This window comes from Castanea sativa, chromosome 1 (assembly GCF_040712315.1).
Source record: "Castanea sativa cultivar Marrone di Chiusa Pesio chromosome 1, ASM4071231v1".
Classification (NCBI taxonomy): domain Eukaryota; kingdom Viridiplantae; phylum Streptophyta; class Magnoliopsida; order Fagales; family Fagaceae; genus Castanea; species Castanea sativa.
The window spans coordinates 75,213,806-75,285,523 of NC_134013.1; the positions used below are offsets into that span (position 1 = coordinate 75,213,806).

The 71,718-nt window shown below is 36.1% G+C and overlaps 4 protein-coding genes and 2 long non-coding RNA genes across 13 annotated transcripts; 4 read left to right on the forward strand and 2 right to left on the reverse strand.

Annotated features, from left to right (window-relative positions):
• Positions 1-8,836: 8,836 nt before the first annotated feature.
• LOC142612593 (serine/threonine protein phosphatase 2A 57 kDa regulatory subunit B' kappa isoform-like) lies at positions 8,837-13,252 on the forward strand. The gene is made up of 3 exons (XM_075784701.1): positions 8,837-9,151; positions 10,433-11,619; positions 12,581-13,252. The coding sequence occupies exons 2-3, from the start codon at positions 10,468-10,470 to the stop codon at positions 12,935-12,937; spliced, it is 1,509 nt and encodes a 502-aa protein (XP_075640816.1). The 5' UTR covers positions 8,837-9,151; positions 10,433-10,467; the 3' UTR covers positions 12,938-13,252.
• Positions 13,253-15,210: 1,958 nt separating this feature from the next.
• On the forward strand, positions 15,211-17,489 carry LOC142634353 (uncharacterized). Its single transcript, XM_075808653.1, has 4 exons — positions 15,211-16,021; positions 16,095-16,265; positions 16,341-16,786; positions 16,872-17,489. The coding sequence occupies exons 1-4, from the start codon at positions 15,211-15,213 to the stop codon at positions 17,370-17,372; spliced, it is 1,929 nt and encodes a 642-aa protein (XP_075664768.1). The 3' UTR covers positions 17,373-17,489.
• Positions 17,490-26,625: 9,136 nt separating this feature from the next.
• Positions 26,626-27,510, forward strand: LOC142621640 (uncharacterized). The gene is made up of 2 exons (XR_012841819.1): positions 26,626-26,890; positions 27,193-27,510. It is a non-coding gene; the product is annotated as an uncharacterized LOC142621640 (long non-coding RNA).
• Positions 27,511-32,161: 4,651 nt separating this feature from the next.
• LOC142606905 (uncharacterized) lies at positions 32,162-33,166 on the forward strand. Its single transcript, XR_012839198.1, has 2 exons — positions 32,162-32,644; positions 32,906-33,166. It is a non-coding gene; the product is annotated as an uncharacterized LOC142606905 (long non-coding RNA).
• A 724-nt stretch (positions 33,167-33,890) lies between these two features.
• On the reverse strand, positions 33,891-37,120 carry LOC142644054 (protein PGR). The gene is made up of 5 exons (XM_075818743.1): positions 36,839-37,120; positions 36,607-36,720; positions 35,199-35,421; positions 34,293-34,541; positions 33,891-34,192 (listed from the first exon to the last, which is right to left on the reverse strand). The coding sequence occupies exons 1-5, from the start codon at positions 36,982-36,984 to the stop codon at positions 34,061-34,063; spliced, it is 864 nt and encodes a 287-aa protein (XP_075674858.1). The 5' UTR covers positions 36,985-37,120; the 3' UTR covers positions 33,891-34,060.
• Positions 37,121-39,906: 2,786 nt separating this feature from the next.
• Positions 39,907-54,625, reverse strand: LOC142618651 (uncharacterized). Of its 8 annotated transcripts, none has more exons than XM_075791631.1 (10): positions 54,240-54,593; positions 53,950-54,117; positions 52,061-52,307; positions 47,339-47,395; positions 47,055-47,195; positions 41,777-41,938; positions 41,467-41,628; positions 41,136-41,318; positions 40,459-40,730; positions 39,907-40,329 (listed from the first exon to the last, which is right to left on the reverse strand). In XM_075791631.1, exons 1-10 carry the CDS (start codon positions 54,525-54,527, stop codon positions 40,189-40,191), a joined length of 1,821 nt encoding a protein of 606 aa, XP_075647746.1. In that variant the 5' UTR covers positions 54,528-54,593; the 3' UTR covers positions 39,907-40,188. The 8 variants fall into 8 exon arrangements, with proteins under 8 accessions (XP_075647746.1, XP_075647753.1, XP_075647739.1 ...); XM_075791638.1 differs by having other exon boundaries at positions 41,798-41,938; positions 47,034-47,195; XM_075791624.1 differs by having other exon boundaries at positions 47,034-47,195.
• Positions 54,626-71,718: the final 17,093 nt, after the last annotated feature.

The window sequence follows — 71,718 nt, forward strand, 5'->3', positions numbered from 1 at the left end:
TCGGCGAAGCAGAGAGTAGATGAGGGAGAAAAAAATGAGAAGGAAAAAGGAAGGAAGAAAGAAGAGAAGCCGGAGAGAGAGAAAAAGAAAGAAAGAGAAAATATTTTTTAAATGAAAAAAGAGAGAGAAATTTAATAATATATATATATATATATATATATATATATATATATATATATATATATATTACCTTTGAGCTACAGTGCACATCTATCTTTAGATGTGCACTGTAGTTAAGAAGCCAAATTTTTTGGCTATAGCTCCACTGCTGCAGCTATCTTTTTTGTGTTTTGGTGTAGCTAAAATAGTTATATAGCTATTTAGTTACACTGCTGCAAATGCTCTTACTATTGTGTTTTACATGACAGATTTTTAAAAAACAACAATTGGGACGTATGATGGAGGACGTCTTCAATAATGTGGCCATTTACTATTGTGTTTTACATGACAGAAATTAAAAAACAACAATTGGGACGTATGATGGAGGACGTCTTCAATAATGTGGCCATAAACAGATTGAGCTAACGAGCCTTCATTTATTGCTTAAATCACCAATGCTGTATCACCTTTGGAAATCACATTTTAAAGGCCTATCTCTTTGGCAAAGTGGACAGCACTACGACATGCAAGGGCTTCCACTTCTACTACTTTATAAGAAAGTGGTATAGCCTCACTGTTAGGGGTGACAATTCATGTTCGTGTGTCGAATTTGTGTTGTGGGAGAGATGGGTCCAAGAGTACATATTTATATGCATATTGGGTCCGGCCCAATCCGAGGACATTAAGCAATGCGAGGATGGGTAAACATCTTACTAAGGGTCCGTGTTAGTTTATAGAGAAGCAAAGTCTGATCGTGATCATCCAAGAAGTTGGTTTGAGGAGGATTATCTCCTCAGATCAGCTAAGCAGAGGTCGGAATGTGTTATTTGCCATCCAGAGGCAACGTTCCAAGAGACTCTGTTGATAAGGATGTGCATCACAATGGTATAGGACAAAGGAAAACCATGAAATATCTAAAGAAAAAGCTGCTGCCACCGCATTAAATACTCTGTAGCTAACTTTCTGGCCGCATTAATGAGGAAATGATGCCTGAGTAGCAGTGTTCAGCCTTATAGCTATCTTCAAAAGCTTCAGGAAGGGGCTAATGGGACAAGTATCCTGCACAGCAATCTGATCCATACGTGGAGGGTAGAGAGAGGAGAAAGAGAAGTATAAAAGGAAAAGGAAAGCCCCAGGATGAGGGAATCAGAGAAAAATGGAGAAAACACGGTAGACTAAATATTTGTAATCTGTCTTTAATAAAGAAAAAATATAAGAACCAGCTCCTTAACTTGAGTCCGAGGATAATTTTTCATCATACAAACTAGTCCATTATTATCATTTTGTGATCTTGGGTAATTACTGTTGTTATCTAAGCTCATAAGAAACTAGATTTCGAACTCACTCTCTATAAATTTATTGTATTGAGCTTTTTGGCCCTATACCCTTTCTATTATTGGGCTTAGGTACAAATTGTGACCTTACATGTGTCATGTCAACTAATGAGTATATGATTATATGGGTCAATACTAACCCGACACATTTATTAAAAGGTCAAGATTCTTTAACCCTAACACAACCGGATTATTAAACGGGTCAATCGTGTCAACCCATTTATCAAATTTTATCAAAGCAAAAAAAAAATATACAAATTTTAGTATTAACCAAATTTATCTAAATTATGAAAAACCAAAAAAATAAAGAAATTTTATTATATAAAATTCAAAACTAAACTAACGAGTAAATGCATCACAGATAACCATTTAAAATCAAAACATATTTCAATATCACAAATAATCAATCACGATATGTTAAAGAAAATAAACCACAACAACTAATAGGTTTATGTACCTACGATTTGAAGGGTATATTGGTAAAATATCATTTAATTAAACGGGTCAAACATGTTCCATTAATTGGATACTAACCTGACCCGTTTATTAAACGGGTTAGTTGTATCAACCCAAATATAACATAAACCTGTTAAGCCTCAACCCATAACTTGCTAATTTCGATTTAAGTCGTTTCGTGTTTGCAGGTCATGTCAAATTTTGCCACTCCTACTCACTATCGTTATCTTGAACAACCATCCCCTAAACCAGCGGAGTCGTTGCTCTTAAGAGGACACCAATATTGGAGAGAAGGAGACTGGGTAAGGTTGAGGTTCAGTTCTTGAGCATTGAGAAAGTACTCCTGGAGCATGCCACCAACCAAGGAGGTAATCATAAAGTGTGGCTGCGAAGGGAGACCAAGACAGATTGCATTACGGCAATTCCACAAAAGCCATGCAGCTAGGACAAAGATCTTTTTCCTGTGATCATCATGAAATTGCAAAGATCTATATATAAGGTCAAAGAAATCAGTGGGAGGGGATGTGACTATTTGGTTAATCCAGGTGAGATTACTCCAAACAATATCCACCTCCTTGCAGCCCCACACCGCATGAGGAGGGTCCTTCAGTTCAGTATTACATAGCACAACTGGGGCAATATGTCTACGAAACAGGTTATCCACCGTTGGCAGCGCATTCTTGCAAGCATGGCAAGCGAAATGCCTCAAATTTGTTGGGAATACGTAGCTTCTAGATACCTCTCTAAAAAGACTTTTGGGAGTTCAAATTAGAGCTACTTGTGTTATTGGCCGAGGTTATTCCAGCCAACAACTTATAAGCACTATGGGTAGAGAAGTTACCTGTTTGAGTTTGGGACCAGATTAGACAATCTTGGGGAAGCCAAGAGCTTAAGGAAATGCTTAGAATCAATTGTGCTTCATTAGGAAAAATTTTATGTTTTGTTATAAAAATGTTGTAAGTATAGCATTTCTCTAAACAAAAGGGTTTATTAATTTATTTGTATGATTTTTATCCCAACGCTAACTTCAACTAGCATTAAAAAGGGTCATAATTTCTAAATTGGCCTCCCTTAAAATTGTAACTATATCTTATTTATGTATTGCATAATTATTGATGGGTATGGAAAAATTGTCATGGTCATCGACGACTAGACGTAAGATCAAAGATGAATTTGTAAGTAACAATCGTCTATATTAAGTAGACAATAAATACAGACATTCAATGCCTACTTTAAATGTGTGGTAATCGATACAGGCAAACAATTGACTAACCATTATCCTCTATTGATGATGGTTATGAAAGCACTGAGCATTATTACCCTGATAAAGACACCGCAATCAATTCCCAAAAAAGATTGGCCTAGAGAGAAGTATAAAACCGTTCCTACACCTGCAAAACAAGTTATGCAATCTCAACAGTAAAATACTCTTCTTAGAGCACTTGCAGCAGTGGAGCTAAATAGCTATGTAGCTATTTTAGCTCCACCAAAACACCAAAAAGAAGCATGCAGCAGTGGAGCTAAATCTATATTTTTTTAGCTCATTACTACAGTGCACATCTATAGTTAGATGTGCACTGTTCATGAGAGCTAAAAAAATTAATTTTTTATTTTGTGTTCACATTACCTTTTTATTGTGGTGTTTATATTGTAGTGAGATGTATTATTTTATTGTGGTAGATATATTATTTTATTGTGATGTTTATATTATTTTATTGTATTGAAAGCTAAAATAGATCCACTGCTGCAGCATATGTGTAGGTAAAATAGATAAAGTAACTTTTGGTGGAGCTAAATTGCTAAATTTTTAGCTCCACTGCTGTGGATGCTCTTATTCTTGAAAGCCGTTTTTATTTCAACCACTGACTTGACCATCAAAAATCGCTTACTAGGGCACACCCCAATGGTCACTATAAGTTTTCTTTTTCTTGCAGATCTTAAAAGACCTTTCAGAACTCTAGATTTAGGCAAGTGACCCAACTGGTGACTTTTGGCATCATAATTAACATGGACATTAGACACCTACAAAAATATTATGTGAAGGGTATTAGTGTATATAGTTCCAATATTTAACTGTCCATTAAATATATACATATTATATTAAAATTGAAACATAATCATAATTCAAACTGAATCCAAATTAGCTTTTAATTATAATTTAATTTAGTTCCAAGTATCCAATTTAATTTTCTTAATTTTGGTTCAGAGTGACCTATCCATAATACTTAACATGAATGTTGTGATAACTACCTCACTTACTTGGATATGACCACCTTATCATCACCACCCATAAATGTTTTTGTGTGTAAGTCTGGGTTACAACCTAGTTTTTCAGATAAAGAGACTAGCTTATTCTTTTGTTTTTTAAATGCGTACATGTATTGTATTATCGCTTTATTCTTTTTATAAAGAACCTGTATTGTGGGGGGTTGGTTTGTCCATAAGGCCCATGAAGCTTTAGCCTATAGAGTAACAGTGAGGAAAAGGTTAAGCCTAGCGCAAGAAACTATAATATGAGATTGACTAAGCGTGGTTAAGGGAAAAACCCCAAGCCCAATTAAGGGCTTCAGATTTTGACACAATTTTTAGATTCTAAAAGTTTAGAACAATTAGCAAACTATGAACACAAACTTGTCTAAATATAGATCATAAAGTCTATAGGGTATATTAAACAATGCTGATCAAGGTACCGCAAGTCAAAATAAAAGAACAAGGAAGTTGCAGATTCATGAAATTCAAAACTTGCTAGGTTCGACCGATCGAGACAAGGATTTGCAGAATTTAATTAAGGCCCAACAACTCATTAAGCCCATCAAGTGATTAGGGTTTCAGGTCTAATTCACATAATATTTAAAGGAAACCCTAAGACACATTTTAAAAAGAGAAAGAATAGTGCATCTTGTGCCTCTAATTATAGATCTAGGGTTTCTATACCCAAAGCTCTCTCAAATCCTCTACCGGCAATATTTTTTTGAAGAAACTCAAGATCTGGTGCGATAGAAGTTGATGCCATCACTAGGCATCATAGTTGATGATCTAAATATTTAACTGGGGATCTCAAAGTCACAAACTAGAGAGTTTATGTTGCTAATCTAAACCTATGAGTGGAGTTCTTAGAGTCACAAACTAGAGTGTTTGTGTGCAATAGTCTCATAATAGAAAAGTTTGTGGATTTGGAATTACGTGTGGTCATGTGAGTAAGTACTACATGAGGTAGTAGTAGATTTAGGGTTAAGTCTATCGTAAAAACTTTCATTCTATTAGTGAATTGTTTAGGTTAAATCATTTCCAAGTTTTTTTTTTTTACTTTGAATCAAGACTGTTTCATTGGTTTTCCTGGGTCATAATATCACTGTGTTCTTTACTTTTCCACTATTTGTTATATGATTGATATTTGTTTAACCTAAATCTGTTTAATTGAACTAAGTATCAACTTGATTTTAAATTAAGTTAAACAAACTGTGATTACAAGGGTCTAAAATCTAACAAAATGACTGCGCTCATCATGGTCTACTGACTAGTCGATGAAGGAATGACCTTGTTATCCCAATGATATATGCAAAAGAGCTGAGGACAAGCCACTACATGATGGAATTGTGCCTGATAAACCAAGAAAAATAGTGTCTGAATTCAGCAATAGTCACTTCTACATTAAATAGATGTTCCCACCTAACATTGTTGCATTTATTATTGAATTTCTAACCTAAACAATGTTACACACTCAATAATCCACTCATCTTCCTAAAAGGTGGAGGAGAAACTTGATGGAATAAGTATCCACTTATTTCCACCATTGGAATCCACTACTAAAGCGAGGGGCAACTAGTATAAATAAAGCCCCTCTCTAACCAAAGGGAATCAGGAAAAAAAAAAAAAAAAAAAGAGCAAAGTTTTTTTTTTTTTTTGGGGGATAAACGAGAGATTTATATTACATAAATAAAAGTCTTACAGACATAAATATTACAACAGGACTACTGTACAACAAAACACATCAACCCAAACTGACTGAAGCAAACTAAACACAATTCGACCCTATCAGACCGAAGAGAGGAATAGCTGAATCTAAACAAAACATCACTGGACCCTTATTATCCACGATGACCCCGGGATGAAACAAAACCCATGGAGTCCTAATATAAACACTGCCACAAAAAAGTGGGGCAAGTATCATACAACACTTCCCTTTCCTTTTGGGAAGCACCCCTCTTAGCCAGTATATTTGCACAGCTATTTGCCTCTCTCCATATATGCTCAAAGCTCACCTCCCAGACCCTATTGAGGAGCCACTTGCAATCCAAAACCAAGTTAGAAAATTCCATAGGATAATCAGCATTAGTATTCAACCAGTTGTACGAAATAAGAGAATCAGTTTGTAGACAAACTCGGTGATGGCCCTTGGCCCAGGCTCGAGCCAACACCTCTCTAATACCCCGTAGTTCAGCCATAGTATTGTTGATGACTCCCAGATGTAATGAGAAGCCCTACAACCATTCTCCATTGGCCGAGTGCACCAAATTTACCAAAGTTGCCAAGTGAGCTATCGTCTGTATTAATAGTGACGTAAGGGGAATGAGCTGGACTCCACATAATATATTTGATAGAAAATGTAGCTGAATGCCCCAAATGAACGGTGCTAAGAAAGAAAGATTCTGTGGCATGAGAAAAGAGAAGATTGTCCTATAGAGAAATTGTATTCACGTGTATTCACATATTTCAATTTGTAAACATTAGCAAGTAAAACCTAGTACAATATTCAAATTTTCACTACTTTGGCATATCATTTTGAAGTAACCTAATTATCTTTTTAGCTTTCCCATTATAGAGCTAGTTTGAAATACATTACTAAATTAGTTGTGCTAGTCAAATATAACATTTTCCTCGGTATTTTGACCCCTACATGTATTTTTTTTGGTTTCCCATAGTGTTCCTCAAAGTTTTCAACCAGAGACTAATTACTGTTCGTACCGGATGGGCCCACGAAGGGGTAAAGTGCTAGCCCAAGAAATTCTTTTCAAAGTGCAGGTAATAGGACTCGAACTAGGGAGCACACCCAGTCGAGCCTAATACAAGCACCTTGAGACTGAGAGCCCAACTAACTCAGCCAACCCCTGAGTTGACCCCACATGTATGATACCTTATGAAAGACCGTTTTCTTGAATCGTTACTGTCATGGTTATTGTGAGATCACGGCTGTGACTAGTCACTAGTAGTGTGATTCTAGGAATACAATTAATATGTACTATGTAGGTGGACTGATCTTTGTATAGCCCATGATGAGCTCTTCATCACATCTGAAATTTCTCAACCTGAGTTGTCTTGCATAGGCTAGTAGTTGAGCTGAGTAAGTACCGTGGTAATAAAGTTTGGCTAAAAATTGGTGCCAGTGTAACTAAAAAATTCCTCTACATTTATCTTCACCTTAAGTTGTATTTATATTATATCTTTTAACCTTAAGTCGTTTCTTAAAAAAAAATTAATTAATTAAGTACTCTATTCTATATATATAAATTTTTTTTTGAGAAACTTCTATATATAAATTGATAACTCATATAATGACATAATATATGAATAAATAATGGCATCTATAATCTCAATTGATAAATTATTAGTTATTAATTTCAAAAGATAGTGGGTTCTAATTAGCTCAACTAGTAAGACCTCTTATAGTTAAATAAAATATCTGATATTCAATTTCTACCTACATCAAAAATGTTCCTTCGAATTTGAAATACGAGTCCAATTTTGTTAGATTTATTGAGGCTTTGTTTGTTTAGACGATTGATTCTTAAAAAATATTTTTCGCATTTATACATGTTTGGGATGATTGAAATTGCTAGTCAATCTAAAAATAATTTACAATTAATTTGTAAAGTAGAGGAACTTTTGGCTGTAAAACATTTTACTCTTCATTCGCGGTATTAACATTTTATGCACCACTCAAAACTCATCAGTCCAACCCCCACCCCTACCCTCACCCCCACCTCCCACTGATAGCAACCCAACCACCCAACCCTCACTAACATAGTTGGTCATTGCTGCCGGATGCAAGCCATTGGTTACAATTTTTTTCTATACTTCCCATTTTTTTATCATATATATGTTTAAGAGATGAGAAAATGTCAAAAAAATAAAAAATATATATATATATATATATTTCATAGCATTTCAAGAAATGCAACCTAACACACACAAAATATTTTTCCTAATATATGCAGGAGCTCAATCAAATAGTTGAAAATATTTTCCAACTGTCTAAATAAAAGGAGCCTTGCCAAATTCCTCGGAGTCTTTTTATTTTTTATTTTTTTGGTTGAGAATCAAGTTCCTCGGAATAGAAAACATTATAATATTTGCTTTTGAGCTGGGTTCGAGACTATCTCTACGAACCTTATCTTTTTCACCACCTACTTATTCCAAAAAAAAAAAAAAAAAAAAACCCGTAAAAAAGAAATTGTATTAATCAAAATAAAAAGACAATATTATTAGAAGCCGACAAAATGCAATGATAGCTCAGTAGATTATGAATTACAGCATTGAGAGATTATAAGTTGTATCCAGTCAATTTGCATGACATTCAGGCCTCAGGAACCAGGATAGTACTTGCAAGACATTAATTTCAATTTCACTGTTTGGTTGCTTTATGTACCCCACAATAAAAGCAACTTTCTTTTGGTGCAATGATAAAAGGCAACAAATTAAAATTAAAATTAAATTAAAAATAAAAATAAAAATTGAGCTTTGAACTTGAAGAAGTGTGAATACAGATCTAAAAATGGCCACTATAGCCCAACCAAACAACCTCTGATATTTGTCCTAGGATACTTGGGCCTAAAACACATAACACATGGACCCAAACTCTATAATTTTAATTTAATATTAATATTTTTATTTTTTTATTTTATTTTTTAAAAATATTATAGTATTATTTGTACTATATGTTTTTCTTTACCTTCTGGTGCTGGTGATGAGCCTGGTAGCTACTGCAATTCTCAGAAAATGCCACACCGCTTATTTTCTTCAATCGAGGTGAAGCTCTTGTTGATCTTCCATAGAGCTCCAACATAACCAAATATCAGTACCCAATAATTCAGATCAGTCAGAAACAAGCTTCCCACTTCACAACCACACACTCTCTCTCTCTCTCTCTGTCCAATGCTTCATTTTAAAGCTGGAAACTTTTCTGTCACTCAAACGTGAAATTATGAATCACTTTCTCTCTCCCCTTTGCTAAAGATCCCATCTTTCTCAGTTCAAAAAAACAGGTTGTTACTCTCTCTCTCTCTTTCCTTTTATGCTTTTAATTTAGTATAACTGCATAGAATTTCACATTCATTGTTGGGAATGGAATTTTAGTACTTGCATAGGGAAGATGGTAGTTGGGTTTGTTGAAGTTTGTTGTTTATGGTAATGAATAATGGTGATCTGGGTTTCTGACCCCTGGCCTTTTGTGATTTGGTGGTGTAGATTTTTGTGGTGATTCCCTTTCCTGTTTTAGCATTAGTCCCAGATCTGGGTTTAAATCTACCAAATTCTCTAATATAGGCCAAATTTTACCTTTGTATTATTAATGTTCTTATTTGTTGTTAATAGCTTAGAACAGAAAATGTTTACTGTCTATAAGAGGTGTGTGTTTTCTCTTTCTAGTTTTTTTTTTTTTTTTCCTGGTCAAGCTCACGGTGTTTGTTGTTACTATTACTTTTCTTATTATTATTTGTAGTGTTTATGTAGTAAATTAATTGCCATAAATTTGATCTGGGTTATTGAATCTTCTGGACAATGCTGGTAGCAACTTGTGCTTGGGTAATATTAATGTTAAAAATTTGATTATTTATTTCAGTTACTTGTTCTAGCCTTTGGTTACTTTGATTTAAACTAAGATGTGGTCATGCTGATGTGTTCATATCATAAGCTATTATCACTAAGCTATGGTATTGATCAAATTTGTAAAACTCGAGCTGAACGCAACCAGAAATTTCAACGCGACTTCTGGTAGATGGGCACCCCAAAGAGTAATTGTATAGAATTGCAAAATTTTCTGGACAACGTTTCCCAAATGCCAATGGAGCATTGATGTTGTATTCTTCCTCCTCTCTTTATATTCGCTTGTTGCCATTTCCATTTGTGTGGTTTTACTTGAATTTCATCATCATTTAGCTGTGTGTGGCCTCATCAATCTAATGCAGCTATGGTATTAGATTTCCCTTGTTATGTGGGATTTTACTTGTCTCCTTTTGCATTAGTTTTATCCATTGATATTTGCAGAAACTGTCCTCATATGTGTTTTGCTTCCCATATAGTTGTCTCACCTTTCAAGATTTTTATAGTTGAAAGTAAGGGGTGCAACAGCATGAATCTTTTTGCTGGACACTGAATTATTTCATTTGGATTATTTTTGTGCTGAAAATATAAATTACAGCTGTTGCAAGGAGCATATGGTTTTCCCAGAAGTGAAGCTTTAAAATCCTATACAAATACTTGCTTGCATTAGTTTCTCTTTGTACTCCAAAAAAATGTTTTTGATTTGTTTTCTTTATTTGATTCAGGTTGTCTGTCTGTTAGATATTGCATCATTGCCACCATGATCAAGCAATTTCTGAGCAAACTCCCTCGGAAATTGCCAAAAGCTGACCAAGTAGATTCTTTAGGGGGTGATCCTGGCAACATTAATGCCAATTTCAGCAATGGATTCCAATGTACAAATGTTGGTAGTGCTCTTTCAAGCAAATTGAATGTTGTGAAACGGGTGTCTTCAGCAGTTTTCCCCACAAGTATTGCGGCTGGAGTCGAGCCAGTGGAAGCACATCTATCCTTCAAAGATGTTTCAAATTCACAGAAGCCGAACCTGTTTGTCAGTAAGTTGAACCTCTGCTGCGAGGTTCATGATTATAGTGATTCAGAAAAGCAAGATCTTAAACGTCAAACCTTGATAGAGCTTGTTGATTTTGTTTCTTCTGGATCCGCAAAGTTCACTGAACCTGCAATTGCTGCAGTGTGTAAAATGTGTTCAGTTAACTTGTTCAGGGTCTTCCCTCCTAAATACCGTTCTAATTGTGGTGGGGGTGAAACAGAAGATGAAGAACCAATATTTGATCCCGCTTGGTCATATTTGCAAATTGTGTATGACCTACTCCTTCGGTTCATCAGTTATTGCTCTCTTGATGCAAAGGTGGCAAAAAAGTATATAGATCATTCTTTTATTGTGAGATTACTTGACCTGTTCGATTCTGAGGACCCAAGGGAAAGAGACTGTTTGAAAACAATTCTGCATAGAATATATGGGAAATTCATGGTACACAGGCCTTTTATTCGAAAGGCTGTTAGCAATATCATCTATCGATTTGTTTTCGAGACCGAGAGACATAATGGAATAGCTGAGCTGTTGGAGATTTTTGGGAGTGTAATTAGTGGGTTTGCATTGCCTTTGAAGGAGGAGCACAAGATGTTCTTATGGAGGGCTCTGATTCCTCTACATAAACCAAAATCAGTAGGTATTTATCATCAACAATTAACCTATTGTGTTGTACAGTTTATAGATAAGGATCCAAAGTTGGCCGGCACTGTCATTAAGGGGCTGTTAAAGTACTGGCCAATTACAAATAGCCAGAAGGAATTGATGTTTATAAGTGAGTTGGAAGAGGTTTTGGAAATGACTAGTATGGTTGAGTTCCAAAAGATCATGGTGCCACTGTTTCGGCGTATAGGTTACTGCCTCAACAGCTCTCATTACCAGGTATTTTCTGTTATATTGCTGTTCTTAACTAACAGCATGCTTGTTGCGTAACGAGTTTATTTTGATGTCTTGCATTTAGGGAAATATGCCTTTTGATATAGAATCCTTTGCAACATTTCTTTGGTTTCATCACTTTGTTCTCTTGTTTTCGGCAAAACTGCCTTCAACTTGTTGCGGGAGGCTCAACAAGATCTCTATTTTAATTTAGTTCTATTTGATTTTGCAGTCAATGGTATTTTTATTGCTCAATTGTATTTTTGTTTAGGTCCTAGTAATTAATTAGGTTATTAGTATTTTGTTTTATTAGTCTTTTTTTTTTTTTTTTGTAATTCAATAATTGGGATTTTTTTTTGGATAATTTAATTCAATAATTGGGATTTCCCAAGTCACTGTGAATTAGGTTTCCTAAGTCAATTAGAATTAGAGTTTTCCTTTGTCTATTAAAATTAGGGTCTAGTGCTAGTAACTCTATATAAGCACACTGACTTGCTATCCTATGGGGACAGACTCTTTTGATGATGACTAAAGTCTCTCTTGAAATTCTCTCAATGGTCTGGTGCTAACTTTGGCAAACCATAGGTGCTAACTCCTAGAGGTTCTCTTTTGCTTGGTACTAAACCCAAAAAGGCCTGAGCCTGACTCCTAGGTTATTTATCATTTATTTTTTCCATCTCTTAATTTTCATGCAGCATTGTTTTGGTTTATCCTGTGTCCCAACTATTGTCTTTTCTGGTTGTGTAGAAAATTATATCATGGCTTATATTTAGGTGGTGATAACAAAAGAATGAGTGCATCGTGTAAATACTAACATTTCACTTGCCACTATCATTATGGACACAGCAACCTGTGCTCTACTCAATGAGTATTATTTTAAGAAATTGTTCATTAGAAGGTGGGAAGTCTTAATGTATCTAAAAAACAATATGAAGGCTATTTTTCTTCTTTCTTTGATAATTTTCAGGTGGCTGAACGCGCCCACTTGCTATGGAATAACGAGCACGTCCTTAATCTTATCACACATAACAGGCAGGTGATTCTGCCTCTTGTCTTCTCAGCTCTAGAGCGAAACGCTCAAAATCACTGGAATCAAGCTGTGCTCAACCTAACCCTAAACCTGAGGAGGATGTTCTGTGAGATGGATGAAGAGCTGGTAGTTGCGTGCCAACATAAGTTGGAGGAGGAAGATTCAAGGTTACGTGTGGCAGCTGAGAAGCGGAGATTGACATGGGAACGCCTGGAAACTGCTGCTGGGCTCCAACCTTTAGCTGGTAATATTTTAGGTTCAGTAAAACCTGCCACATGCTCTGTTGCTTGCTAATGCTTGGATAACAGTATTTGGGAAACATATCAGAAACATTAGCGTGGCAGCTTTTACTATAGTTCTGGATGTAGGTTCTTGAATATCACCTAGTTTGGAATGCCAATAGGGTTTCTATCTGCACTAAGATGCTTTGTTGAAATTGTGTGGAGTGGTTATGGTGCTGCCTTGAAGGTTGTTTCGCACACAAGAGGTCAGGGTTGGCGGGATTGCTTGCAATTGTGTGTATTGACCTCTCTGGTATCCTTGCACATGAGCTGTTTGTTTTTCCCTGTATTGTTATATATTCTATCATATACCCTAAGAATTTACTAATCGTGCTTTCTTTCTTTCCAAACTTATAGCAAGAATATTTCAAGCCATCTGCTTTGATATGCCAAAGATGTATATAGTAATCCCATCTCTCTCTCCCTCTCTCTCAAAAGTCATGGAATTTGCATGTTTTAAGTGTAAAGGCCCAATTAGCTTGGAATTCAGGTACTACTAAATAGCAAGATGTTTGTTAAATAAATAATAATAGACTAAGAAAATCAAAAAGGAAAATGGAAAGTTTGGTGTGCTCATGTTGGCATGGAAGTCAAATCTACCCACCCGATGGTTTGCTTGCTTGGATTGGCTATAGATATGACTTTTGGAGCAATTATTTTAGATATATGTATGTGTGATGCAAATACTAGAATAAAGTTTAGGTTTATGGTGGTCTCTGATGCCCACTCTACTTTCTGCTATTTTATGCTGGAAACCGTGTCTTCTTGTTTTGCTTTTTGTGCAAAGAAACTAGAAAGGTATTTCTTCTTTGCGAAGCAATCTCGGAAGATATTTCCTGTCCAGAAGATGCCACACTTTCATGTCAACTAATCCACATTATTTTCATTACAAAAATAGTAAACAAAAGTTGCACTGGGATTCTAGAGTGAAGGTTTTGTATATTTCTTATATGTGTCGTTGTCTGGTTACTATTTTTGTCTCCTAGTACTTGGAATTTTTTTTTTTTTCATAAATCAGTGTTAGTTTTTCATGTTCTAACCTTGACTAAAAAGCAGTTGCAATGCCTCCTTAAGCTTCACAATTAAGCAATGTAATTGATTTTTGACTTCATCAAATATATATAACTAAAAATTTTTTCTCTAAAATATATCTAAAAAAAGCATCAAGACTCGGGTTCAAAATCGAGAATCAATTTATCAACCAAAAAAAAAAAAAATTGCCTATTGATGATGCGAAGAAAATCAGTAGGCTGGATGCTTCGGACTGGAAAGGACTACTGGATCTTTCTACGGCCTGAAAAAGAAAGAAAAGCGTATCAAAGGCGACCGGGGCTGCCGGCCAAAAGTCCTCCGATGGCAAAGTTAGTTTTTTCCTCTAAGTTATTTGAGTTCCAACTTTTTTGGAGTAAAAACTGAACATACCTTGGGTTTGTCTGAAACAGCCTTTATATAGTGTTATCATAGGCGGTTACCAAAATTTGAACTTCTCCTGGCTTCAAGGAGAGATAGAAATCAAACGTAACTTGCATAACCGTCTGGAAGTTATGCTCTTGTTTCACAACGGATACCTGGCGGTTACGCGTGGGATAAGGGATTATCATATCTCATTTGGAGATTTTCCTAAGTGTGACACCCTCGTCCTTAAGTTCCTCAGTTGGGCGTGCTTTGTTTCACACGCGGGGGATGCCTCGTCTAACGGGTGAATTTGCTCAAGACGAGGATGTCGACACTCTGGACGAGTGCATCACTCCGATGGTGCGTACCTCGTCTTGATCCCTTCTTCCCTGGACGAGGCACTTGTAGGTAAGTTTCTGAGGGTGTTTATGGTAGTAGGTGGGCTATGGACGACCTGTATGGACGACTTGGAGATGGGCTATATTATTCCCCTATCAGTTGCCCCCTGTTCTAAGGTCGTCCAAAGTTCTTTTGTTTCTTCGACTCGTTTCAACACATTATTCCACGTGTCTCAAAGTAAGGGACGAGGTTGCAAAGGCTTCATATTATGTCACGTGTCATTACTTACCCGGGTTAACCGTTGTGTTGGTTTGGGTTTTCGAGGAGGTTGCCACGTGGTTCTTCCTGATTGGTCATTGCGTTCTGGGTTTTACTTTTCAACGCCTATAAATAGTGGATTTCCTCCCCTACCCTCCTCATTCTTAAAATTCTCTCGTTTGACATCTCTCGTCCATCGCCTCGTCTAGGAGTATTCCAGCGTCCTTTAGTTTTCTTCGTCTAGAGCCAGGTATTTTCTCTACGCTCATTTTAGGCTTCCCTTACATTTCCAAAATGTCCGAAAGTTTTTCTTCGTCTGGCAATAGCGTTGATAGGGAGATAGATGAATATCGTAACACAACTAGCTATAGTGGCTCTAGTAGTGACAGCAGTAGGAGTAGTGGTAACACCTCAGACGAGTATGTTTCTGGGGTTCCTGGGGTTCCCTTAGAAGTTTTCCAGGAAGAATTTAGGACGAGGGTAGCATCTGGGTCTAGGGCTGGTCCTTCTAGCGCTCCCTCGTCCACTAGAAGGGACGAGGTTGAGACTATGTACAGCTGCGCTGTTGGGGTTCTAGCCAAGACAGACGAGAGAAAACTAACGTCCCTTAGGAGTTGGTACCAAATTCCGGACGAGCTAAATCCTAGATTGGCCGTCCGTGATGAGTGGTGTTGCCAACCTCATTTTGGCATTGGGGTTTATGAAGCCTATCTTCTAGGGGGTCTTAGGCTGCCTCTCAATGCTTTTGCCAGGGAGTTGCTTACTAGGTTAGGTATAGGTTTATGTCAATTAAATCCTAATGCATGGAGACTAGTTGTTTCTATGCAAATTTTGTGGAGAGAGGTTTTCGAAGGGGACTGTCCTCTTACCGTGGACGAGTTCCTTTTTTGCTATAAACCCTCTGAAATTAGTCAATCTCGTGGCTTTTATCAATTCACAGCCAGGAGAAAAGACTGTAGGATAATTAAATCTTTGGTCACCTCAGATAGGAGTTGGAAGACGGAGTTCTTCTTCGTCTCAGGTTTTTGGGCAGGACGCCCTGCTGATGTGGGCAGGGATTCATTTCCCCCATATACAGGAGATTTAGGGAACCTTCGTCCTGAAGGTATGCTCACCACTACTGTAGCATCGCCTTCATTACATATCTTTCTGGGCTAATTTCTTCGTCCTTGTTGCAGGTGTTAGGAGGCCGTCGTTGAGCCAGTTCTATCTAGGACGCGTCCAGAAAGCTCGTCTTCACCCAGAGAGGGACTTCCACTCTTTGGTTACCTTGCAGCGTCTTGCAACTTGGGGACTTGGCCCCGAGCCCTCTCCTGAAGCCTTAGCCCACGAGATTACAGTCCGCCGACGTGAGTTCTCGTCTTGCCTTTCCTCTCCCCTTTTTTTTTTTTTTTTTATTTATTTATTATTATTATTTATTTTAGGGATGGCTACCATGAAGGAAAACAAAGGCAAAGGGGTCGTGGACGAGCGTGGCAAGCAAGACACTGAAACTAGGGCTCGTCCTTCTGTTGGCGATAAGAGGAGCCTGTCAAAGGCCATCAACCTTGAAAACCTCCCCAGCAGGAGAGCCAAGCACAGAAAGTCGTCCAAGGCTGGGGTCGTCTCTCCTGCTGTCCTTGTTCCTCCTCCACCACCGTCCGTCCCAATCTTCGACGTGGAGTCGTCTGAGCCTGCTCCCACTCCACCGTCCAAGACCAGCGTTCCTGCCTCGTCCCAACCTCCCGTTGATGTTGTGCCCAACCTGCTCGAGAGTGAGGGCTTGGCTTGGGAGAGGTTCCAACAGGCAGTGTCTGACGAGGACGTGGCTGCATGCTACAACATGTCCTTGACGGATTTTGAACACTCGGGTGTCCACGATCTTTTCAAGGTAATGGATACAAATTTGTTCTCGTCGTTAGCTTTTCATGCTTGTTTACTTTGCTTGATACAAAAATTCTTATTTGTTTGTGCAGGCCATGTCCAAGTTTATAGCTGCGTCTAGGCAGGCTACTGAGTTGGACAGGACGAGGCTGCTGTTGGAGAGGAGGATCAAGGAGGTTAAGGATGAGTGCAAAAGCTGGGCTGAGACGGCTGCTGAGGCTAAGGACGCAGCCAAGGATTTGCTAAACCTCGTCGAGGAATTAAAGGCTGATGTAGTGGAAAAGGACTCTCGTCTTGACCACTTTCAGAAAAAGACCGACGAGCTTAGCAATTCCCTTGTGAGGGCTAAGGACGAGGCTGTGGAGGAGTTCAGGGCTTCGAAGCAGTTTACGGACCTTCTGGACGCCAACTATGCGGCTGGATTTGAAGACTTTCGCATGGAGGCGAAAGAAAAGTTTCCAGAAGTTGACTTCAGTCCTATCGTCCTTCAACTTGGAGGTGCTGCTAGTTCTTTTCTTCAGACTAGCTCTGAAGATGTCAATGTTGAAGACGATGCCTCTACCAAGCCTGCTGAAGACGACCCTAATGCCTGATGCCCGTTTGAAAATTTTCATCATTTGTTTAAGTGTTTTCTTCCTGTCTCTCTTTTTTTTTTTAAAAAAATGTATAAGAGTACATTTATTTCGTCCTGAGCACTTTTGACGGCTTTATAAACAATGCCTTTCAAGGCTTACTTTTCAAGGGTTTTTGGACGGTGGTCGTTCACCCTTTTATTGTTTAATGAATGCTTACTTCCAGTTATCATCATTGTTGTTCCATGGACGAGTGTATGTATTTTTATTCAATTGCCTTTTAAGCAATGTTTCCCAGTGTTGGGTGATTGTTTACATGATGCCCTTATGGACGATTGTATTAGGACGATCATATGCTCGCCGTTAGAACGCAGGTGTTAAGGCCTACTTCCCTTCTTAGACGAGTATTCCCTGGCTAAGGAAAACTTGGACGAGCATGTCTTAACTTTTTTGCTTTATCCTCATTTTTTTTTTTTTTAAGGAAAGCTTTGGACGAATATGCCTTAGCATTTTTGCTTTACCCTCGTTCTTTTTTAAGGAAAGCTTGGACGAGCATGCCTTGGCATTTTTGCTTTTTTTAAGGAAAGCTTGGACGAGCATGCCTTAGCATTTTTGCTTTATCCTCATTCTCTTTTAAGGAAAGCTTGGACGAGCATGCCTTAGCATTTTTGCTTTATCCTCATTCTCTTTTAAGGAAAGCTTGGACGAGCATGCCTTAGCATTTTTGCTTTATCCTCATTCTTTTTTAAGGAAAGCTTGGACGAGCATGCCTTAAAGCTTAGTCGAGTTTGTCTTCGTCCAGAGATTTTATTTGTCCAAGGCTTTTTCCTCGTCCATGGATATTATCAGGGGAAATGGAATTCAAGTACATAAGAAATCCAAACCATATTATTACATGAACATTGTTCACAAACTTGGCACACGCTTATAAGCTAGTGCCTTATTAAGATATCTAGTACATAACATCGTCTTTCATAAACTGGTCTGCAAGTAGTGCAAAAGTTTAAGAACTAGTGCACTTTTATTCATAACACACCATAATAATAGTAAAAGCACAAGTAAATATAAGCAAACACGCAAATCACAACTGTAATTTTGCCACTGACTTCCTTCGTCCCTGCTCATCACTAATAGTACTTTCGCAGATGTTCCACGTTCCAAGGATGTTCTAACTTCCGTCCATCCAGGGCTTCTAGGTAGTAGGACCCCTGCCTTTTGCAATTGATTACTTTGTAGGGTCCTTCCCAATTGGGTCCCATTTTTCCATGAGCTGGGTTCCTGGTCGCCAAGGAGACCCTTTTGAGGACAAGGTCCCCAACACTGAACCGTCTGGATCTTACCATGGCGTCATGCTGTCTGGCCATGAGATTTTTGTATCTTGCCGTCCTTTGCTCCGCATCCATTCTTACCTCATCAATAAGATCGAGGTCAAGGCGAAGTTGTTCCCCGTTGTCTTTCTCCTGGTACTTCATCACTCGGTGGCTTGCCATATGGACTTCTGCCGGTATAACAGCTTCACTCCCATAGGCTAGCTTAAAAGGGGTCTCTCCTGTCGGAGTTCGTGCAGTCGTCCTATAGGCCCACAGAACACCAGGTAGCTCGTCTGGCCATATCCCTTTTGCCCCCTCAAGCCGAGTCTTGATGATTTTCAGCAGGGATCGGTTTGCTACTTCCGCTTGCCCATTTGCCTGTGGATGGGAGGGTGAAGAATAGTGATTCTTGATTCCAAAACGATTGCAGAAATCCCTGAAGGGTGCGTTGTCAAATTGACGTCCGTTGTCTGATACTAATACCCTGGGTACTCCGAACCTGCATAGGATATTCTTCCATACGAAATTCTTCACGTTCCGCTGAGTGATTGCTGCAAGAGGCTCAGCTTTTACCCATTTGGTAAAGTAATCTATCCCTACCACCAAAAACTTCATTTGTCGGACTCCTATTGGAAAAGGACTCAGGATATCCAGTCCCCACTGTGCGAAGGGCCATGGGGCTGTCATTGGGGTCTGATACTCTGACGGCTGTCTGGGCACATTGCTATAACGTTGACATTGGTCACATACCTTGACATAGGCTTTAGCATCTGCCTACATTGTTGGCCAATAGTAGCCTGCACGGACGATCTTATGGACGAGGGACCTTGCCCCTGAATGATTTCCACAGGATCCTTCATGAACCTCCCTTAGAACATAGTTTGACTCGTCAGGAGCCAAGCATCTTAAGTAGGGTTGAGAAAAGCCTCGTTTGTACAACACCTCATTTATGATGATATACTTGGCTGACCTGACCCTTAACTTTCTCGCTTCATCCTTGTCTTCTGGAAGCCTCCCATCTTTGAGATAGATTATTATCGGACTCATCCAATTTTCTCCTCCTCCTATCTGCTGTATGTCGGGGATGTCTATGCTCGGCATGTACTGGATGTCGTCGAACTTGTCTATGACTCCTGCCGAGGCGGCTTTTGCCAATGCGTCTGCGTCAGCGTTCTCCTCCCTAGGAAGTTGAATAAAACTTATGGCTGAAAATTTCCGGGCAAGGCGTTTCACTTTGTTAAGGTACTTCTTCATTCGATCTTCTTTGACATCGCACATCCCATTTACTTGGTTAATGACCAGTTGAGAGTCTCCTCTGATTGTTAACGACTCCGCCCCTAGGGACTTGGCTAATTCCAACCCCTTGAGTAGAGCCTCGTACTCAGCCTCGTTGTTGGTAGTTGGATATTGCAGACGGGCCGCATACTCCAGCTTGTCTCCCTCAGGGGACTTCAATACAATTCCAATCCCTCCTGCGTACAGTGTGGACGATCCGTCAACATTAACCACCCACATTTCATTTCTCTCGTCCTTGTTCAGGTCGTCCTGACTGGGGGTGAATTCCGCAATGAAATCTACCAACGCCGGCGCTTTTATCGCGCTCCTTGGGAGGTACCTGACATCGAACTCGCTGAGCTCAACGGCCCACTGTACTAGCCGTCCAACAGCTTCCAACTTGCTCATTGCCTTTTTTATGGGATGGTCCGTCAGGACGTTGATGACATGTGCCTGAAAATAATGTCTTAGCTTCCTGGAAGCCGTGATTAGTGCGAAGGCTAGTTTCTCCATCATTGGATATCGCCCTTCTGCCCCTCTCATCGCGTGGCTTGTGTAATAGACTGGCTTCTGGACTTTCCCCTCTTCTCTGACTAACGCTGAGCTTACTGCGTGTGGGGACACTGCCAAGTACAAATACAACTCTTCCCCAGGTTCAGACGGACTCAACAGTGGTGCCGTCATTAGATACGTCTTCAAGTCTTGGAAGGCCTTTTGACACTCGTCCGTCCATTCAAAAGCCTTCCTAAGGACCTTAAAGAAAGGTAAACATTTGTCAGTAGCTTTCGATACAAACCTGTTGAGGGCGGCGACTCGTCCAGTAAGAGACTGGACTTCTTTGATATTTCTCGGTGGCTCCATGTTCAGTATCGCCTGGATTTTATCCGGATTCGCTTCAATTCCCCTGTGCGACACCATAAACCCCAAGAACTTACCCGACGAAACTCCGAAAGCACACTTGCTCGGATTTAACTTCATGTGGTACCGTCGCAATGTGTCAAAAGTCTCTTGAAGGTCTTCAAGATGTTTATCCTCGTCCTGGCTCTTCACCAAAGATGTCGTCCACATAAACCTCCACATTTCGCCCGATTTGAGGACGGAACATATGGTTAACCAGCCTTTGGTAGGTTGCTCCTGCGTTTTTCAAACCGAAGGGCATAACCTTGTAGCAATACAACCCTTGGCTTGTGACGAATGAGGTCTTCTCCTGATCCGCTTCATTCATCCGAATCTGGTTGTACCCTGAGAAAGCGTCCATGAAGCTAAGTATCTTGTGACCTGCCGTCGAATCCACTAACTGGTCAATGCGTGGCAATGGGTAGCTATCCTTGGGGCAAGCTTTGTTGAGATCAGTGAAGTCCACGCACATCCGCCACTTGCCATTGGCTTTTCTGACCATGACTACGTTCGCCAACCAGTCTGGGTAATGAACTTCTCGGATAAACCTCGCGGCGACCAACTTCTGCACCTCTTCCTTCACGGCACTATCTCGCTCGGGAGCAAAAACTCTTCTTTTCTGACGCACTGGCTTCGAATAGGGACACACATTCAGGCTGTGGGTAATGACGTTTGGATCAATTCCGGGCATGTCCTCATGACTCCATGCGAAGACATCGAGGTTTTTCCTCAGAAACCGGACCAAAGCGTGCTTCGCCCCCTCTTCCATGCTCGCCCCAACTCTGGTAGACTTCTCGGGCTGGTCATCGTCCAAAGGGACGTCCTCTAATGCTTCAGTGGGCTCAGCCACAACCCTTTTTCCGTCTATGCTCATCGTCTGCATATGGTCGTCCATGGCCAGCATGGCTAGGTAGCATTCTCTCGGCGCCCAGCCGGTCTCCTTGTACCTGGCCTACCCCGTGCTCGGTCGGGAATTTAATGGACAAGTGGTAGGTAGAGGTTACCGCTTTCCAGCTGTTCAAAGTTGGCCTTCCAATTATTGCATTGTATGACGATGCACAATCAACAACAAGGAAATTCACCTCTTTGGTTATCTCGTCGCGGATACGTCCCGACGACTACTGGCAACATGATGGTTCCCACAGGTTGCACCTTCATTCCTCCGAATCCCACCAACGACGAGTTCACTGGTCGAAGCCGGTCTCGTCCTAGCTTCATTTGTTGGAACGCGGGGTAGTAGAGAATGTCTGCAGAGCTGCCATTGTCTATCAATACCCTCCTGGTCATGTAGTCAGAGATGAGTAGGGTGATGACTATCGCGTCATCGTGTGGATGGTGAATTCGTCCTGCCTCCTCGTCCGTGAAAGTAACAGCCTGTTGGTCAACCTCCCTCGTCCTAGTAGGTCGTTCAGACTGTTGGATGTTCTGCACTACCCTCAGGTACGTCTTCCTTGATTTGGACGACTGCACCGTCGAGCTTCCTCCTATAATTACCCTTATTTCTCCAAGTGGAGGGCGTGATGATTCTTCCACCTTGGCCTTCATTTTCTCATCTCTCTGGTCTCGTCCAAGGAAGTTTCTCAATTTCCCCTGTCTAATGAGATTTTCTATCTGTTGCTTCAAGTCAAAGCACTCGTCTGTATCATGCCCATGGTCCCTATGAAAACGGCAGTACTTGCTCCTGTTACGCTTGTTGGGGTCTCCCTTCATTTTGTCTGGCCACTTCAAGGACGGATCATCCTTGATCTGCATAAGGACCTGCTCTAACGGCATAGTCAGGGGCGTGTATTGCTGATTCCTTGCAGAGGAACTGGCCTTCTTACCATCCTTATCTTTTCTCTCGTCTACCCGAACCTTCTTCGGACGAGGTCCCTGGTCCTGGTAGCGATGGTGGCCCACCTCCGAGCGTTCTGCCCTTTTTCTTTTCTTGGCTATGATGGCGTCTTCGGCATTCATAAAATTCTGGGCTGAATGGACAAGCTCGGCCATAGTCTGCGGTTCCTGCTCATAGAGCTTATGAATAAACAAGTCAGAATTGACCCCATTGTGGAAAGCGGCTAGCAATAGCTTGTCATCCATCTCGTCCACCGTTAGGGCTTCTCTGTTAAAACGGGTGATAAAAGATCGCAAACTCTCATTGTCCCCTTGCTCTATGGTCAGCAGGCTAGAGGAGGAACGCTTGTGACGCTGTCCTCCAATGAAGTTGTTGACAAACAGTTTACTCGCTCTTCAAATGATCCCACCGAGTTTGGGGGAATCTTGCCGAACCACACTCGCGCCGATCCCTCGAGTGTGGTGGGAAAAGCTCTGCACATGATCTCGTTCGGGACCCCCTGCAGATGCATGGTCGTCTTGAAAGTTGCAATGTGATCGCAGGGGTCGCGATTTCCATCATACGAGTCTAGAGAAGGCATTTTGAACTTCGGGGGTAGAGGGTGACCGCTGATGGAGGCTGTGAAAGGGGAGTCTGTTCGGTGGACCATATCATCTACTGGGTTTGTTCGCCTCATGTTTTCCCTCATTTCATCCACGGCTTTTCTCATCTGGTCCATTTCTTTTTCCAAGTGCGGCACCCTTCTTGAAGCGGTACCCCTTGTTTGATCTTCAGACTCTACATTCTCCCCTCCTCCTTCCTGACTTGGGGCCCTTCCCTCCACGTGTACTTGACGCTGCCTCCTGAAGTTGATCTCCTTATTCAATTCCTGGTTCTGACGTGTCAGTTTTGCCATAGCAGCCGCCATGGATTGTATGTGTTGCATAGAAGGCGGCTGCACTACAGGTACTGATCTACTCTCCTGGTGGCCTGGGCTGGTAGCCCTTGATCTTGTTCGAACCATTCAACCTTTTGTCTGGGATAGAATAACAAGTTTCAATTTCCCCACAGACGGCGCCAACTGATGATGCGAAGAAAATCAGTAGGCTGGATGCTTCGGACTGGAAAGGACTACTGGATCTTTCTACGGCCTGAAAAAGAAAGAAAAGCGTATCAAAGGCGACCGGGGCTGCCGGCCAAAAGTCCTCCGATGGCAAAGTTAGTTTTTTCCTCTAAGTTGATGCTTCGGACTGGAAAGGACTACTGGATCTTTCTACGGCCTGAAAAAGAAAGAAAAGCGTATCAAAGGCGACCGGGGCTGCCGGCCAAAAGTCCTCCGATGGCAAAGTTAGTTTTTTCCTCTAAGTTATTTGAGTTCCAACTTTTTTGGAGTAAAAACTGAACATACCTTGGGTTTGTCTGAAACAGCCTTTATATAGTGTTATCATAGGCGGTTACCAAAATTTGAACTTCTCCTGGCTTCAAGGAGAGATAGAAATCAAACGTAACTTGCATAACCGTCTGGAAGTTATGCTCTTGTTTCACAACGGATACCTGGCGGTTACGCGTGGGATAAGGGATTATCATATCTCATTTGGAGATTTTCCTAAGTGTGACACCCTCGTCCTTGAGTTCCTCAGTTGGGCGTGCTTTGTTTCACACGCGGGGGATGCCTCGTCTAACGGGTGAATTTGCTCAAGACGAGGATGTCGACACTCTGGACGAGTGCATCACTATGATGGTGCGTACCTCGTCTTGATCCCTTCTTCCCTGGACGAGGCACTTGTAGGTAAGTTTCTGAGGGTGTTTATGGTAGTAGGTGGGCTATGGACGACCTGTATGGACGACTTGGAGATGGGCTATATTATTCCCCTATCACCTATCAATAATTTTTTTTTCCTAAATATGATAAAAGTGCAAGTCTGTGTACATTAGTTACAATTTATTTATTTCCTAAAATTTGAATCTTCAGTTTGTTTTATGGATATCTTAACCATAAAGAATAAATTTTTTACTACAAATTAAATTAAGATAGATTGCTCAATTTTTTACGTTTGAAGAAGAAATTGTATCTGTTTAATATAGTGAAAGTAAAGGCAGCAGAATTTGTAGCCTTCCTGGCCTTGCAAACAAGGTCAACAGTAACAGTAACAGGAGCCGTGATGGACTTGACTTGCAGCTCAATTTAGACTATTTGGGAGACGGTGGGTCCCACAAAAGCGACATGGTCCCACCTGATAAGACCTACATTGTTCTTGTGTCATTCATTTACTTAACCAAATGATGATAGTGATAGCTGCATGACCCAACCTTTTCTTTTTTTTGGTTCAAAATTTGTAGGACATATAAAACATCACTACTTTTCCCGCAAGAGGATTCACAATATTGGTTTTGCAAATGGCACATGTAAGTAAATTTTAGCAATAAAGTATTAAAAGGTCCAGCATTTGGCCTTGCATTGGTATGATATCCTAAAAAATTTAGAATTATGCTATAGTATAATCACAAATTTATGAGGATATAATTGTAAAAGAAAATAATATTTTTTTTATGTTGGGATGGGGGAGAAGAGAGAGAGAGATTGAATTATATTATTTTATTGGATAGTATATATTATTTTAATGAGTAGAATAAAAAAATACAAGTTGAGATATTGAGTGTATTGTAAAATGATATAATATAAATGATAAAATAACTTTTTGAGATAGTAAAATAAAATATTATAGAAATTCGAGATGTAAATGCTCTAATTGTTTACGTGATAGACATAAAGAAGGAAAGAAAAAGTAATTGGTTTATATGAAAATGAAGTAGAACTAATTATAATCTATTACATAAAATATTTGTGACAAAAATTGTAAAGTTTGATGGGAGTTACTCTTTTTGTTTACCCACCGAACCCAAAAACCACTGTATTAAGTAACTACTACAACACTAACAACTTGAGCTGCATGATAACAACCCAAAAAAAAAAAAAAAAATCATCTAAATTTATTATAAAAAAAAAACTGTCTAGTTAAATATATATATATATATATATATATATATATATATATATATATAATACTGTCACGCTCACCGAAAATTATATGTTGTACCCAGCATATATGTCGGGTCTCTCACATAGAGGCGAGCCCCACAGTGTGTGAGACCCGCCAGTGTGTGAGTGACCCGGCATAAATGCCGGGTACACCATATACCAGCTCCACGCTCACGCCCTAAGAAGTCAAAAATTGGAATACGCAATACCTAGGAAAGCCAAAAAAAGAAAAGAAAAGAAGCTCATGTGCAAGTGCCATGGGCATTTTGGTCAATAAACAAATCAGACTCTTTTCACAGTTTTCTCCATATTTTGAGAGAAAATTTTCTAGTAAGTTTGAGAAGAAAAAACTCAGGCCTCACCTTATCTTTTCCCTCTCCCCCTCCCAACTAAACACCTTCCTAAAAGTTTTCTCTCTTTATTTTCTCTTTTGTTTTATTCTATCCTTCCTAAAATCCACTCTACAACACACCTTACAAAAAAAACAAAACAGATTTGGTGCCTCGCCGAATTGGACCTATTCTAGAAGGACAAGTGTCAGCAACATGATTAGATGTTTGTTGATTGACAATCGCTAATGAGCCTCCATTTTCATAGTACTTAAAAATGTTAAGAAAGGTGATTGGATGGAAAATTATCTCCCATAATTATACATTTTCTATAAAAGCAAGTCTACAACTTTCAAAGCATTCCAAAAAAAAAAAAATTTTAAAATAATGTAGATTTAATGATAACGACTAGCGTGCCAAAACAAGTTCAATTTTCTAGTACTTTAATATTTTATCAAAAGAGAACAAATTCAAATCTGTGATTTTTTATATGATCCAATCCAATTTTGAGATTCACCAAATGTCCCTTAAAAAATTCTCGTACATTACGTGTTTTACTGGAATGACCATCTGATCTCATACAAGATAAACTCGGTCGAGGTCCATTCTCCACAAAATGTTTAAATAATAATTAAGACCCGTGTCCATTTTTCATGCCTCTTACCTTCCCCATTTGTGTTTATATATCCACTCCAGGTCCTAGCATACATAGATGTGAGCCTTTCTTGTAAGATTTTTCCTTGTTTTGGAGAGAAAAACAGAGATCAAGAAGAAGAAGAAGGAGAAGAGAGAATGGATGCACCAACATACCAAGAGATGTCATATTTTGAACATATCCAAAAACGCCACGAGGAAAAAGGATGTCTTTTTGCTTGGTTCGTATTTCTTATATATGGTTATTATTGTTGATCTAGGCCACCTCATTTTCTATAGTTTTACGTTTTTGGTTTCTTTGCTAAGTATGTGTATTCATGCAATTAAGTTATTTACCAAGAAAAAAAAAGGGTATTCATGCAATTAATTAGAGATGTGAAGGAGAATATAGTTTGTGATAGAGTCAATGGCAAAAAAAAAGAACATTTGTGTGTCCAATCTAAATCTGTCTCCTTATTTTCTTGTTGCACAGTTTATCTAATTGCTTTTGCATTTTATGCCAATTGTTCTTTTTTGAGTGCAGTTTGTTCGCGATGTGTTGCTGTTTCTGCTGCTTCGAGACATGCGAATGTTGCCTTGATATTCTCTGCTGTTCCTGTCCTTGATTAAACAGATTATCATCATTAGAAATGGGGTTTGGGAAGAATATTGGGAAAGAAAAAAAGAGCAAGTTGTATAACTTATTTCACAATTGAAAAGTTGTGATTGATGAATACGAAAAATAGTAGTGGTTGGTGACCTTGTATTTTCACCAATCACAAAAAAAAAAGGGTGAAATATTTATGTTATGTTCTTTATATTTTTAAATGAGGGTATAACTCCCGGAAATAATTTTTTTTCATTTTTCTTTTCTAAAGACACGGGGGTTTCCTTAACAAAAAAGAAAAAAGACACAAGAGTTATCTAAGTAAAATAAAATTTATATCTGAGATCAGTGGCAGAGCCAGGATTTCAGTCTAGGGGGCAAGATTTAAAAACAATATTAAAATCTAAAATCTAAAAAAAAATTAATCGATATTAATAACGAAGTAAATATATATTGCAAAAAATATGTAGAATTCACCACTTTTGTTCTATATTCTTCAAAGTATTTAAATCTAGGTTCATAGCAAAAATCAAGAGTTCGAAATTGAACGGTCAATTGATAGAAGATAAAAAAAATAATTTTAATAATAATAATAAAAAATAGAAAAAATAAGAGAGGCTTTAGAGTTTGAGTATGGGGAAATTAGTTAAAATATAATACACACAATCAATTGAAATTACATCAAATAAAAAAAAATAAAAAAAATAAAAAGATAAACATTCAACATGTCATCCATCAAATAAAAAAATTGATAAACATTCAAAATGTCATGACAGTGAAATGCTAAAATAGAGGGACAAGATAAAAGTTTTTTCTTTTTTTGTTTGTTTAAAAAGAAATGGGATATAACAGTTTTTATTTATAAAAAATGGGAGATAATTTTTTTTTATTTTTTAAACAAAAATTATGATAATGTGGTTAAAAGTGCCGTGAATATCTCCTATAACTTTTCCACATTTTGTTGGTGTTACAGCTATTTTCTTGCCAATAGGAATTGCCTTTTGGTCTTTTTCTTAGGTGAGAGGGGGCAGGGCATTTAAGTGGGTCCTATATACGAGCACATATAAGCATTTTTAAAAGGAGCCAGGGGGGGGCACTTGCAGTTGCCCCCTCTCGCCCCCCCTTGGCTCCGCCCCTATCTGAGATGTACAATCGTAGGTGTGGTTAATTTGCTTAATTTTGATATTATCTGTGAAATTATCAGCACTATAATTAGTTTGTCAACTTTACAAATAATTTCTAGTGGCTAAAATTTGTACCATTCCAATGATACATTCCTATACTATGATAATCCAATCCAATGATATTAATTAATTCATGAAGAAATTGGCAACGACTTTGGTGGTTTGACTTATTTAATTTGGGAAGATGGGCATTGGTTAAAACTTTAGATAGAGAAGTGTGGAGGGGTAGGTGTTAAAGTTGTTGTGGGATTAAGGTTTTGTTTGATTAGAGGAGTAAAACAATGGGAAGATAGAAAATACGAAAGGGAAAAGAAAAGTAGAAGAATATAAGAGATTTAGTTTTTTCTCATTTGAGTTTGGTTGAGAGGATGGAAAAGTGGAGAGATGAAAAACTTATTTTTTTGGTTAAGAAAAAAAAAAGAGAATAGAAAATGAAGTTGGTATAAATTTACAATTATTTCCTCTTTAAATTAAACAAAAAAAAGTATAAAAAAAAAACTTATTTATATTCATTTATTTAAGTAACAAGTGAAACTCAAACTTAAGTTTAAACTTCTTGATCACTAAATCTCAAATATAATAATGCTTTTATGAATAAATTTGCTAGTATAAGACTCAATTTAAGAGTATAATAATATATGTTTATACATATACATGTAAAAATATAAAGTCGGTATTGTAGATAAAAATTATATATAATTTTTAACAATTAATACAGTGTTTGTGAATCAAAATTTTGTAATTTAATAAATAAAAATCATTCTATTTAATTACTAAAAAAATATTTGTGGTACAGTGTTTATCATATATAGGAAAAAAATAAGTTAATTACGTAACTCATGAATAATCTCAAGATTTTTCAATTGAAAAATAAATCAAACTTGGTGATGAGCTCAAGTCCAACATGTATTCAAAATAAAATTAAATAAACAAATCTTAAGCTTTTAAAATTTCACCTAGATTTAACTTGTTTACACCCCTAATTGAGCCTACAAATGCTTAAAAGTGAGAAATAAAAACGTTTTGGAAAAAAAAATTATTAGGAGAAAATTAGAGTATTCCATTTGGAATAAGTTTGTGACTCGCCCTTATTTATGAAGCCTTCATTTAAATAATATCTCTCTCACTCTTCCATGTAATTAGTGAATTAGTTCTTGTAAAAGAGTAAAATAATAGGTAATAAAAACAAAGTTGGTGGTAAATGGATGGCTGTAAACTTATCTTGTGTAACAGTTGCATATATAGAGCCATTGTCTCATCATATCATACGTGGGGTTTACGTGTGTGTGATGAGTGATCCTCGTCATCGGTTGCAACTTGCAAGCAATCGATGTATAATAGAGACTAGAGAGTAGAAAATAGGCATAAAAAGACAACAGAAGGACAATAATGCATTAAAATATCCAGATAACTTTTGATTTGTAATTTTTGTCTGGTTGGGGGGTTCACTCTTTAAAAAATTTATTAAAAAAAAAAAAAAAAAACCATATTAGTCCTCTCATATGGCGTTAACCGTCTTTACATGTAATAATGTGGATTTAAGTGTACCTCACGTTTTAGAATGTGAGAAAAAGTTTGAGTAATTTTAAAGAAAATAAGAGAGGTTGAAGTGTACCCCACTTTATCTGAAAAGATAAGGGTACAATTTTACCATGGGAATAATGATTCTGCATGGAGTCCCTAAATCATAGCCATGATTTGATACAATTAAACAATTTTAGTATATATATATATTTTTTTTTTCTTTTAATAATTTGATAATTACAATGGGAAGAAAAATTTAAATTCTAAATATTTTGGAAACATTAAGAAATTTCAATAAATTGAACTTCAAGACTCTTAGCCATTTTGATATTTACTTAAATTATTGATAGTGTGACAAATTTTAATTCACTCATTTCATAAATAGAATAATAAAATTTTAAGAATTATATAATGGTATTACTTTAAAAACTTTAGAACATTTTAATTCACTAATAAAAATGCAGTTTAGTTAAACTGACCCTACTATTTTTTTTTATACAAAATAGAAATTCTATTATAACCTAATCTAAGTATATATTTGTGTAAAACTCCTTCTTAGAGACTTAAACCCCAGCCCTTACCCCCTCTCACACCTTATAAACACTTATACTTGTGAAGTGATCATTGTGATAAGGGTGTGCAATGAGTAAACTGACCCTACTATTAAATGTTCAAGATTTGTTTTTTTTTTTTATAGCACAAATTGAGCTTGAACTCATCACCAAACTATATGTTTGTACAAGTTTAACCATTTTCTTATTGAACCAGCTCAAACATGTTCACATACTACTTTTTTTAATAAAAAAAATGTTCATAAATTACTTGATTAACTTATTCTTTTCTCATATACATTTAACGTCACAACTAAAATATTTTACCCATTCACAAATTTATACAAATAATTAATAACTACACTATAATTCAAATAATCTATGAATTAACTAAATTATAATTAAAATAATATTATTTGTTTTAATTGGTAAAAATTAGATTCGCAAATCTTGTCTCATTAGAATTATATATGATTTTTATCTCAAAATTAATATTTATATTATCATTATATTAAAATTGTGGGGTGTAAAGGAACCCAAGTGGGCATTTGGGCCCTTTGGGCTCTAGCAAGGAGGGCCAATCTGTTCTTGGGCTAAGAACTTGTTAGTACTGTGGATCGGCCCATACGCCGAGGGTCCGAGGACACATCCGAGGGTGAGTTTCTCCTCGGACAGACCCAAGAAAACTCGTAAATTCAGTACGAAGGTCAAAGCAGAACTCTGGAAAGACTGTTGGTTAAGAGGGGGAAGTCCTGAACCTCCTGGATACACCGATGTTAGAAAGGTATCATGAGCCAGGGCTGCCACCTCCACATTAAAGACTCTGCACCTACCTCCCTGGCCGCATTAATGGGGAAGTGACTCCTAAACAGTAGAACTGAAACTTCTGGTCACTATTCAAAGGCACTAAGAAAATAAATATCTAGGGGGGAGGAGGTTTGAGCAACACGTAGATAAAGTATCAGGAAAAGAAGTATTTAAGGGGATGAACGCCAAAGAAAAAGGGGGGGCCAAGAAATTAAGAATTGTAATCTTTGAGAAAGAAAGAGAAATAATACAGAGAGCGTCCTCGGCTTACGTCCGAGGAGGTCTATTTGCAATTATTGTTTATTATTTACAAGTGTTTGTAACTTTTAGCCTGTTATCAAGTTCTCAGTACTTCTAACCTAGGTTTCAAGCCCACACTCTACAAATTTCATTGTTTAAGGCTCATTGGGCCTGAGCCCGTAGTTGTCTTTGGGTCCAGGTGCAATTGTGCACTTACAAAAATAATAATTTCATATCTAATAAACTTATAAAATTTAATTTCAAGCAAAATAAGGCAATAAACAATAAAAAAAGACCACTCCATGGGAGACATCACCCTATTTATGAGCTAAAACCCATGAGACAAGAAAAGGTATCTCCTATTCCTACTTTATGAAGCGGGATTATAAGGTAATTACTGCACGAGAAGAAGAGAGAGGAAATGGTCTCAACTCTCGAGTCCTTTGGATGAACCATACGAGGCCCAATAAGCTAAGTTATGAACTAGTAGTGGACCATTGGAAGACAATGTAGGTCAAGCCCGTGCATTTTCCTAAAGAGAAGGAAATCCTACCACCAAGGGAAAAGCTATGAAGCCTAACCAAATTGTTTCTCATAATCAATTTGGGTAGTGGCAAATTTTCACCAAAAATGATGATGCCACATTGCCACTCAAACCATGGCTCATGAGTCTCCACCTGATATGATTATGACCTCACCTAGTCACCTGCATATATTGCCCTCTTTTCTTCATTTAGAATCTTAGATCAAGAGTATTGATGACATACACGTCTAATTGATAATAGAACGTGGGCCCGATCAACGAAGTCCATAAAATGTTGAGAAATGAGAAGCTAACTTGAGGTTTCCTCCTTTGTCTATTTGTTAATTTTACCATTTATGCTTATCTACATAAATCTTCAGCACTCCCTCCCTCTTCCACATATATCTTGAACTACGTTTTGTGCACCTGCAAAAAAATACTTGCTAAGAAAAAAAAGAAGAAGAAGAAGAAACAATGGACGCACCGCCGGGTTTTCAAACGGTATCATACGTTGATCATATCCAAAGACGCCATCAGGACAAAGGCTTCCTTTATGCTTGGTTCGTATAAAATATCAAATTCTTGTTTATTTTTGGTTGTTGCTACTTAATAGTTGAAATTTATGTTTCACTCTAACCAAGTTGTCTCTCTTTGCAAGCTATATCACAGCACCAACAAGAATAAATAAATTTTGATGACATAAGAGCAGTCTACTCACTAGAACACAGATTATTCTATCTCTTTTTTTTTTTTTTTTTTTAATGAGCTAGAATGTTTTGAGCCCACATACCCAATTACAAATTTCTCTCTTGGATATGCAGTTTGTTCGCGTTGTGCTGCTGTTTCTGCTGCTTTGAGACTTGTGAATGCTGCTTAGAGATTCTTTGCTGTCGCTGCCCTTAAAATATCCGGGGGATGTTGGGGAGGCACAGAGGGTTGGTGGGATACCATCAACCTCCGTAACATATATATATACTATGTAAATACTCGATTCCTCTGGTTCGAGATCATATTTTGTCAAACTAATGGAATATATCTCAAATCTTAATTTCAGTTTATGAAATTTATTCTATTTGAGAGCAGTGTCCAATCTAATTGCCCTCTTCATCTACCCCTGCTTTATAATTTCATGAAGTTGTATAAAGACACCAGAAATCAATATATAGAGCTTGATGGGTTATGGAAGTTGTGTGCCAGTGCCACTCATCTGGTTTGCAATTACTAAGTTCAATTTCTTTCATTTGCATGCCTACCAGGGTGGAGTGAGGATAATGGATAAAAAGTGAGAGCACATGAACGCTATAAGCTTTCGATTTTTCAAATTTGTTCTGTTTCATTGTTTTTCAATTTTACTGTTCTTGTCAAAAAAAAGGGGGGAAGGGAAAGCACCGTGCTACTTAGATATCAGGATATGCGTAAGGGGTTGTTACTTGTTAGCTAGTGAAGATGGCATGACCATACGTCCATACAGTTATAAAGTTCCCTATACAAAGAGCAAGGTTTATAGAACCTCAACTCCGGCAGCAATTAGTTAAAAGTACTTGTCGCAGCCTTGCCTGCAACCTAACTTGCCCAGATATCAACAACTGCCGCATCATTATTAATATGAATGAGCAAGTATTTGAAGTATAAGCATGTACTTCGTGCTCTCCTAAGTGCAGAATGTAGCAACTAGCAAACATTCTCAGTTAGCATAGTTGCTTCCAAGGAGCCGAACTAAGAAACAAGAATTAGCAGAGAAATCCTAAGCTTTATAATGTGTTAAAGTCCAGGAAATTCTCCCAATAGCATTAAACACCCAACTAATTGGTGTAAAAATCTTTTGGCTTCAGTGAAACTTCACTCTTCCAAATATTATCATCAGAATCAAGGTCTCAAAGGATAAATTATGGTACAGCTGGTACATTTATCAACTGTGAAGTACAGATTCAGGAACATAGGAACTCTAACAAAATCTTTTAAATATATAGATCATTTTAGAAAATATAGGTGCAGGCTATGGAAGTCAGCAATGAGGTCAGCAATACTGACACAAGGTTCACCCCATTGTTGTCAAGAATGCTAAGTCCTGAAATCTTTTTCACTGTTGGCCCTGGTTTTCCCACAACCTGCATTGGACGAGAAGATTTTGCTAAGTAGAGCTTAAAAACTCAAGGATTATAGGCATACTGAGCTGGTGGTAAATCTAGGGACAATGACTTAATGCACCTTATTGCGAACAGTGCAGAACCCACTGAACTGCAGTGTCGCTCCCAAAAGAGAATCTATAAGGCTTCCACCAAGTCCAGCCATAGCTGAAAGAGGTATTACCAATAGCTGCTTTACAGCTACATCATACGTGCACTTTGTTGTGAGAAATCCAAGGACAACAAAAGTTAGTCCAATGACACTGCCTCCAGCTGCAGCTGCGAGGAGCCCTGCTTGTGTCACACCACCATTAGTTCCCTTCCGAACAGGCTGCAAACCAAACAGGACAGCATTAAGATCCATGATTTTAATGTATTTAAGAAGCAAGTCTTCCTTTAGTCCATATGATTAAGCCATAAGAAATTTTAGAAAGCATAAAAGTCACTTCTTATCACATAGCAACTATTTCAGAATTGGGGTTTTAAAATTGAGATACATGGATGATTGCTTCAAATAAATAGAAATAAAGTGATAATGAATAAACCCTATAAAGAGAAAAAGTAAATGGGGTGGATGTAAAGAAAAACCATTGTCATCATGACATAGACAAGATTTAATTATCACGAAACAATAAACGTGTAGATTATGTTCCACTCATAATAGAGCCAAAGCTGCAAGCACAAGCCTAACACAACAAAATTGGGAGAAGTGAATCTTCAAGAACATAAGTGAGAGCTTTTAACCAGATTAAGTTGAACAGGTAAAAATAACGGAATGAGTCCACAACCTAAGTTGCATAAGAGGGATGACGAAAACTATCGTAGCTGTAATGGCTGCATTTGGTAGCCATAGCAGATAATTGGATATTATTTCTTCTGACATCTAACTACAGGTACTCCACACATGTTTCTGTGCACAGAAATGGGAGAATGCCACAAAAATAGAAAAAATAATACCGATAATCTATTGAAGCGAGAGAGTATTAACCTTGAAGGTTGTAATTAGGCGAGGTTGTGCTTCACTAAGTACCCCAATCTCGGAAGACCAAGTGTCTCCATTACAGCAGCAATAGTGACCAATAATGCCACCAATGAGAGATGTAATCAGACTTGAGTCTTTTGAGTCCAAACATTTGTCCTGCCATCCGGCCAATTTCCATACAATCACAGCCAAAATTGTAGCAATGCCACTATTGAACAGAACTTGTATCCTGAAAAGAACATGGAACAAGCTTATCAAAGAGAGAATCAACAATTTAGTGCTTAGCCATTCTAGAATAGATGCTCCACAGAGGTACATTGTGCATAAGCACATATACATGCTGGTTCTATTCATTTTCATCTTTACAACATCACTGTGTTGAGGATTATGAAACGACCATTCACATTTATTTTTAATCATATAATTTGTTCAATAATCATGTGATCTATTCTAATCACTTAATGAGTTTTATTTTTTTATTTTTTTAAGTAATCACTTAACGAGCTATGTGTTTAAAATACATGCAAACGGTCATCCGATTGCCAAATGCTGAGCGGAGATTCCTCTAAACTAATTTGGAGAAAAACATTGTCTATGAGTCTATTTAAATACCGTTTATTGCTGAAAACTGAATATACTGTAGTAAAATAATTTTTAAATGGTGAATAGTATCGTGAGACCCAGCTTTAAAGTTTAATTTGCTGAAATCTGTAGTTGTGGGTGCCATAAACAGTGCACGGAACCCACATAAAAAACGCCAAACGCAGCTGATTTCAGTTTTCATCTTTATCCAAACTTACGCTATATCTACTTTACATTTCTGGGAATAAGCAATTTGTTATGATTCTTTTACAACTAGTATCCTACCAAGAGCTGTAAAGGACAAGTTGACTTGACATCAAAACGTGAAACATGCAATGTTTAATTAAAGAAGTAGGGTCAACACTCTTTTTTTCTTTTCTTTTTTTTTAAAGAAAAACTCACAATCATATTATCAAATATAATTAATAGCATATAACTCCACAATATTCAAACAAAATTGAACCTCAGAAACTCCGACACGAGCACATAACAAGGTAACACAACAATTCTTAAAAAATTAGGCATAACAAGGTGGGATATGACAATTAATTAGTATCATTGGATATATTTTATTTATTTATGGGCATATTTTAGATTTACTTTAAAATTTTCAAAATAAATAACAATTATTAAAATCTCTTGAAACATATCTAAAATCAAAAGTTTTATTTTCCTCCCAACGAGCAAAAAACAGGCCGCAGGAGTGTCACAGGGTGTCCGTGTCGGACACGCCGTGATAATCATGAGTGTCAACGCTTCTCTAAACTAATTAAAAAAAAAAAAACAAAAACAACAATAACAACAACAGAGAATTGAAGGTTGTTATTGATACCAATTTCTTTGGCCACCTTCTTTGAAATCAGCATCGACGCGTCGTTTTTTCTCTTCGCCAACCTTGGTCAGCTTAGACGATGAAAAAAAGAACACAAGCAGCAAAGCTCCGTACCTATTTTTATTAAAAAAAATAAAAATAAAAATTCATTTTCTTAGGAAGCAAACAGAATCTAAAATGTTTTATTACAAATAAAAAGGAAAAAACTAGAATGAAAAAGAAAAAGGCTGACCTGTATCCGACAGCAATGTGAAGGGTCATAACAATGAAACCAGCAAGAGCTCCGGAAAGGTCAAGGGATTTTCTTCGGTAAGCTCTAACTGCAATTAAGGAGGAGATTAACGCTGCGATTAAAGGTTGAATCAGGATTTTTTCCATTTTTGCCCCTGTATTATCGGATGGGTCGAATGTGGGAACTGAAGGTGTGTAGGTTAAGGTTAAGGTTAAGGTAGCAGAATTTAGAAGTGAGAAGCCGATGATGTAATGTAATATGATATGTTGTACAATATTACAGTGAACTTTTTGGGCTTTTAGTGAATAGTGACTGAGTTTTGACTTTCTTGAAAATGCTTTACTACATTTTACACTGTTGGAAAATGCTAAAAGATTAGTGCGTGAACGCCGAACGCGATTGCTTCTTTCTTTTTCTTTTTCTTTTGCTACAATTTGCTATCAGATCGTGGTATTAACCAATGTGCGCCATGCAGGATCTTGTACTTCATACTTTTTATAAATTTGGAGTATCCAAAAAGAATTATTAATTCATTAAAAGAAGATTAAAGTGAGTGGATGAAAACGAAATGAATTCGATTGGGCATAGTTCTAAATCTCAATTTTTCTAAATAGAAATTGGGTAAAAGTTAACCATGCCTAAAGCTAGTGGCTTAGAAATTTTTTATAGAAAAATTTTTAAAAAAATTATTAATGTTTTCGACAGTTTTTTATTAACAAATTTTTTAATGGTATCCACAAACTAAAGTACCCGATCCAAAGAAATTATTGTAATGAGCACCTAACCGATAAGTCTACTTATAGTTCAACTAATTAGCATCTTGTAGTATTTTTAATAAAGACATTCACTATTAAAATCTCTCTATCCCAACTATTAAATTATAAAATATATATATATATATATATATATAAAAATAAGTCTACTAGTCTAGTCTAGTAAAGTAAGGAATAAGATTTTATAGTTTCTTTTTCATAATTTTTGAAGTCACTTGTAATTGCAGTGCAATAAATGTAATGTTACTAATGAATTCACGTGAACGTGAAGAGAGAACTTGAACATAAATGTCTTTGTTGAAATACTAAGGGTCATGAATTATTAACCATTTGAGTTACAAGACTCTTGGTTATGTGAAAGTTATATTGTATTAATCACAACTTTTCATTTTAAGAGTGATTATAATGGGCTAGGCTTGGGATAGAGTCAAATCAAAGGTGCACTGTCTTACCTCATTCCCTATTTGTGCTAGAAAAATTTTGCAAAAAGTAGAGGGTGAAGTAGGTGACAAAATATTTTGTTATCCATGATGAGAGGACTTCAACATTAAAAAGAATAAGTGGTCATATGAGTGCTAAGAAATGGATAAATAAAAAATAAAAATTGAGAGTGTTTTGACTTTTGAGTCGTTAGGAAAATGCGTATAAAAATATTAAATTATATATAAATAATTTAAACATATATTTTGTTATTATATATATTTGGAGTAGGGTGGGGTAAGACAAAGAGGGGCAGTAAAACCTATTCTTGTTCCATAATATTTTCGGGTTAGAGTAAACCATACGAGGTAGAGTGAATTTTTGTCTCAACATTGCTTGCAATTAAGTTAATTGTTCATTCCCACTAAAAATGTTTCTTGTACTAAATGGTAAATTCACCTATTATGTTAAATTTTCTTATGAATTGCATGAGTTAATAGACTATATATATATAGATATTTTTTTTTTACATTGCAACCAAACTTACAACTTTTATATACCTTTTGGAGTTTAGGAAGATGGAAAAATCTCTTCAATTTTCGTTTTACATGTGCAACCAAACGTATAGCTTATTTTAGTTTTTATAACATTACTGATGTTGGGCGGAATGGTCTTTCCCCAAACCTTAAAGGCTTGTGACATACGAGGACCCAAGTTCTAGTGGTCCTGGGGAGAAGGGGGGCCAAAATGAGGATATACCCCTTTATCTGAAACTATTTAAAGATATGCCCCTGTTTTGAAACTCGATTTTTAGAAAATCGAATTTCAAAGAAAAACTCAATTTGGCAAAAATCAAATTACTTGAAAAAAACTGTATGGAACTCGAGTTCCATGCAGGTTTTTTTTTTTTTTAAGTTTGATTGCTTATAACTCGATTTTCTAAAAATCGAGTTTTTTAATGAAATTTGATTTTCTAAAAATCGCTTTTAAAATAATAATATATTTCTAAATAGTTTCAGACATAAGACATTTTATTGGAATTTTTGTGTGAAAGGGGTATATCTCTATTTTGGGCCGAGAAGGGATGAGGATAGTATATTAAGTTTATTAGATTAGGATTTTTATCCGAGCTCAAAAAAAAAAAAAAAATTGATAGCTTTTATATACCTTTTGGAGTTTAGGAAGATTACAAAATCTCTTTAATGCTCGTCTTACATCTGCAAGAACTTGACATCTTTGTGTGCATATGCGTGTCCAACTACTTCCAAGAAAAATTTTCTAATGCGGATATTCCATTTACTTCCCTCCCGCCTGTGTCCCTTTTACAGGAAATTAATTTTAATCATTTTGTGAAATTTTTAAAATTCATTTTTCTAAAAATAAAATACCAGTATTTCAATTTTTTTCCAACTTTCCTAACCTTTCCTGCAATCTCTCAACAATCAAACAGTGAATTCTTTATCTTTATTTTCCTCCAATTCTCATACCAATGAAAAATATAAAATTCAATACTTCGACTTTTCTTTAGTTTTCCTAGATTTTCTCAATGAAACCAAACTACACATTTTAGTTTGGATAAAAATGCATTTAGATCCTCCTAAACTTTAGTTTTACATGCGATATGAAATAGATCCTCCCACGGTCCCACCTCAAAGCCATTCAAAAACTAAACGACCGAAATACGTGACATCCACGTGGGACTGAAAAGGAGATTGCTTTCTTTACAACTGGGAGAAACACTGACACCACACCAGGTCACAAGCCCAGCGCATAAAAGTTCTGGTTTCATATTTGCAGCATGAAACACAAGATACTCCCTTTTGTTTTTGTCCATGCCCAATAAGGATAGATACGACAGTCATTTCTGTATGATTGATAAGAAACTAATCAGAAAAAATTTAATTCCTTCCTGCTTCTTCAAGAGGGTAGTGTACCTGTGTAAGTCTTTACCGAACAATCAAATATGAGGGTGGCAATAGAAGAGAAAATTTCAAGATTTTAACATGTTCAGGACCTCGCTTCTGACACTAGAATAATTACACATCGGTGACGAAAAAAATTATAATTACCAAAAACATACGAAATTTACTATACACACACAATGACACAAAAGATGCTATGAGGATATAGATAATAGAGGACAGAAAGTTAACCAAATCATCTTCCCCTTCCCCTTCCCCTTCCCCGTCCCCTTCCTCTCCCTTGTCCTGTACCACGAGACCTATCATCATCTCTTGCATAATTAAACATACTCATAAGCAAGTTATCCGCCCCTGCTTCACGATTACCTCTTTGTACCTGAAAAACAATTTGAAAAATAATTTTATCAAACATTGGAAGAAAACTCAGAGCCCAAAATGAAAATACTACACTGAAAATCTATTACTTAACAACAGAAATAAGACTAAATTGTAGAAAGATGCTGACATGAGAATCTTCTAAATCAAATTGGTTTTGAAGCTGCCATGCAAGATCCTCATCACGACTAATGTTTGGAAATCCATCTCTTGTTACAGGCTTTGTCTCTCCTCTTCTCTTTTCCCATTCATCTAGAGTGTAAACAACTGGCTCTTCTTCCTGTTTCCCCTTCCCCCTATATTTTCTACCTTTATATTGTCGCCCATCCTGGTTTTGGTTGCTCATTTTCTGGCGGAGTTTCTGTGCAGCTGCTTGATTTTGAACAGGGACAAATTCCACAACTGTTATAAGACCCAAATATTTACATTAGTATGACATACAAAATTTTAAATGCACAAAATGGTCCATTTTCTTCCCATCAGGTAGACGATGTATCTATCTGCTTTCTTCATGATAAGTTCAATTGAGATTTCAAGACACCATCTCAGTTCTATTTTATTCTGTAGTTCAGGTAATGAATCCGTAATATATTTTTTTGATAAGTAATGAGTCCATAATATATGATGACCACACAGTAAATTTAGACCACGAGGATCAGAAATTTGGTTTCCTCTCCTGCCATATTATTATCAATTTGTAAAACATGACCCTTCCAAACCCAATGACCCTTTTCATCTTCTCATTTATAACAAGCAGAATGCATAATGAAACTGCAATCCAAGAGTCCTGAAAAATTGAAGTTACACCTTCTTTGGCTCTTATTTCAGAGCTGCTTGAATTTTCTTCAGCTCTCTCTGTAATGGAAGCCGCATTTGGATTATTATCTGCACTGGTTGCTTTATCAAGGTTTTGCTGCTTTCCAGTTGGCCTAATATTAGTATTTCCAACACCATTAGGCCCAAAGCTTTTGGAAGTAGACCCAGTGTATTCTGCAAAGCAGAATTTTTTCACCGTTAGTTCATATTCAATATGTCTAGCAACTAAAAACAAATTGTAAAGTGTAAACATGGTTTTCAATAATCCATCTAAAGAGTAAATCATTACAACATCAATAATCTAACCAATGTTATACCATACCAGTGGTTGTTTCAGCACTACCTCTCTCTGTAATTGAAGCTGCATTTGGATTATTATCCACACTAGTTGCTTTATCAAGGTTTTGCTGCCTTCCAGTTGGCCTAATATTAGTATTTCTAGCACCATTAGGCCCAAAGCTTTTGGAAGTAGACCCAGTGTATTCTGCAAAGCATAATTTTTTCACCATGAGTTCATATGCAATATGTCTAGCAACTAAAAACAAATTGTAAAGTGTAAACATGGTTTTCAATAATCCATCTAAAGAGGAAATCATTACAACATCAATAATCTAACCAATGTTATACCATACCAGTGGTCGTTTCAGCACTACCTCTCTCTGTAATTGAAGCTGCATTTGGATTATTATCCACACTAGTTGCTTTATCAAGGTTTTGCTGCCTTCCAGTTGGCCTAATATTAGTATTTCTAGCACCATTATGCCCAAAGCTTTTGGAAGTAGACCCAGTGTATTCTGCAAAGCATAATTTTTTTACCATGAGTTCATATGCAATATGTCTAGCAACTAAAAACAAATTGTAAAGTGAAAACCTAAGTTGCACTGACCCGGACACGGGTACGAATACGGGGGTACGGCAATTTTTGAAAAATAAGGGTACGACACAGCGTGGGTACGGCAATAAAATTTAATTAAATTTTATATTTAGGCATATTTTTAATATTTTTAGACATAAAATACGTTTATGTCTAGAATTTAAATTATATAAAAACTACAAATAAGTAAACTAACACCCTAAGTAGTACAATAATACACAAAATGTTTAGTGTACAAACCAAAAGTTTAAATAGGCTACATTCAACATCAAACTAAAAATATAAAAGGAAAACAAGCTTTAAACTTTCAAGATTACCATAGAACAACAAGTTCAACATCAAACTAAAAACATAAAAGGAAAACAAGTTTTAAACTTTCAAGATTATCCCAAAACAACATCATCGTCATCAACATAGTCATCATTCTCAACAAGACTTATCTCCATCTCTAGCTCATCTAGTGTAAGATGAGCAATCTCAAGCAACCCAGGTCCTCCAAATGGTTCATCCCAAGTATCTCCACCAATGTCCCACTTCTTAGAGTTTCCTTTAGTGTACTCTTCCCTCCTCCTAGAAAGAAGTCGAAGATTAGAATGAACAAACGCTAAATCTTTAGCACGTTTAGGAGTAATTCTATTCCTCCTCATACAATGAATGAAGCCATATGTACTCCAATTCCTCTCAGCATATGATGATGAGCAAGGCTGTCCAAGAAGCTTTAGAGCTACAGTTTGAAGCATTGGTAACTTGGACCCATAATTTGACCACCAAAGCATTGGATCGAAGGTCCACCTATCATCCATGTTATCATCATCATAAGCCATAATTCCTGAAAACAAACCAAACTCCACAGCAACATTCTCCCTATCATCAAGATCAGGAAATTATCTTTTAAGGCACTTGTTTCTCTCCCCAGAATTTTCAGCATCCTTATGTGGCGCAACACAACCTCTGACTTCCTCAATCCATTGATTAGTATAATACCTAGTTAAAAGCAAATAAATAAACACAACTAATGAATTTAGTTTAGTTGTTTAAAAATGCCTAAAAGAATATAAAAGAAAATATGATAGAAAAATTACTTCGGATTCAAGGAGAGGGCTAGGCAATAAAGTGGTGTGCAATTTTTAGTCCACCGTTCAATGAGTATATTGTGTACCACCTCATAGAATGGAGACACCTCATAGTCTTCCTTGCCTTCATGCCGGTATATTTCTTTCTTCACATTTTCTACCATGGAATCCCACATTTCATACACCTTATGGAGAATAGGTGCATCTGTGTCAGCCACTCGAAGCATCTCATAAATAGATCATGTGAATCTCAGAATATATGCAACCTTGTCCCACCACAAATCATTCAAAACATAATCCCTCACAGTTTGAGCTTTTCCTACATCATCTTCTCTATATGACATCCATTCCTCACTAATGACCATATTTCGAAGATGCTGTTTTACTTGAAACGATCTTTTAAGCATGATGATTATCAAAGCAAATTGTGTTTCAGCAACAGCAAGTAACTTCAAAGGGGAATATGTATTAAAAATTGTTAATCTCATAGAATGATTTGTGATGAAAATACGAATGAAAGTTGCCTCATCTGCAACTTGTGCAATCCGTTTACATTCATTATATGGAACCTCATTCTGCAAAGAGTTCTTAGGTGCACATATATTCCTCAAGGCCAAATTAAGGGTATGCACAACACAAGGTGACCAAAATATATGAGGATATTCAGCTTCAACAATAGATCCGCAACCTTCATAACAGATGCATTATCAATAATAATTTGGACAACATGTTGATGCCCAACCTCACCAATGACCTTTAGAAACAAGTCAGAAATGAAGTGCTTGTCTTTGTACTCTTTGGTACCATCAATGGATTTGATAAAAAGTGACCCTTTCTTTGACGTAGCCATAAAATTGATAAGTGGCCTTTTTTGAATATCTGTCCACTCATCACTTACTATGCTTAAACTCTTTTCTTTCCAAGTTTCTTTAATTGACTTCAACAACTTCTCAATATGTGCCCTCTTTTATGCAACAGAGTTGTTCTTAATTTATTGTAACCCGGAGGAACATTGCCCACTAAATTATTATTAGCTGCAAATTTCATCATCTCAATCCAATACAGGTTCTTAGCAAAGTGAAAGGGTAAACTAGCATAATAAAATGTCCTAGCAATAAGAGAATCTAATCGCTCTCAACATTGATTGTTAAAAGCCTTCTCCAAAGGAGAATTCCCAACCCCTTTTTTTTCCTGAAAAAATGGATGACTTATAGCTATACTACTCTCACTAAGACCCAAATTAGGAATACTAGCAAAATCAGTTGGTAAAGACACTAGCTTGGGCTTCTTCGGTTCCTCATACGCATCTTCTAATTTCTGCATTTCATTCTGATACTCATCTCCAACCTTAACACATGCTTGTATTCCAAAATTAGGTAGTTTTAACATGTGTGCCTTCACCCTTGAATAAAACCCCTTGAAAGTTTTTTCACAATAGTTATATCTAAAAGTAACATTCCCACCACCACCACTTGCTTTTTCTAACTTAGTAATATATTTCCATAGAGAAGCAGCTAACTCAATTGATTTTTCACTTTCAGTATTCATTTTAGTAAAATCACCTACAATATTTAACTTTAATAAATAAATAAAACTATAGCTGGACACACAAAAACAAAAATCACTAAACTCATAATAAACATTATAATTTATAGGGTCCGGTTAATGTGTGCCCTTAGGGCACACATTAAGCCATTCATTTATGGTAAAATTTTCTCAAAAATTGAAAAAGTTGTCAATACTTTTTTAATTTCCGAGAAATTTTTTTCCAAAAATAAATAATTATTGTGTGCCCTTAGGGCACACATTAACAAAATCCTAATTTATAGGGCAAAAGGCTGAGTAAAGAAACAAAAAAAAAAATTTATATATATACATATATATAAAGAGAGAGAGAGAGATGGGTTTAAGTTACAACCATTGGATTTAAGTAGATCCAACGGTTAAAAAAAGACCATCATCATTACAAATATTTTTATTAGAATCTCATTAATTACTCTCATTTATTACATTCTAAACCTATCTCTAAACCCAACAAAATTTGACGTCTCTCTCTCTCTCTCTCTCTCTCTCTCTACGTTTCTCTTTCTCTTCGTTTGTCTCAGCTTCTTCTTCGTTATCCAACAATTTCTGAGACTGTTTTTTCCTTTTCATTCTTTCAAGGTTCCATTCAAGCTTTACCAGGTAATCATGCTTGAACGAGTCCCTGATCATCTTCGACGGAATTAGATGCATCTCTCTCTACCTCTCTCTCTCTCTCTCTTACCCAACTTGAAGTTCACTTTGTCTTTGTAACTCGGTAGTTGCGTAGCCGGAACGGGTCCAAAAGTACAGGAAGATATGTATGGCAGCGATCCCTTACAAAATATTATAATACAACAATATCTTTTGTTTTAGAAACCAAGACTCAACAGTCAATTTCAGTGACATGTCGTTTCCATAAACTCAACAGTGTGGCGTTTTGTTGCTTACTGTATTCTCATTTCTTTTACATCATTAATAAACATTTTCTTTGAAGCAAAAAATAATAATAAACATTTGGTTTAGTATAAGCAAACCAAATATACTGGTTATCTAACATTTGGTTTAGGATTTGAATTTTTTTTCCTTTCAAAATTTGGTAATATTAAGAAAATTGGAAGATGGGTCTTACTGAATTTGTCGAAAGGGTTTGATTTTGAAGATTCCAGGGAGGCCAAGATGAAGTCATGGGAGTTATTGCTTCTTGGTTCATCATGGCATAACGGTTTTTGTTTGTGCATATATTACATGAGAGGTTTTCATAAATTCTATGGAACACACCTGAACAGTTAAAATTAGAAAAGTCTGTACCGTGTACCATAGAATTCTCCAACTTACATACAGTAACACGCATGTTCTCAACTGTCACGGCCTGGGATATTGATAAAAACAAGTGAGTGTTCCTTTCAATTTCAATGTTCTGCTTTTTTCTTTTTTTTCCTGCCGGCAACCTATCCGTAGAGGTGGAACAACGGTGGAGGAGAAAGAGAGTGAGAGAAACGTAGAGAGAGAGTCAGACGTAACACTTTTTGGGTTTAAAGATAGGTATAAAATATAATAAATGAGAGATAATTAATGAGATCCTAATCAAAATATTAGCATTAATGAGGGTTTTTTTTATCATTGGATCTACTTAAATCCAATGGTTTAAAAAATGTATAACTTGAACCCATTACACACACACACACACATATATATATATGAGATGTAACTCTTTAGAGTTACACCAAGTGTAACTTGAGAATGGGATTAAAAAAAAAAACACGTGAGAAAGAAAGTTATAAGTAACACGATAACAGGAAAGAATAAAACAGATAAAAGAAAGAATAAAAAAAAAGGAAGAGAAATCACAAAACAGAGAGAGAGAGAGAGAGAGAGAGAGAGAGAGAGAGAGAGAGAGAGAGAGAGATCGGAAGGGACAGCGGACACAGCGACTCTCTATATAGCTCGCCAATCGGCCCGATCTAGCACCGGCGAGGGATAGAGGGCAGCAGGCAGAGGGAGGGTTGGGCTGTGGGTTTCAACTTTCATGGTAATGATTTCTCAAACTCAAGCTTTTTTGTTTTAGGATATATCACCATATCAACGGTAATGATTTGTCCATTTGTCAAAATCCGTGAATTTTTTTTTTTTTTCCACTGCTGGCGTGTCCACCATGTCGGCGCCGTGTCAGAGCCGTGTCATCGGAAAAAAAAAAAAAAAAAAAAAAAAAAAAAAAAGAAGAAAAAAAAAAGAAAAGACACCGCTTGGACACCGGAGTCTGGCAAGTCTTACCGATATCGGTGACCGACACGTGTCGAACACCGATACTTTGCCAAAATTGGCGTGTCGGTGCAACCTAAGTGAAAACATGGTTTTCAATAATCCATCTAAAGAGTAAATCATTACAACATCAATAATCTAACCAGTGTTATACCATACCAGCAGTCGTTTCAGCACTACCTCTCTCTGTAATTGAAGCTGCATTTCGATTATTATATGCACTGGTTGCTTTATCAAGGTTTTGCTGCCTTCCAGTTGGCCTAATATTAGTATTTCTAGAACCATTAGGCCCAAAGCTTTTGGAAGTAGACTCAGCATATTCTGCAAAGCATAATTTTTTCACATGTGTTCATATGCAATATGTCTAGCAACAAAAACAAATTGTAAAGCATAAACATGGTTTTCAATAATCTATATAAAGAGTAAATCATTACAACAATAATAATCCCAATGTTATACCATACCCATGGTATTTCTAGAACCATTAGGCCCAAAGCTTTTGGAAGTAGACTCAGCATATTCTGCAAAGCATAATTTTTTCACATGTGTTCATATGCAATATGTCTAGCAACAAAAACAAATTGTAAAGCGTAAACATGGTTTTCAATAATCTATATAAAGAGTAAATCATTACAACAATAATAATCCCAATGTTATACCATACCCATGGATGTTTCAGCATTACCTCTCTCTCTCTCTCTCTCTCTCTATATATATATATATATATATATATATATATTTTTTTTTTTTTTTTCAGAATACTAGCCCATGACTCCAGCCAAATTCACACCTAAGATAAAAAAACGCAATTAACATTTATAGTATGTGAAGGAGAAGGGAAGAAGAATCAATTTGATTTGACTCTCAAAAAAAATTAATTAATTTTCCACTGTCAGACCTTCAAAGACAATAGCCAATTCCATCTGCCCACACACAAAACTTGGAAATAGATTACCAGTTTTCAATTTCTCTCTTCCACTTCCCGTAAACCATGTGACTCAAAATCAATCTCTCTCTCTCTCTCTGATGGCAGAATCATACCATGGTTAAAGAAAGGATATTCTCTTTGGAAGCCTAAGGATAAGGCAAAGCCCAAGAATAAGCTTCCATGTTAGTTAATTAAGTTTTAATATTTTATTTGGTTATTCTTAAGTCAAGGGGACTTTAGTAATTTTTCAATTGTTAGGTATGGGCCATAGTTATAGGCCATAGGTTTTATTAATGAGTTTCATTTAATTATGGGTCTTTATGTTTGGGCTTTGGTTTAAATTATTAGGGTTGAATATAGTAGTCCTTGTACTATTAGAAATCCTAATACTACTAGTACAAGTAAAAGTCTTTATATATATAAGATGCTCAATGTATTAAAGGAGTAGAATGAGTTGATTATTAAAATTGAGTGTTTTGAGCAATAGGCACGTTGGCCTTTGTTGTTTCTTTCTCTTTCTTTCTTTTCTTTATTTTCTCTTTTTTTCTTTCACGGGTACTGTTTACGGATACTGTTCACACAGCCCCTAAGCAGCCCTAGCTTCTCTCTAATGCTTCTTCTTTCCTACCCTAAATCCACCACAACTAAAAGTAGAAAAATCCCTAATTTGTCCTGCATCACTCTCTCTCACCTACCTATGGTCTCTCCCCTCTGAACTCACCTCCGGGGGCACAAGGAGCAGAGAAACTGAAGAGAAAGCAATTGAAGAAAGGGAAGAAAAACTGAAGAAAATGAAGAAGAATGGTGTTGCTGAACCAGCAAGCTCAAGTTCAATGGTGCTTGTTGTAATCTTTTAAGAAATTTCAAACAAATATTGTACCGGTCAAGATAACTATAATGTGTGAAACACCCCGGAATTAAAACCAATACATTTCCGGTGGTAGATCACACCAGTTTAGGTATGGCATAAAATTTATAACTTTGGTAAGATCCCCTCCCATTGAATCCACCAATTTCCTCCAATTTTTATTGACCAGTTGAAGGCCCATGCAATGCATTGCACGGTTTCAATCATAAAATTATAAAATCCAATTTTTATAACTTTGATCTAACCTGGAGGACATGTTCAACATACCTTAACAGCATGTTCACTTTAAATCCATAAAATACTCTTTCTTTAGCGTCAACTTCGTTCACGTATTTTCATGGAGAACTTTCTTGTTTCAGATTAACATTTTTTCAAGTACACGAGTATAAGCATAATTGATACAACCAACCCAAAAGAATGGAGCTAAGGCCTACTTCAGTTGAGTTTGTTGCATATTTGGTTGCAGCATTACATAAATCAGCCTAACAAAAATAACACAAGCCACAAAACATCATAGCACTAGAATTTCATCATAACTCAAGTAATTTTCTTGATTGATTGATGCAATAGACTATTCTTAAAATGTGACGCATTATATTTTCTAGCTAATGACAGAACTTGTGTGCAAATACAAGTTTTGAGCAGATACTTTTCTTGCATACATACTTAAATTCTACCAAACCCTTAGCAAAAAAAATTAATTAATTAATTTAACAAACCTTGGAGCATTCTTATCAAATGTGCTAAAAATGCTAAATGCTATTTTTTAGCACCTCAAATGATAAAAATACACCTACATCAAATATGTTAAATCTTAAAAAATTTGGCATTGAGCTACAGTAGAATCTCATCTTTGACACCCTACTGTAGCAAGATGCTAGAGTTTTTTAATATTTTATTTTTCTTTTTCCCTCTCTCACTCTCTCTTGTGCCTTGCCTTTCTTCTCCACTGCTTTCCTCTCTTTTCTCTTTCTCCTTCTCAGACCACCATACGCTCTCGTTTTCACCTCCTAGACTACCACCTCCACCGCAAACCACAAATTCCTTTCCTAGTGTTTACTCTCCCTTCTCTTGTCCACCACAACAACCAACACCTCCGACTCACTCTTACACTCAATCTCAGTCTCAAACTCTCTACAAGATGATGTTGGAGGAGCAACACCGCAAATCGAAGCTCTTCGACGACAGACGCCGCAAGCTCCACCTCCGCGTTTCGAAAATCCTCGACGAAACACAAACGAGGACGACGTCGTTCCGAGACCAAAACAGAATGGATGGTTTGGGCTTCGGTTTCGGAATTGGTTTGTCAATGGTGCAAACGGTTATGGTGGTGCGGCTGTTGATCTCGCCAGCAAGGTGCGTGAGGGAGAGGTAGTGGTTGAAGGTAGAGAAGTCTGAGTGCTGAGTTGATTTGTGGGTCTGGGTCGATTCGATGGCTTTGGATGTGGAGGTTTTTTTTTTCTCTATTGTTGTTGTTTGTGGTTGCGGTGGATCTGGCTGGTGGCTAGTGGCGGCGATGGTGGGTGGATGTAATGGTTGTGGTATGGGTGGATGTGGATGTGGATGTGGTGGGTGGATGTGGAGGTTTTTTTTTTTTTTTCCTCTACTATTGTTTGTGGTTATGATGGATCTGGTTGGTGGCTAGTGGCTAGTGGCAGCAATGGTGGGTGGATGTGGTGGTTGTGGTATGGGTGGGTGGATGTGGTGGCCGGCGGTGCTGGGTTGAGAAAGAGAGAGATAGAGGAGAGAGAGAGGAAGAATAAAAAATGATAAAGAAAGAATATTTAAATGAAGTGTTAAAAAAATAGAAGTTTTGATGTAAGGGATATTATAAAGTGATGTGTTATATGTTATAAAGTTGGTGTTTTAGATGTTAAATGCTAAAAATTTTACAATCTTTGATGAGAATGCTCTGAGCATTCACAATGGCCCAGCTATATGCCAAATGTAAGCATATTTTAGCATTCAGGCCCAATAACTCTCAACAGCAGAAAGACTAAACATGTAAACTTGTAAAAAAATTTGCCATAGTGCTACAGTACCGTCCTAAAGATAGGATGGCACTGTAGCACAATGGTATAAACAAAATATTGTTTTTTAATCGGTTTGGTTCTTCTCTCTCCTCTCTCATTATGTCATTATCTTTCTCTCTCTTCCTTTCCTCTCTTTCTTTCTGCTCTCTCTTCTTCAAACCCGAAAATTCTGCCTTCCTGTCTCTCAGATCGGCATGGAGGCAACGGAGTTGGAGGCTTAATTAGCTTCTGTGGTGGAGGCGTGAAGGTCGTGAGCCGTAGTAGAGCCGTGGTGGATTTTCGGCGTGGTTGTGGGTTTGTTCATGGGTTCGTTCGATCAGCTTCTGTGGGTTCGTTCATGGGTTTCCGACATGGTTGTGGGTTTGTAGGATTCTCTGGGCAAGATCGGTGTGGTCAAGGATCTGGTAGTTGTGGCGTGGTTGTGAGTTTGCAAATCAGATTTGGTTATGGATGGTGATGGGTTTACTATTTGGTTATGGCCGTGGGTTTGGGGCTGAGTTTCGGTGGTGGATTGTGGTGGGCCATGGGTTGGGGTGGCATGGTGGGTCTAGAGCTAAGTTTGGTGGGTTTGCTTGGTGAGTCAGGTGGGTTTGCTTGGTGTTTCCCGTGGCGGCTCTGTAATGTGGTGGTTGTTGGTTGTGTTGTTGATGGTGGGTGGGTGGTGGTGGTTAGTTGTGTTGTTGATGGTGGGTGGTGGTTGTTAGTTGTGTTGTTGATGGTGGGTGGTGGTTGTTAGTTGTGTTGTTGATGGTGGATCAATGGGTGATGGTGTTGTTGATGGTGGATCGGTGGGTGGTGATTGGAAATTAGGTGGGTGGCTTTGTTCTTGATGGTTGGTTAAGTTTCTGTGGTGGGTTTGTTTGGGATTTGGGATAAGTTTCTGTGTTGGGTTTTTTTTTTTTTTTTTATATTTTATAAACTGTGTTGGGGTGTTGGGTCTTCACGGAGGTGATGAGTGGTAGAGAGACAAAGAGAAAGAGAGACAAAAATATATTTTTATTGTGTAAATATATTATTTTAATATATTGTATAAGAAAATAAAAGTTGAAATACTGGGAATATTGTAAAATTGTATGATATAATTGATAAAGTAGTTTTTTGGGATGGTAAAATAGAATAGGATGGCATAAACCATTGTGGACGTTCTAATGGTAGAAATAACTGTGGTAGGGTAGTTTGACTCTACAGTGACTATAATGCCAAAAACAAATAACACTTAAATCTGGGACAACCCTTCAAAATACTGGAACAATTCCTAAAACATCCCAATTCAAAACTAACTAATAGGTTTTTTCTTACTAAAACTAGGAGAGAAGTATATAAAAAAATCTATTATAAAAATGCTTTGGACACTGACCAGAAGATTTTCCTTGCTGAGCAAACCGATGTGAGGGTGCCCCAATTTGCAACTTCTCAAATGGAGGAGGACCTCCTGTACCACTCTCCTGTGATAGCCTCAATGATGAGCGGGAAAGACCTGAATATTTTTGGTTCATCTTCCATTCTTCATAGAGTGGTTGAACAAGTCCTCCTAATAGAGTTAACACTTTAGGATTCAAGCATACTATACCATTACGTACTACAGCTTTATTTTCCAAACGGACCTGCCAAATAAAATGCAAAAGAAGAGTTAAAACTTGAAATACAATGACCAATTGAAAAAATGTTTCTTGAGTACATATGAACTGCTCAATAAAAAAAACAGAAATGCTTAACCGTCAAATTAAAATTGGTAACATCAATTGAGACATGTGAGGCCTTAACAAGTAAGGAAATGCCACCTATTCAACAACTTGAACAAGTCATGTCATCAGTGTCTCAACCAATAAGACTAAAACCTTGATCTCACCTTTTTCTCTTGCAAGCAAACAAATCATGTCTATACCATGGCATGATACGTGAATCTCTCTCTGCCAAGAATTTCTCAACACCATAATTAAATCCAATCCAGCAGCAAATAAACAAGAACAAACATTAAAATAAGACTCAATTCAACTTTCAACAGACTAAGCAAGGCCCTAAAGAGAGCTCTCCATCAGCCGCAACATCCCAAATTAGTGCTTGAACACTAGAACTAGCTTTCCATTGCCTATTATAAGTCTTTAAAGGGAGGTTCCAGTTACGTTCCCCATCAACTAGCTCTAGTTAAGGTTAGAGTGCCTGTCAAACTCTTATTCAGCCAAATAATTCAAAATCCATGATCACTACTACATCCATCCACCATTTCTTATTATTCTATCCAACACCATTACAAATATATTACAAATGTACATGCACAACTTGTACTATTTTACTTCAGTAATTGTCTGGCACGATGCTATGTTCCCCCCCCCCCCCTCCTCCCTAATGGGCTCATTGTAAAACAACAATTTTTTTTCCCAGATAGCTCATTGTAAACATGTAGTGCTTAAGGCTTTCCGTTGTGAACATAAGCTATTGGACTGAATCACATTAATTCATGCGTGCTTCCATTTTCTCTATTTCCCTCTCCTCTATCGCTCTAATTCCCAACATCAATTCTAGCAGTATATAAGGCCCTCTACTTCATCATAAAATCTAATATCACCAAGTCATTCCATAATTGTCACTTGCATCATCTTCCATAATCACTAATAAACTACAAATTACAACAATGAATTACTAGTGGACTAGCAGCTATAACCAATGAACACAATTCGGGACAAAACTAGCAAGTTTAGTGCCAATAAAATTTCATAATTTTAGTAGATGTCAGATACATCAATACAGGCTCAATGTAGGTGCACACAACTTGTGCTATTGTACTGCAGTACCTGTCCAGCATCCTAACGTGTACTATAGCTTAAGGTCCCCCAACGGGCTCATTGTAAATACACACACACACATAGTAGAAATATATCTACCTAAGACTTTCTACTATGAACCTAAGTCATCAGGCCGAACCACATTAATTCATGTGTTCTTCCACTTTCTCTATTTGCCTCTCTTCTCTCCCTCTCATTCCCAACATCAGGCTTAGCAATATATAAGGCCCTCTACTTCTTCATTATTCCATAATTGTCACTTACATCAATATAAATCTCGCCACAATAATGGGTTGGAAAAGATAGCTCCAAACCAGCTTGGAGCCAAACTTTGTCCTTACAACAATGAATTACTAGTGGGCTAGCAGATAGCCAAATGTACACAATTAGCGATGAAACTAATAAGAAGTTCGGTGCCAATAAAATTTAATAATTCAAGTAAAGAATGAAACTGAGAGACTACCTTAGTGCCCGGAACAACGTCGTCGGGGATCGAAGGGATATGAGAGAACTCTATAGCAGTTATCTCAGTGTGTCCATCTGTAAGCCCTAGCCTTAGAAGCCGCTTACTACTCGAACTATGCGAAAATCCCTCAATTGTGCTTTTTGCTATGTCTCTCACTGAAGATATCTGCCCAAATTTCACCAAAATCAAAGCATCAGATTCAGAAATCAATTAACCAAGGTCCTGTTTGGCTTCCGAGAAAACGAGCAGAAAAGAAAAAAACAAAAAAACAAAAAAAAGCGAGTTGCCTGAAGGACTTTGGGACCGAGAATATGAGAGGGCTTGCGAGGGAGAGTCGGGTCGGGTAGGGACTTGGCTCCGAAGGATTTGAGATCCATGTTGGTGAGCTCGGACTCGACTGAATCCGCAACCGTAGACATGTCGTCGGCCAAGGCGGAGTGGATCATGATGATGGCTTTCAATTGGTCGATGTCGCCGAGACACCATCCTTTACTTCTTAGCGTTTCTAAAATGATCGAATCCGAATCGGTTGGGGTGGTGGAGGAGGTGGCGGCGGCGGTGTTGCTCTCTTCCATTTTTGTTCTTTTAGCGCCCTGTGCGCTGCGATCCTGGGAATTTGAATCGGAGCGTGAAAAAGGCAAAAAGCAGAAAAGGGAAAATTCTGTTTGCGAGAAAAAAGTTGTTGGGCTGGGCCGAAGAAAGGTTGATAAAGTTTGGGTTTCGAAAAAGGTCCAGTTCTGGTTGCATCATGCAATTGTGCACTATAAAGTGGAATTGAAATTTTTTTTTTATTCAGCTTAGTGTGAAATAGAGTTCTTTTTTGCTAAATTTTTTTAGAAAATAACTAATCTCATATGAGCCTAAATAATACAAATAACTCTATTTTACATGAAACTAAATAAAGGAAGTTAAAAAATAGGGGCCGTTTGGTAACATTGTTCTAGTAACGTTTTTATATTTTTTGAAAATATGTATGGGTGGAAAACTATGTGGAAATGTGTGTAATGTTATTTAAAAACTGAAAACATATGTTTAAACACATGTACCAAACGGCCCCATAATTTTCCAACTTATTTTAAGGCCACTATCAAACGTAAGAAAATAAGATAATGTAAGGATCAGATTCAGTCCACAGCCCAAACGATTTAGGCAATGGCCCAATGTGCCCAAAACAATGAATTTTATTATAGAGTGATCCTGATAATGAATGCTCAATGAATTAGGTGATAGGCTAGTTAGTGTCAATATAACTGAGATAAACAATTTGGACAAAGAAAAATGCTCCTCGGTCAAGTCCAAGGAAGAACCGTTCTTATATATTTCTTTTTGACTAATACAAATATTTAAGTTCTTAGTTACACAGTGCCTTTTTTTCTCTCAATCTCAGCCGCCTCTCCTATAATGGAATTCCTCCTTTTTATAACCCTTCCCCCTTTTTCATCTCAGCCTTCCATGTGTAGATCAAATTACTAATAATCTTGATACTTGTCCAATCAGCAGCTTCTTGAAGCCTTTGGGTGCAACTGTAAGGCTGAAACTTACTGTTCATATATCACTTCCTCAGTAATGCGGCTAGGGGTTAGATGCAGAGCATTCAATGCAGTGACAACAACTTTCTTCCCAAATATTTCTCAATTATTTGTTGAATCATCTCTTTCTAATGCTTATCCTTCCAAGCATGGTTGCCTACGGCCCAGTACTTTATGGGTGGTCGAACCTTAGACCTCCACTCTATTGGCCGAGAAGGGGTCGCTCATCGAACAACATCATTTGTTTATTGTGGCTCGATCTCTTCCTTGACTCAATAATTTATCTGTCTTCGCTAGTACTTATTTGTCATCGAGCTATCTGACGTCCTCGGGCGCGGCCCAAGACCCAATATTCTTATTTGGGCCTTTCATCCCTACAGATAATTTTTTAGAAAATATTTTTGAAAAATTATTCATTTTTCATAAAATGTTAATGTTGAAACAAACAAAGCATTAATTATTGGATTATAAAATTTTTTAACCATTCAACCTTTTTATTTTTTATATTTTTACCTTTTAGACTTTTACATCTCAAAACTACACAGTGATTGCACTGTGCAATAACATTCAAATATGCTTTATAGAACAAGGGAAATTTTTTTTTTAACTTTTTATTTTATTTTATTTATAGCTGTACCTAAAACAAAAATTGAACCATTAAAAAAGTATAAATAAGCTGACAATTTTATTTTATTTTATTTATGATAATTTGATATTTACAAAAGAGGTAAATTGTTTAGAATCTTTGACACTTTTGTTGTAAATATAATAAAATGTTAATTGTGCTATAAAACTCTTATCATAAATAAGATATAATTTTAAATTAAAACAAAGGCATTTATTCATATACCAATTAGATTTTATTTTAGATTTTTTTATTGATAAGGTTATTTGGGATGTTTATATAACTCATATTCTTATTTATTAATTTCATTTCATTATATCTGTAACGACTAAAATATTTCATTAAGTTGATTAACTAGTACAAATCATCCTTCTATTTTGTCTCATTTTAAAATTTTGGCATATTCCATTTTATTCCACTTAATTTCAATCAGTTTGGTGACTGAATTAAAGAAGGCGATTGGAGGTGAAAGTTCATTCCAATGCTAGTTCGAGGAAGCTGTTGGGGCTAGGAAGGGCAAACCGATAAGAATCGCATCGAACCACGCCAAGATTTATATATAAAATCTTTAGAAACACCTCAAACCCTTTCACTTATGAAGTTTGTAACTCTTTCTTTCTCAAACCCTAACCCTACCACAATAAACCCACCCCAAACAAACCTAAACCCTAGCCTCTACTGCCATCTTTCTATTTCTCTCGCGGAATCTGGGTTTTGATCTACAATCACTCATGATCTCACTATCCTCTTTTAGAATATTTTATAAAAAGTTATTAGTTTCTTCAAATCTCTCAGTAGTACTCGTTGAATACTTCTTTGAAAAAATATAAATTATATATATATATATATATATATATATATATATATATAAAACAAATGAATTGATTTCTTTGTACTAATACCACTATGATCATGCCAAAATCATGAAATATTAACTAAGATATTGGCATTAAATGTATTTCATGCAAAAAAGGGCACATTGATATGAAGATTTTTCATATGCGTATAGTATTTAAAATATAAAATAACAAGTTTTAAAGATTTGTAAATTCTAAATGGTTTCATTTCTATTGAATACCTCAATTTAGTTTCAAACATAGTCTAGGGTAGATTCAACTAGATGCAAATGTCAAATGTATTATTACATAATACATTTATTGTATTATTTTTATCAATATTACTAATAACAAGATTCCCTGGTTGAGTTTCATCATTTAGTTAAATAATTCTTAAACTCTACAAAATACTCCTATATTTAGTTAATTCATTTTAAATTTAAAAACACAATCTAGTTGAAAGAGAAATTTACTATTTTTAAAAAAGTTCATAAGTTTTAGGTTTTTTTTTCCTTTCTCACGTACAAATAACTAATCAGGAAAAAAAAAAAAAAAAAGCCTCACGTAGAGAAAGATCTCAAGAATTAGGACACTACATCTATCTTATTTTTAAACATTATAATGACATTAAACAGTCTAAATCCAAAATAATAAAATATAAAATATAAAAATGAGCCTCATTGCACATGCAAAACACATCACAAACATTTTTTTTTTTACAAACTGCTTGTGTGGAGAGTGATTATTGATAAGTCAAAATATGATGTTAGTAGTAGATTCAGATAAGAATCTGTAAGAATTGAACATATTAACAATTTGTAAAAATATTGTAAAATAGTTTATGGTAGCATTACTCTTTATAAAATGCATTTTAAAATTTTTAATTCTAAAAATATAAGTGGCATTCGATATTAGAACAAATTTCATATTTTAGATGGTCATTGTCTTTCTTGGCAATATTGTACTTCTTTTATTGAACAATGGATTTCAGTGATAAATTTGTCTAAAAAACTATTAATTCTAATTTTAATTTTGATATAGAGAAAAAGAAGAGTAAAATTTGTTGGGAGATTTAAAATTTTTACACTCTTAAACTATCACAAACATAGTAAAACGTATTAATAAAATCTTGAACATTCGAAAAGAGTATAATATTTTAAAAACAATTATTATTTATTAAAATTTTGGGCCTTAATTAAATTTTTTATATCTTAAGAGATATAGACAAGTCATTTTATCTCCAATTGAATGTCTTTTTTTTAATAAAAAAAATTTAAGTGAGAAGCCTCACTACTTTTTTATTACAAAATTATTTTGTGTTATATTATAAGACAAATAGATTATATTTTAGGGTGCCTTCTTTTATTTGGGGTACTTAGGTCATTGCCTAAACGGCCTAATGGTTGAGCCACCCCTGACATTTTGATATGTTTTTGTGGATTTTTATCTTTTTGTAGGCTCTATTTGATTTGTGTTTGATGATCTTTGATTAATGGGTTTGAAATTGTGGGTCTGTTGATCTTTCGATATATGGGTTTGAGTCTTTGATCTGTGAGTTGGAAGTGAGTCTTTGATTTGTGGAGAAAAATTGATTGCCTTGCACCACACCAACAGAGAAAACCACATTGCTGTAAATTGGAAAATCGACCTCAAGTGATGTGCAACAGTGCTAATTTTCAGGAAAGCGATCTCATCGGTTTAGTGAAAATTTTGGGCAAAATCTAAACCAATCAAATTGTACACACCCCTAATCACAATGCTATTAGGTAGGCAACCATGGCTGCAAATTTGCTTGACCGTGATGCAAAAATAGTGATTGATTCCATAAATGACCTAGACTTGCGATTAGGCTAGGATTTCCAATCCACAACCCATGACATTTCACTATAGTTTTGTTTTCCTTTTGTCGACCTAAAACCCTTAGTGTGTGTTTGGAAAGCGCATTTTGCGCGTTTCCCAGCTCACATTTTTTTTTAGTGGGTTTCGTGCATTGTTCACGGGACCCACAAACCTCTTTTTTTAAAAAAAAAATTTTAAAACTAGGTCTCACGACACTATTTACACATTTAAAAATTATTTTGCTATAGTGCTTTTAGTTTACCCTTAATGTATGTTTGGGAAGCGGGTTTTGCGCATTTTCCAGCTCACACTTTTTTTTAGTGGGTCTCGTGCACTGTTCACGGGACTCACAAACCTCTTTTTTAAGAAAAATAATTTTAAAACTGGATCTCATGGCACTATTCATACATTTAAAAATTATTTTGTTACAGTATTTTCAGTTTTTAGTTTTCGGTTTTAAATAGTATCCAAACAGGCCAATAATAAACTAGCTCACAACTTAATTAGTATGCTAGGTTTCTTTTTGTATAACCCTGGGGACCAAACCCATCAACCACATCCCCCATGTGCCTTTGTAGATGCTTATGGACAGGTTCCCCTTGTTCTCTCTTCTATTATGAGATTTTGTTTCAATAAGTTTATCCTTCTTTACCCCCAAAAAAAAAAAAAAAATCACAAAATGCTATCACTGATGCACAGTTAAAATATATATTTTTTAAATTCTTTTTGTTGATGAATGAATGTACTAAGAAAGGGCCAAGGGATAAAATGGTTTTTTATTATTATTTTTTAAATGAATTAAAATGGCCATTATCTACTTTTTTTTTGTATTGCCGACAGTATTCAACAATAGGAATAGACTTACGAGTTACGACGGTCACATACGAAATCGGTAGATGGGATGGGAGAGACTTATCCAAATGGTCACATCAGAATTTAATAAATTATGATTTAGATTAGCCCGATTTCAAAACTGCTAGTACTTTATATAGTATTGTATTGTCCTGGTGGGGTACGTATATTACATATGAATCATACTTCGTACTAATATTATTAGGATCCGGTTAGGGTTTTTTTTTTTAAAGAAAGTTTCAACCTATGTCATAATAAAGAGTTATTATTAGACCAAAATACCAATTAGTTTTTGGTGTAGGCGAGAATTGAATCCCAGATCTCTTATACAACCATCAGAGAATTTATCAGTAGAGCTAATTGGAACCCACCGATTAGGGCATACTTTAGTAAAATCTATATTCTTATTATTTAAAAAAGTTTCAAATTATGATATCTGCTCTTAATAATAGTTCTTTATTAACATATTAAAATATTAATCATCAGTTTTTTATATTGGCAAGAATTGAACCTCAAATCTCTTATACAATAATAAGACATTTTACCAGTGAACTAATTGAAAATTTGAAACCCATGTATACTAACATTATTATTAATTAGCCTACGTATGCTACTTATGATACTATAATATAGTATATTATTTATTACCCTAGGTAGGTTAATTATGAATTATGATACTATATTAATTAGTCTAATTTTTTATGAGATTAGATATGAGTTTTTTTTTTTTTTTTTTTAATTTGAAAATGAAATGAGTAATTAATTAGCATCAATTTATAGACTTTCTCGAGAAAAATCGATCTGGATTTGCTATTTTGTGAGGAATAACTTACTATTTAAGGTGGGTTTCAGTTAGCTCAACTGGTAAAGTCTCTGATCGTTAAATAAAAGATCTAGGGTTCAGTCTCTATCTACACAAAAAAACTGATTGGTGTCTTAATTTGATAATAAAGTGTTATCATTAAGAGCGGAAGCAAGAAATTAAAACTTTATCTCAAAAAAAAAAAAAAAAAAACTTGCTATTTAATGACCGGCTGGTCTTAGATGTAGCTTGTCAAAAGTCATTCTGAAATTAAACAAGCCTCACCAACCACTTGAACACAACGGTCTAACGCATGGTTCATATTATTTCTGTACTCAATGAAGGAGGCTACGGTATAGAAAAATATTTAGTCAAATCTATTAATTTTTTATTGTTTTCTTGATGGGGCAAGTCGAATTCAAGTAACACTATATGCAACACTATTAAGTTTAGAGAATTGTTTTTGTAGCTATAGTTTCGTTTGGTCAAGAGGAAATGTAATACAGTTGCTTATGCTGCAGCTAAATTCGTCATTTTGTCTGTTCAATCTTTTTATTTCAATACTTCTAAATAAAAAAGTCTTTCCATTTCAATAAGCTCAGTCTTCCAAATGTTTTAAAGACGTACTTGTGAGGTTGACTATAGTACCTTGTTTTAGTTTTTTATTTCAATAATATTGAAATTTATAAATAATAAAAAAATCGAATTCAAGTCCCCAACTACTATTAAGTAATAACAACAATAAATCTAAAAGAAAAGGAGAAAATCTATTGACATAAGAAAATACCATAATATTTTTACAACATTCTTATTTAAGTTTTACTACATGTTCCAAAAAATAAATTATAGTAATATATATATTACAATGCTTATGTGGAAAAATTAAAACTTTCTAAAGCTTACATGCTAATAATTATCTTCTCAAAAAAAATGCTAATAATCAAGTTGCTATAAACAGTTGAACACTTGCATTTCACCATTAATATTATTAGTCATTAATTCATGTGAATGTGACACTCACACAAAAAGAAGCGTGTATAGATTTTTTTTTTTTTTAATGGATATAAGATTGATTTCAGGTCTTTCGTTTTCGAATTTGATAAACAGACTTATATAATGCTTTATTTTTCAATGAGGGACTTTCGGCAATAAGTTACAATTAATGTTACCAACGTGGTGCCGAACATTAATTCAATTGGTAAGTGCAGTTATCACTTGCTGAGTTCCCGGCCGGTGAAGAGAAAAAGTTACCGTAAAATGCAATATGCTCACGCTGTTTAGCCAAAGTTCCTTTGGACGGAGGCTCTGGCGGCTCTAAGAATTATTTCTAGATTGTTCTTCAAAAAGTATAAATAACACAATCTAATAAAAATAAAATTTTATATGTTGACAACGACAACAACAACAACAATAAAAAAAACACGCAAATATATAAAGTTTTACAACATAGGTTGTGGAGTTCAGTTGTGGTTGTTGTTAGTGTTGCTAAATAGGAATGGATGGCGATGGCTGAAGAGAGTAAGTGAGTTTCTTGTTTTCTTTTAGCCTTTAGGTTTGATTTAGTTTTAGTTTAAATTGTTTAATGACTTGTGAATCCGCAAGGCACTGAGGCAGTGATGACTTTTTTTTTTTTAATAATATTTGTTGAATTAAAAACGTAATTGTGTTGGTGTTGGAGTAGTGATAGTCTTAGTCTGGGATGAGATTGATCTTGTATTGGACTTTTCCATTGGCATTTGGTTTGGGTCTTGTTAGTGGTTTTATTATAATTTTTTTTCCAAATTTTTGTTAAAGTTTTTTTTTTTTTTTGTGTGTGTGGTTTTTTCCATGGTTTTATAAACCAGTACGGTGAAAGAACTGAAAAAGGGACTAGTTACTGGTTTTTGGGTCGGACCAAGATCCGACCGATAGTCGAACCGGTGACGTCATAAATAATATAATTAATAAAATTTTAAATTATATAAATAAAAATATAATAAGTTTATTACTAATAATATGCTAGCAATATGTAAAAACATAATATTTAGTGACACTTTTCATGTAAATTTAATCAAATTTCCTTAGAATGGACAATCACATGTTTAATTATAGTCATACAAATAAAAAGTTTATTATATATATATATAATGAATTAATTGATGTTATATAAAAATTAAGTAACTTTTTAAGTTTATTCACTTAATTAACTAAAACTACTATTTTTTTTTCTAATAAAAATTATCAAAAAAAGAAAAGTAGTTGTACAATGAAAAAAGATAAATTTATGAGACTTTGACCAATTAGTTGTATAATATATTATAATGTTTTTGAGAAAAGTAGTCGTACAATGACAGCGTGTTAGGTAAAGCAAAAACTAAAAGTAAAGTCGTTGTGGGGTAAAATAAATAAAATATATATGTTTGGGCCTTGGGTCTGATTTGGTGATGTAAGCCTGTCTAAGCAAAGTCTTTAAGGTCCGCAGGCCAGTTCACGCTACAAGGGGTGAAGGAGTTGTCCGAGGAGGAGCATCTTCTCGGACGGGTCAAGTAAAGGTCATGGGACATGCCAAGGGGTTTGGAGACAGAATTCCGGAAGATCTGTTGGGTAAAGGCGTGATCCACGCAATTGTTGGAAGGAAGAACGTGTGAGAAATATTAGAGGAGAAAAAGTTGTTACCACCGCATTAAAGACCCTGCACCTACCTCCCTGGCTGCATTAATGGATAAATGACCTCTGAACAGTGAGGTTCAACCTTCCAGCTGGTATTTGAAGGTTTCAAGAAGGTGCTGGATGGGACAAGCATCTAGTTGGGAGATTTGTGATACACGTGGAAGAAAAAAGGAAAAAGAAGATAGATACAAGAGAACAAGAGAGAGAAAAAAGGTAAAGGATGGAATAAGAAAAAGGGGGATCGAATACTTAAACTGTAGTTGCAATATTGTTCTAAAAGAAAGAAAGGCAATACAAGTGGTCATTGGCTTACGTCCGAGGAGAGTTTCTTTGCTATTCTCATCTATTGAACACGCAGATAACGGCAATCTAACCTGATTTCTCTCTTTATCCAATATCCATAGTTTAGGTTTCAAGCCCATACTCTATAAATTTTATTGTATAAGGCTCTTTGGGCCTGAGTCCATCTGGTGACTAGATCGGGTATAAATTGTGCACTTATAGCCGTAGTATAGGCTTAAAAGAATATAAAAGCATGTGATTCTTTTTGCTTGAAAGACCCTAATATATTGTTAAGTTGCTCAAATTATGGACCAAAATTTAATTATATTGGCATAAAAAAAAATTCAGGGTGTTCCCAAATTTTTTTTAAAGGTAGATAAATATAAAATTTTAAATTATTATGTATAATTTTTTTTTTTTCAGGTCAGGGTGGTGTTCGGACCACCCTGGCCATAAGGTGGCACCAGAAGTTCAAAAGAATGAGGAGGGTAAAGAGAAAGAGGAGAGGGAAATCAGGAAAAGAAAGGTTATAGATTTTCCCTTCAATTATTATATATTTTTATACAAAATATAAAAAGGCTTTTTGGATTTGGGTTTTACACACCATTTAATGTTATTGACCCTAAAATTTAAGAAATGACAATATATATGACCAATTTTTTAGATTAAAAATTAATAAAAAAATAGTTTTAAAATCCAACAAATCCTTTTAAATAAAATTTATTGATTTTTTTACATATTGAAAAAGATCATTAATTTGGACCTCTTTAATTTACATATTATGCAACAAATTAATTACAATTAGCCAATTAATCATATAATAAGATGCTCTCTATGTCATTTTTAAATATTTTTCTAATAAATGCTTCACTTTGCATGGTCAATTTGATCTACAGGGAGACCCTATACATGTAAAGAAATCACTAAATATTAAGTGTGGAAGATTATTGAGTTGCCGCTCCAATAAGTTGTATTCCAAATATATATATATAAACTCATGAAGGATCAAGGAGAGGCATATGCAAGAAACCACCCGCCAAACAATGCCACACTAAAGCAATGGATTGTACTTATTAATAGGAAGTGGAGTGACAAAGATTAACAGGTAACTGTAATATTGTCAAAATTTTAATTACAAGTAAAGTATGTTCTCCCCTTTCATCTAAGACTTATTACCTATGTATGCATTGGATTAATATTTTATATAGATCTTATTATTGTCTCATGTCTACTAGATTATGCTATCAAATTCATTGATTAATGCTTATTTGAAGGGAAAAGTTGGTATATACTTTAGATTCATAATCTAATACAAATTTTTAATATTTTTTTGTTCTTTATTCTTTATAGGAAATTTCATTGAAAAATGATGAAAACATAAATAAAACACATGATAAACACACTCATAAATGTGGAGCAAAGTCACTTGCAGTTAGTGTAGATGAGGAGGTGTGTGATATTTCAATTTTTCAAAGCTTAATATATTACTTGTTGCACTTAATTAACTATATATTTAACATTGGAAAGTAAATTATTTAGAGACATAAAGATGAAGGTCATATTCCTAAAGTGGCAAAAATCTACTGCGATACCCACTTCAATTTAAAGACAAATAAGTAGGTACACCTTGATTGTGAAAACACATATGTACGTATATCAGTATGTGCATATTATATTTTTAAAACTAGAAAATATGTATTTATATTCTAATGGATTGTTTCTATTCTTTGAAATGAGATGTTGAGAGTACGAATGAGCATTGTAGCATTCTTAATGTAGAGCATTTGACCAAAAATGAGATATCTATAATGGTTCTTAAGCCGAGATCTAACTACATAAAGGGAATTGGCATGAGGCCTTCCTCATCTCTAAAGGCTATTGCCACATCTTCTTCCTCAACTCAGTATATCCAATAACTCAAGGGTTAGATAGACGAGCTCAAAGATACAAACATAAGGCAAGAGGAGAAGATAGATCAACTCATGAATGCAAACTTAAGGCATGATGAGAAGATAGACTCGCAAAATATTCAAATACTTGGTATCATACAATTTTTGAGGAACAAGGGATTTAATAACACTTTTGGGAGTGGGGGGAGCACTCATATACTAGTTAGAAGATATCTTAGTTAGTGTTTTTCCCCCCTAATAAATAGTGTTTATCCACCTCTCATTGTCTTGGATATTTGTGTCTAATTAGTGATTGATATTATCCATAGTAATGCAACACCATCTTATGACTGATATCTTATTAGGAAATCCAATATGTAAGGTCACATGAGCATGCAAATTTACCTTGCTTTGGTTATAACAAGTGTGCTTCACTTTTGAGTTTGTAAAAATTGGCTAAACCATTTTAATAAGTTTTATTGCTCTTTCAAAATTTATAATTACTGAATTTGATCCAACATGGGGTCTTGTAAGGCAAATATTTTGTAAAAAGGGTTATGATGTAGATAGAGAGACAAGTGAAGGATGTAAGTTTTACCTTTCTTGTTTATGCTGCAATTTTCTCAAATTGATTAGCATGATAGTGCTAGAGTTTGATGTTTCCTAGACTTTTTTTTTTTTTTGGATGCCATTAGTGCATCAAATTGTTGGACCATGATTGAAATCTTTGAAGGTATTAATGATGACTTTTGATGAGATAGTTTCATTATTATGATGTGTAACTTTTATTAATGAAACTTTCTATAACACTTATCAAATATATATGAAGCTTGTGACCTTATTGAAGCAATTCATAATTAATAATAGACCATGCAAAGTTAGCTTATTTTTTCTCGAGGAGAGGGGGTTGGAATGCGACCTTGGTCTCTAGGGGCCACATGTGAGTTGCACAAACACCACCCTTAGGTCCAATATAACGTGTACAAACTTAGGCACACCAATAGGACTTACAACTAGAGAGTTAGATATAAGCTTAGTTAGTCACACCAATAGGACTTACGGTTAGAGAGTTACACATAAGCCTAGTTAGTAATTACGCGTATAGTACACGTACGTATGTAATATTTAAAAAAACTTCCGTATCCCATTTGACTTCCAATTGTATGTAAATATATGCAACTATTTCAAATTAAGAGCAACCGCATCAGTCCGTGCGAAATTCTTGTCTATTTTGCAAGGAAAAACATATTTCTTTTTATTTTACACACCCACTTTTACAAAACACCCACATAAATTTATCTATTCTATCATCTATTTTACTTAAATAATAATATTTCTTTAATTTTTTATTGTATCAAACAAACCACTACCCACATGGCCCCACCCACCTCTTTCTTTCTTTGTTGTGAGAAGAAGACAGATGAGAGAGCAAGATGAAGGGGAGAGAGAAAAAAAGAATAAAAAATCATTTGCACATGAACAGTAATCATGTATATATGCACGGTTATTGTAGTAGTTTTGTATATTTGCACATTTTTACAAATAACGATGTCAGTGTTTTTTGAATTAAAATGAACAAAATTAAGCACTTTTTGTATTTTGCAAATTTGTGCAACCACTAATGTGGTTGCTCTAAGAATACATTATGTGTTCATTCTTAAAAAGTTAGAATCAGTTAGTAAAATACAGTGCGTCAAATCAAACACAATCATTCTCAGGAAAAAAAAATGAAGATAACGGCAAACATCAATCTATTTATAATCTTTTATAGAAAAAGTCTAGTGAAATGAACTCAAAAAGTTAAAATGCTGCCATATGCATTTATTACCCTAATCCCTACTGATGATAGCTCTTTATCATCAGGCCAATACACCAATCTGTTTTTGTGTGTAGGCGGGGATTAAACCTCAGATCTCTTATTCAACCATGAGAGACTTTACTAGTTGAGCTATTAATATAATGTTTAGCCATGAAAATAATGGGTGACGAAAAAATTTCTTCACCTATGATTTTTTTTAATTAAAAAAAATTAGATATATTAGTGATGAAAATTTTCATCACCAGGATAATTGGTGACCGAGATTATGTGACGAATGATGTTTCGTTACCATATGTCTTAGGTGACGAAATAAGAACATTTCATGATGAAAATTTTCATCTATATAGGTCTTATTTGTTGTAGTGGTGATTTTTGTGAGGAAGATGGTTGTTTGGTTTATGAGAAAGAGATGTAATGAGAGAGAGAGAGATGGATAAAAAAAAATAGCACATGAAAAAAGAACAATTAATATGAAGTGTATTGTCAAATACTATATTAAAGTAGTGGGTTCCAGTTAGCTCAACTGGTAAAGTCTCTAATGGTTGTATAAGAGATCTGGGTTCAATCCCCGCCTATACCAAAAAAATGATTGGTGTCTTGGTCTGATGATAAAGAGCCATCATCATGAGCGGACGCCATAAGTTTGAAACTCCCTCTCTAAAAAAAAAAAAAACTATATTAAAGTGTAAAAATTAATTTTTCGTGTGTTAAAATAAGAATGGGATACAACACTGCTCTAATAAGGATTGTAATGCCTTTATAAATGTTATCCAAAAAAAAAAAATTGCCTTTCAAAGGTCAAGATTTAAGGCATGCTTTTTACCCAAAAAAAAAAAAAAGATTTAAGGCATGCAAATGTCTATACTCAATGGGGGTAAAGATTTCGTGGAATATCCGAATATGTTTTGCTTAATCCTGTGTGGTGTATTTCATTGTTTTATTGTTGTATTGTCCCGTGTGGAGGTCAAGGTCATGATGCCAGTCTCTTTAACAGCCTTTAAAGTCATCTTCATCTATAATGTGGCACGTTAAGATGATATTTTCCGTACCATTTATATATATGTATATGTATGTGGTGAAGTAACAAAGTTTATTAGAGACACACGCACGCATATGTGAATATTTAAGACCAATTTGAATAAATAAAAACCATTTATGTAAATAGTAAACGATATTTTAATACAAAGAAAATCCAAAAAGAGACGTGTTATATATTGTGTATCTATCATTTTATGAATTTTTAAAGTCAGAAATTGAACTTATGATGAAAGAATGTTTGTAGTTAGACAAACCTTAATTATAGCTCATGTGAATTTTGATTTGGTTAATTGTGTAGGCCAATAATATATAGGGATAATTACAGTAAACCCACATGTGGTATGACCCGTTTTCACTTTGCCTACTCATGGTTCAATCATTTACACTTTACCCACCTGAGGTTAGTTCCGTTAGCCTTCTGTAACCCACCTCTTCGTTTGCCGTTAGAAAAACACATTTTTAAGCAAAAACAAATATAACAAGAATAAAAAAGTTAGGGTTTTTTATTGCTGAAGAACTTCTAGGATAATAAATTGGAGGAATACAAATCAAACATAAATAAAAAAATCCAATAGCTTATTAGACCTTCTTTGGTTGTGCGTATTGGTGTGAATCGAAGTGGCTTTTCATGGATAAGAGGGCTTGCTCGTGGTTGTGCTTGCTTGTGGATCGGAGTGGTTATCGCTCGTGGTTGTGCTTGCTCGTGGATAGGAGTGGGTTTCGGTGTGGATCGGAGTGGGTTTCGGCATTGGGGCATATCGACATGGTAGGTTTCGGGTTGTTTTGGGTTTGTTTTGTGGTGGCAGAAGATTTGTGTTGGTGGTGGCGGTGTGGATCGGAGGGAGGGGAAGGTTGTGTTGGTGTATCGGCGTGGTGGGTTTTGGGTTGCTGTGGGTTGTTTTGTGGTGGCTGTGGGTTTGTGTTGGTGGTGGCGGTGTGGATCGGAGGAAAGGGAAGGTTGTGTTGGTGGTGGTTGTTGGTGGGGCGCTGGGATTTATTTATTTATTATTTATTCTCCTTCTTCATCTCTATCTCTTTAACTTCTCCCTCTCTTCAAACCCAACCCACTCATGGCATCACCCATAATCCACCATCAACCAAAAATGTGTATGATTTTTGTAAATAACTAAAATTGTCTGAAAGGATTTTTGTGAAATTAGAGTAGAGCACTTTCAAGTGTAGGATTTTTGTAAATGTTTTTTAGGATTTGTGCGAATATGAAAATTTTATTTGGATTGATTGGGTCAAGACTGTACATACCAAAAGTAAGTGTGTTCTTGAACCCAAGCTACAAAACCCCCCTCTTTGGTCTTGTTTGTTTGAGTTTTTTTTGTTATTTTTTGTTTTTAGAGGAGAGAGACATAAAAGTGAATGTAAAATACATTTTTACCCTTAATTTTAACAGAGGTGGGTAACGGATTGAAGTTTACGTGGGCAAAGTGTAAATGATTGAACCACGGGTAGGCAAAGTGAAAACGGACCATACCACAAGTGGGTTTACTGTAATTATCCAATATATATATATATATATATATATATATATATATATATATATATATATATATATATTTGTAGGGCCAAAATTTGGTTCCCAAGTCCAAAGGATAGATGAACTTCGGCCCAAAGAGCCTGATACAATGAATTTCTAAAGAGTGGGTCCAAAAGTTTGGCTTTAGTGAGTTAGACAGTAAAAAAAAAAGGATCCAGATGATAAGAAAATGGAGATGGACTGGTTTAAACTAAAAAAAATTACCCTCGGCACAGTCCGAGAACATCAGTTCATATATATATTCCGCCTCAAATTTGATTACAAGTTCAAATCTAGATTGCAACAGTATTTTCCTCTCAATTTCTTGATCTCCTTTTCTTAGGGACCTTCCTCAGTTTTATACCCCTTTTTCTTCCTTGTTTCCACCTTCCACGTGTAGATCTAGATTGCTAGTGTTGATACTTGTCCCATCAGCCCTTTCTTAAAGTCTTTGGGTGGTAGCTGTAAGGCTGTTTAGACATCACTTCCTCATTAATGCGGTCAGAGAATTGGATACAGAGCATTTAATGTAGTGGTAGCAGCTTTCTCTTAGATATTTTGTAGTCGTTCCTTTGCTCTGTGCTCCCATGAAACATATCCTCATCAATAGAACTTCCTGGAAGATCATTCTGGACAACAGGACGTACCATCTGACCTTTGCTTCGTCTAGTTGAGGAGACACTCCTCCTCGGCCTACCACCTTTAGCCTTCTCGGTCACAACTTGCTCGTGGACCCCAAGGTCTGACATCTTCATTACCTTTAGTTTGTCCTCAGACCAATGAACACCCTCGGACAAAGCCCATGGCCCAAGATGCATTTTTGGGTCTTTTATCCCTACAATAGCCCCTTAGAACTCCGTTTTTCCCTCTTATCCGAGGAGGAAAATGGGATTTTGACTCTGAGTAGTCGCTTCCACACGTTCCTTAACCTCTACACGTGAGGACGTCGCTTCGCACGTCCTGTCACTACCCCTGACGCTTCGAAGTCCTAAACGTCTCATTAAATGCTCCAGGTGGCGCTCTGCTCTTTACATCCTACGGTGAGATGAAGATCCTACGGCTGGCATTTCCCCTCAAATTTTGTGCGAGATAACTCCCACCTAATTCTGCCCCTACATAAGGTGCCTAGGAAGAATCATATTTTCCCATTTTTACGAATTCTCGAGCTCTCCAGAAATTCTGAACTCTCATATTTCCAAGGCTTCCTACATATCTAAATCTTCCAACTCTAAAAACAATTTTTGAACCTTTAAGAAATTTAGGCAATAACACACATGCTTATTCTCGTAAGTTCTTTCTTCTTTAGATACTTTTCTCCTTGGCTTATCTTTTGAGCCTTCTAACCTTTGGTTCTCTTCGAAAACATTTCCTTGGTTTCCTTTTATCTTGTTTAGATGGGTAGATTCAAACACCTTGTAGATTCTCCTACTAGTATGGAGGGCTTTAGGGCTAAGTATCACATTCCACAGGGAGTTGCCCTGCGGTATTGTGCTCCAGATCAAGTGGTCACAAACAGAAACGAAGAGGAGGTTGTCATTCCTATGATTGCCTTCATTGAAGGAGGAATGACGCTTCCTATGGGTAGGGTAACCAGAGACTACTTAATTAACCATAGGCTGTTTCCTCACCAATGTGCTCCCAACCTGTTTAGAGTCTTAGGTAGCGTCGATGCTCTCAATGAGCAAATAAGTTTAAGGCTCACTTGGCACGACGTTGTCCACATGTATGAGTGCCAATCACTTTCTGACTCGGGGTATTACCTTAAGTCTAGGTCCTCCACTGTTAGGCTCATATTGTGTCTTCCTAAGTCCAACAAGGGCATGAAAGATGACTACCTGATCGCCTTTAGGGAATGGCATGACGATCTTCATTGCCCAATTTGGGAGGGAGAGCTAGGTGGGGTGCCTTAGCAATAGGTCTCTTCACATAGGATTTAGTTTTCTAGTTTTACTACCATTCCCCTTAATATTTCACTTCTATTTTTTTTTTTTTGAATTTTACCTGTCTGACCTTGATTTACCTCTTCGGACATTTTTGCAGATAAAAGGCACGTAGCACCCCGTCTTAGTTTGGTTAAC

What these genes read in the sequence shown, in the direction of transcription:
- LOC142612593 (XM_075784701.1), top strand. Translation starts at nt 10,468, where the DNA reads ATGATCAAGCAATTTCTGAGCAAACTCCCTCGGAAATTGCCAAAAGCT. An exon ending in TCAACAGCTCTCATTACCAG is followed by an intron (nt 11,620 to 12,580) that starts GTATTTTCTGTT and finishes GATAATTTTCAG; the next exon opens with GTGGCTGAACGCGCCCACTT.
- LOC142634353 (XM_075808653.1), top strand. Translation starts at nt 15,211, where the DNA reads ATGTCCGAAAGTTTTTCTTCGTCTGGCAATAGCGTTGATAGGGAGATA. An exon ending in AGGGAACCTTCGTCCTGAAG is followed by an intron (nt 16,022 to 16,094) that starts GTATGCTCACCA and finishes TCCTTGTTGCAG; the next exon opens with GTGTTAGGAGGCCGTCGTTG. An exon ending in GTGTCCACGATCTTTTCAAG is followed by an intron (nt 16,787 to 16,871) that starts GTAATGGATACA and finishes TTGTTTGTGCAG; the next exon opens with GCCATGTCCAAGTTTATAGC.
- LOC142644054 (XM_075818743.1), bottom strand. Translation starts at nt 36,984, where the DNA reads ATGGAAAAAATCCTGATTCAACCTTTAATCGCAGCGTTAATCTCCTCC. An exon ending in CACATTGCTGTCGGATACAG is followed by an intron (nt 36,721 to 36,838) that starts GTCAGCCTTTTT and finishes TAATAAAAATAG; the next exon opens with GTACGGAGCTTTGCTGCTTG. An exon ending in GCCTAATTACAACCTTCAAG is followed by an intron (nt 34,542 to 35,198) that starts GTTAATACTCTC and finishes TTTGGTTTGCAG; the next exon opens with CCTGTTCGGAAGGGAACTAA.
- LOC142618651 (XM_075791624.1), bottom strand. Translation starts at nt 54,527, where the DNA reads ATGGAAGAGAGCAACACCGCCGCCGCCACCTCCTCCACCACCCCAACC. An exon ending in ACGTTGTTCCGGGCACTAAG is followed by an intron (nt 52,308 to 53,949) that starts GTAGTCTCTCAG and finishes TTTATTTGGCAG; the next exon opens with GTCCGTTTGGAAAATAAAGC. An exon ending in TAGTGCTGAAACGACTGCTG is followed by an intron (nt 41,939 to 47,033) that starts GTATGGTATAAC and finishes TATGCTTTGCAG; the next exon opens with AATACACTGGGTCTACTTCC.